The sequence below is a fragment of the Nipponia nippon genome, unplaced genomic scaffold, assembly GCF_047370975.1.
Source record: "Nipponia nippon isolate SJK-2023a ecotype South Korea unplaced genomic scaffold, ASM4737097v1 scaffold_1, whole genome shotgun sequence".
In the NCBI taxonomy this organism is placed as follows: domain Eukaryota; kingdom Metazoa; phylum Chordata; class Aves; order Pelecaniformes; family Threskiornithidae; genus Nipponia; species Nipponia nippon.
In genome coordinates this window covers 43,577,920-43,650,008 of record NW_028262290.1, presented here as the reverse complement: position 1 = coordinate 43,650,008, position 72,089 = coordinate 43,577,920, and the positions used below count along the sequence as shown (strand labels likewise).

Here is a 72,089-nt window from a genome sequence, read left to right as displayed (position 1 = left end):
ATGTTGCCCTTGACTGTGGTTCCTGATATTAGAAGGTAGAAGTGAATCACCTTAATCCCTCCTCTACCCCTCCAAAAATTACCGAAATTCTTGAAGCTCGTTTAGTGAAGAATATTCAGGCCAATTTCTAAATCAAAATTTATAATTTTGTAGCAACATCTGAGAGCATTTTTTTGTCATTTATCTGTTGCTGAGGGCTACCCAACATCATTATTATCTAATGGACCAAGACCTTAAAGAAGCACACACAGTGAAGCTAGTTACCATTAGCATCTGGATACAGTGATGATAAGAACATCAGAAATATTAGGACATATATTAGATAGTTAGAGAATTATAATGGTTTGTATCTAAGTTTTTATCACATAATTTCTGGCAACTTCATCTGGGAAAAAAAGAGATTGAACTGCTCAGTAGTCTTCTAAGGCAAAGAAAAGCATACATGCCTTAAGTGAGGAAACACAGAGAAGTTGCACTGATGTAATTCATGCCATGGCTTATGTTCATCCATTTTCCAGAGGTAAAGTAGCCCTCCTCATGAATATTCCGCGTACAGGTTTGTCCCTCTTCCTCCATGCCTGCCTGATACTGATGCTCAGCTTATTGATTGTCAGGAACACCTACTTTCGAGCACTGTTCTGAAAGCAAATCCACAGAAGGAGCAAACCAGTATCAGAAGACTTGAAGGACAACAAGTGAGAGAGAAAAGTGGAGAGGGTCAAAAGGCTGAAAACATCCTCTCCTGGTCCTGTGGGTGACCAGTGGGAGGTTTGCAAATAGGTGCTGTGACTTGGTCATGCCTCAGATGTGGAGGATATAGCAGATAGTCCTTATACGACAGGTGGAGGAGGCCACAGGTCAGATAAGAAGATGTTAGAGATGCTCCAGCCCAGAAGTTCATAGGTCTGAGAGGATTATGTTGCCAGCACATAAACACTCTTTAGGGTTATGGTCTTTCCTGCAATCTCATAATCTGCTCTGAGGAGCAATACTGAGTGCCAGTTTCTTAGACTGGGAAAGTCTCTTTCCTTTGGTAAGAGAATGCCCTCCTGCATGAGAGCAGGAGAACTAGTTCAAACAGCAGCAAAGTCCAGGGTCCACACATCTCAGAAGTCACAATAAAACCCCACAGCCAGCTTGCCAATGCCCCAGGACTTTTTAGTAGGCATTTGGCAGCAAGCTTCGAAGAAGAGTGGAAACTCCATTGTCCCAGTTCTTTGTACTGACCATTGCAAACCTATGCCGTAGGACCTACCAAGCACTACGATGAATGGAATATAAAAAGATGGGGTGCACATCCTCTCCAGATCTTCAAAGGAGCTTCTGTCTTTTCCTAGAGACAGGGGATGTATTTCTTGGCACCTCTGTTCTTCTCCACGGCACTGGCATACATGCCAAGGTCCATAGGTACATATCCCAAAGAACACAGACACACAGCTGGACAAAGGCACCCCAAGCCTGATGTGCTTTCAGCATCTGGAGCTCACGCTACTTCTGACATTTGCTGCATGAGTTGTCAAGGAAGATCAGAGAGGTACCTTGAGATAGATGCCCTATCATCACATCTCACTACTGGCTGGCTTGTGTACAAAGTCATGCCAAAAGAGCCTGTTGTTCATGTTCCCCACATCCCACCACCTCTGTTCTAAGGTAAAGGAATACGAAAAACATAATATGAAAAGGAGATGTATAATACGAAAAGGAAACAACACTACCAGAGGATCACTACAAAGCCCAAACTCTTGACATCCATGCCACTGCAAAGCCAGTAGGCTAGCCTCACTGCAGAGAAGGGTCAGCCACTTGTCACAAACAGGAGGTTGGAGAATTTTCAATTGATTATTTTCACCTCTCCCTCTCATGAATGATGGTTTTAGAATTGCTAGATATTGCCGTGCACAACCCTTGGATGACTTGCAGATATATATAAATTCATGTTTATACATGAATACATGCATCATTCAAAGACAAGTTTCTCCTCAAACATCCATTTGCACAGCTTTTTTCTGAAGGAGCAAGGAAAAGATATGTATATGGTCAAATTGAGATGGTTTCTAGCAAAATGTTTGTCCCTACAGTTCTTCACACATTTCCAAAGGCAATAAGCCCTCCAGCCTCCAGGAAGGTTGCATTTGTTCTCAAGTTTTTTTTCCAGGAACTCCACACGTGTCTAAACTGCACTGCTGTGGAGGTAGATAGCATCCGAAAAAAACCCTGGTGTTTGCTCAGCATAAGTCCTTGCTCAGCATAAGCTACCTGCGAGAGTCTTTATGCAACTTTTTAGACCACTTGTGGCCTTCACTGATTTCCCTACTGTCCTGGCTCTGCTACATACAGGTTGGCAAATTTCACCACAGCTCATACAAGCTTGAAGTTCTCCAGCTATGAGAAAAGTGAGCAAAGGAGAAAATGTTTACAATGATCAGTGATGCCCAAACTATTCAGCTGGACAGGAAACATAGTCCACCTTTAGTGGTGTAGTTGGCCTCTCCTGAGCTTCATGCCCACAATTGAAGTGCATGCGTGTAGCACAGTCCAGCTTGCAACTGTATATTAGATTTACCCCTTTCTGAAAGTATCAGACTTGCAGTGCCACACCTTCAGTGTGTATGTATGTCCTCTCAGGTTAATTCCCCATCTGTTCACCTCAGGCTGTCTGCTGTGGCAAGCAACAAGGATTTCTGTATATAATGTGTAATGCGTGTGCTATGAACCTGATGTGAGAGTGACTAGGAAATGCCTTTTGCCATCGCAGCAGTTCATCAGTCCTTTAGCAAGATGAGGGACATACAAGAGTGATCTAGGTGCAAGTCTTCCTGGTAGACTACAGAGCCAACCAAACATCCCGATGTGAAGTGTTGGAAAGATTTAATGTTTTAAAGCCCCGCATTTGAAATTTTTCTCTGCTAGCACTTCAAATACAAATTTTCTCTAACCCCAAAGGAAATCTCATTTACTGTGTTGAAACCACTAAATATTATCACAGAACCAATTTGTCAGAGTTTACAGACAGCTGGCATTTCTACTCACTGATCTGATTTCAAGTATGAACTACCAATAGACACTGGGAGGGAAAAAAAAGAAAAAAAAAAAAAAAACAGCAAATTTAACAGGGAAAAACGTTCAATTATGAAGCCTTCTTCACACAGGCAATGTTTGCCAGTAACACGAGACACCAGAAATGATAGCTTATTATGTGTTGAACCCACTGTATTCCTTTGAAAAACCACATGTGACATAAAAAAGAAAACCAAACTATATACTGAAAGTTCAAAATAGATGTACTTAAGTGTTTCTGTGGGTCACCTGTAGGGAAAATTTGGACACAAAAGCCTCACCAATGACTTACAAGTTTTGCTTAGCTAGCCAGCTTTAAAGAAACTTCTCCACAGCCTCAGCAGTTTTTGCAAGTTCATGGCAATGAACAACAGATTTTCTGTGACTAAAATAGCAAAGCTATCCATTACTGTATATTCAGTCTAGGGCATATCATAAAAACTTGACAGGTTTCAACACAGACCACAGTATTCAACAAATGAGTCTTTTGCCTGCAAATTGTGAGCAAATCCTGCATAATTCCATGAGATTTCCCATTTCAGCTGGGGGCTTGCCCAAAGAACTGCAGAATTTGGCCTCTGAAGGAACGTTTGGTATATAAAGGGTTTTGTCTCTGCTCACAGGTTTAATCATTAATGAATGATTTTTTTCTTCTCTAATTTTTGTTCAAAAACATGTATCATTTCTAACCTCTTAAGGAGAATAATAACAAGCTGAGTCCCCAAAATTTCATTTTACCTCAGCATATTTAACATGCTATGGAGCTCTGTGTTTACAATGATTAAGGATAAGCATTTCTCTCTCTTAAAGAGATCTTTTCTCTGCACAGTTAGTGGTCAGACACATCAAAAGCCCAGTGCCTTTGAGATATTTTGTCATGTCATAAGGTGAAGCTCAGTGACTACAATTAAACACCTGCTCTGGAGATTAAATGCCATCAAAATCAGTCTAACTCCTTGTAGAATAAAATTCTCATTAATCTACATAAGGATACCGTAATCTCTCCATTCAAAATTCAGCTATACTTTATCTCCTAGACAGATACATGACAGTCATTAAAGTAAACACTCATAGTTTATAATGAGTAGTCTGAACATGCAGTATTTACTGGGTCAATGTTGATAGATCAATAGATTCCCATCTATATAACAGCCCATCACTTCTTGTCTAATTTTATTTATTTTCTCACTTAACTTTTCAAATCTCACTTCAGTTTCAAAAATGTCTCGGAAACTCATCTTTCTATACAATCTTTCACATATTCTGGCCTGTTGCTAAAGCATCTGTTGAAAGCGTTGGCCAGTGGTAAGACACACGTTTTCCTTTCATATCTGCCATAGCTTTATTTCAACACTGTTTGTATTTTGGCAGAAAAGACACTATTCCCATTTCTTGGGCAAGAATGTCTCTTTTCCCATGCTTAGAAACTCCGGCTACCTGTGAAATCATTGCTTTGAAGCAATAGCTGGCTATGTCATGCGACAGCAGGGACTCAGGGAAGCGGCACTGCTAGCTGAAGGAAGGTGTAAGGACAGTTTTATCCTTCTGCGCTCTCTTCCCTCTGCTGCACGCTGTTTCCCTCAAACCTTCTCAGTACTCCCACACACTTCCCTGCTGAGCTGTTCAAGGTGCTCCTCATCTTTTCCATGCTGTGGGAGCATAGCTTTCAGTTTTAGGCCAGAATACACCACACTGCTGCATTTACATTGAGAACCTGGAATGCACTGAGCTAAATTCACATCTCAGATTAGCTCCCTTGATTTCTTTGTTTAGCTCAATCTATCAGGCACACACACAGAGAGCTGGTTTTAGGGCTTTCCCCCCTCCTTCCCCAGCTGAAAGGATCTCTTTCAAACTAGCTTTGCAGTGTTGCTGAGGATATTCAACCCCTCTGGTAACAAAGAGTTTCAATTTTCTCTTAACATTCCATATAATGGGTCTTTAACTGACATAAAAATGTAGCTGGGAAAAAATAAATTCACTGGTAATGTACATTCACAATGACTAGAAATTACAGCAAATTCAGACTGCCTTAATCAAACCATTTCAGCTGATAAAAAAGACCAAAAATATCTAAAACCCAAACAGCATCACCATTATGAAAAGTTTACTCTATTTCCTTTAAGATAACCTAAATAATTATAAGGCTAAAAAAAAAAAAGGCAGCATCTATCGAACTAGAAAATTTATCACAGTGTTTAGTTTCAGTTAGAACAGTACATTTAACCCACTTATTTTTCTCCTTTTCAACAATGAAACACCACAAAATTGCACATTTTTGTGTAGTTCCAATCAGAAAATACTTGGCAAGAGAAATAAAAAAGTAAAAATCACTGGGATCGTCAGATAAATCAGCTTGTTAACAATTAAAATACATTCCCCTTTTCTGTCCATTTTCTAAATAAAGTATTATTAAGGTTGATTAGAGACTATAACTCAACTGAAATTATTATAGTTAGAATTCACAGTTAATTGCAGACTGAATTCAGTTTTTGACAATATTAATCTTGACTAACACTGCTGGCTTTTTCCTGGTTTAATGAAATAGTCATCTTTTGTGATGTTGCCTTTTCCATTTCATTTTTACTTTGTAGCTGATTCATTTTCCCAAACTGATGGTTTTAGAAGACAAAAGCTTAACAATTGTTTTAACCTATTAATCTGAGAGTAGTTCTCTCCTTTAACAAAATCCCATCTCCCTTCTCAGAAGAAGACGCTGCTTTTACCTGACTGCAAAAGAAACTGCACTTGGGGATAGCAGCAAGGCATGGCCGCTCCTGTTAACTGGCAGAGGAAGCTAAAGGCCCTAATTTTAGCTGTCCCCTTCTCCCCAGGTAAATCCATCCTTGCTTTCTACTTGTCTTTGGAGTCTGGAAACTACTGGAGTCTATTAGTAAAACTGCTGGAGTCATCTCTTGTTATTATTGAATAAGGCGCCACTGCAAAATTGAGCCCTTGGGTCACTTTTCTCTTTTAAACTGCACAACAGAGCCAGGCAGCCCTGTTCTGGGGTGGGACTTTCTGTTCTCTGACTTCTGCATAAATACAGCCTGAACGTGTTGCTGCCCTGTCTTCTCACTGCAGCATTTCCACTTATCTGTTGTTGCTTGCTCCCAGGGAGAGTAAGGGAGAAACAAGGGAAAGGCTTGGGTCTTTTGGAAAGGTTTATGCATTCAGTAAAAAATAACATTTTCTAATTGGAAGTAACTGACTCAGCCATCCCTGCTGATGTTTCAAAGTCCCTCATCGTAAATAGATGCACATAACAATAATATAAAGTGCATTAAAATTCCTTACTCTTTCCACCTTGACAACACAAGCTGCAAACATCCCTTAGAGTGTAGTTCTCTTACCTGGGTAATGTTGCCTGGGGGAAAAGCAAGCCCAGCATGAGGTGCCTTGCTGGCAGGCAGGACGGTAAGGCTCCTGACCCACAGCCAGCAGCGTAACACTATGGGGAGTGCAGACCCCCCACAAGCACAGAAACCCCAGGCAGGTGCTTGGTAATTGACTTCAGCTCAGTTACTGCATCAGCCAAATGTGCTGATCCCAGTAATACACACAGATTGTGTGTATCATTATGTTAGCTATTTATTTTGGAGTATTAGCTTGAGATTGGCTTAACAGATATGTTTGTAAAACCTAGAGACTGGACTTTTCCTTGTCTCAGTGTTCCTTTTTGCTCTCAGAAAAGACTTTTAAGATTGCTGTATTTTGTACAGTGATAGCAATCACTTGAAGTTAATAGAAGCAGTATTTCCACAGCTGGGATAATTTGCCATAGCCCCTAGAAGTCCCTATTTACAATCTCTTTCTAAATGCTTATTTTAATAATAGCTGGTTCTTTTCTTGAGCACCAGGTTGTTTTCACAAGATGACAAAAAAATTCCACCACTTTGTTACCAAGACTGAAAAAATGTGTTTTAAAAAGAGAACATTAATGTTACACATCCACCTCCAACTGAATTTCAATGAGAATTAGGTCCATAATACCTCCCATAGATCCAGGTGTAAGTTACTATAATTCTGTATTACTGATCCTAACCGATACCACCTATATGAACTTCCAACAGACTGCAGCTGCTCTTCTATGACACTTAATCTTGAGTATTCATTGCCACCTTCTCTTCACTGCATTTTTTATTTTCCCTTCATCTTCTGACCAAAAAAATGCCATAATGATTTTTGGTTTTGCTACTTAAACTCTTTTTTTTCCTTTTTCTTTTTAATGGTGTGTCTGTTTTACACAAATAGGACAGACTAAGCCTATTTTGACACTATCATGCCCTCGTCATTCTTTTGTCTTAAAATAAATATCCTGAGCAGAAAAGCTCATTTGTTCTCTCTGTTCTTATCTTGGGAGGAAGACTTCGTTACAGACAGCCTGAAACTGGGTAGGTATCAACACTCACAGCAGACATTAATATATATCTCCTCAAACAGTCACCACCTTGTCTGAAAACAACTACTACCTCCAAAGGTGTCGAAAAAAGAATAGCTGCTTGACAGATGCTGATAAAAATATGCTTTACTAATTGGTTTTAAACATCGCATTTTTATATTCTTCTTCCCGCCCACAAGGTGTTACTGCAGTATTAACCCAAGGGGCCAGAACAGCTTGCCCTTCAGTGAATTGAGTATTAAAAGATGTGCATTAAAAAGATTTAATCTCTTTAGTCTTGACCTGCTTTTATTTAAAAAGGTTATAAAGGAAGAAGCTTTGGTAAAATAGGTGAATTATACTACGGGTAAGGGGAAAGAGCAATGGTTTAAGGAAAATAAAGGTGTTATCAGGCAAGAGCAGGAAAGGGAAAATAAGTAGAAGGAGGGAAGAAACTTTCAGCCAAACTAATTTCAATAGTTGAGCTAATACGGTCAATAAGGTTCCAAAGGTGATTCAGAGTACCTCAATCCAGAGCTCAAATCTACCCCTTCATTATAAACAACATAGACTCCTAAACATCTAATTTAGAAGACTACATAGAAACTAAGCAAAATATTTCTTTAAAAATATTTATTTTAAAACTGTGTACAACTAACCTTTTTATGCAGCTATCTTGAAATATTGAACATTATAGTCAAATGTGTTTCAGGTATGCTTCCATGTGTATAGCAAAATTACACTAAAGATGTATGTAGTCTAACAATGTAGTTTTAAATAATTATTTCTCAACTCCTGGTTAAGTGATACAATCATAAACAATTCCACACCAAAAATTGCCTTCTTTCTGATAAGCAATGGCTTTCCAGACTTCAACAAATTATGGGTTCAACTCGCTTCATTTGAAACGAATGGCACATTGCACTGTGCCATCTCAGCATGCCAAAAGCAAGCTTAATAAACTGTGATCCTGAAATTGCTGAATGGATTTTTATATCAGCAATATTAAGTAAATCTGTCACCTATATCATCTGTATTAGCTTCAGGCTATCTCAGCTGCCCTTGCAATAAAAATGTATCAGAGAACATCTTAAGCTTTTAAAAAATGGAAGTACTATTCCAAATCAGAGGAATACATGCCTAAAAATGACTGTCCATTAAGAGTGGACATGGAGGTTCTCTCTGCATTTGAACAAAATGTAAAAGTATTTGCTTGTTCAACAGATCTGCAATATGCTTATATTACTTCATTCCTTACCCAGCAGTTTTTATTCACTTATGGAAAGTTTTCATTGCAGCAAATGTCTTTCTCGGCTAAGGATCTGGGATTACAACATAGGAAGGGATTAGATAATGGCAATCTTTAATTACCCATAGCAGTAGCAACGCTTCTTCCTTTCCTGAAACATGGAGAGTGGTAGTTAGGAAAGAAAGAATGCCCAAACACCCATAGGATATGGAGGTCCTGAAGGGAAGAGAGAAAGACTAGGTTAAGGAGGAGGTGTTCCTGTTGGAAGAGTAGACCTTCCTATTAATGTTACGTAAGCCATCCACCTGATAAGAGAGAAACCAGTGGAAGTCAAAAAGGCTTGAGAAAAAGATAGGAGAAAGAGAGCAAGGAAGATTGACTCCTGAATGGGAAACAAGTCAGCCAGGATTAAAACACAGTAGGAGTTGAAGCTTTTTCTAAAATAAGTGAGAAGTAGGACAGAGTGAGAATTAATGGAAGTGGATCTAAAGTGCATGGTTCCTCTGCCTCTAGCAGTAATGTCATTTGATCCTTACAAGACCTCTTGAACTTCAGCAAAACATTTTTTTCTACAGTTGTAGAAGATGAACCTTTGACAGACCCCTTCCAGGCACAAGAAACTATTAGATTTTGAGATGGAAAGCCATTTCAGTTTCATGTTATTTAATGCCATCCCAGTATTAGCAAATAAGATGTTCAATTCATAAAAGAGTTGTTCTTAAATAATGAAATATTAAGGATGTTTCTACAGATGAGGTTTTTTTCATTCAAAGCAAATTCGCTGTGTACAACACTCTTTACACTGGAATGCAAGAAAATTAAGAATTTCTACTTATTAACAGAATAGAAAGGAGGAAGAAACCCAAAATATTTTCAACTGATATGAAACATAAACTTTTAGGTTTTTAATAATTTTCCACTAATAATTTTATGACCCATTGAGTGGCCCCTTCACTATCAATAGAATTCCTTTAATCATTTCCCATGCAGAGAATTAAGGATTCTCTTCCAAGTCTTTTCCCTCTGTGATTCACTTTGAAATATGTTTTCATATTTCAGTAAAAAGGTATCTCAACATTATTTTATGTTGTCTCAGTTGTTTGGTTGGGTTTTTTTCGTTTTAGCAGCATTTCATTTTATATTTGTACGACATACCAAGACTTTCCTCTTCTGCTCACCAAAATTACTTTTTTTCCTGACAATGCTACTTAAGACCTTTAGTTTTGGTTTGTTTTTTTTTCCCCACAGCTTTTAGGGCAACCATTTCATCTCTTTGTGCTTCTGTTTTGTTTCTCTTTCCTTCTCTATCGTGTCTTTTCACCTTATGAGCATTTTACCTTTTAGAAAAGTAGCATCTAAGAGTCACTGAATTTATTTCTCTTTCTGGCATCTTCAGGAACCTCTTGTAAAAGCCTGCTTTCTTTTGAAAAGCACATAAATAATAAGGGAAAAATAAAATACTTCACTTTGCCAAAGGCCAAGGCAGATTTATTGTTTTGATTTCAGTACATTTGCAATACCTCAGATTCTAAAAACATCAGGTCCTTCCTATTTTGTGAATGAGATTAGCTCGTGAATGGAGATCTAATTAGAGAAAATAAAATAATGTTACCAGTATAGAAAACAATAAAAGACTCTTCCTACTTTGCTAACATCACCAACTTAAAGGACAGCAAGAAAAATGACAAGCAGGGCATATCCATAGGTATCATTTTCTCCATTACACACATAAGCAATTTGTTCCCATTAAGTCCAGGTCTACTCAGAGTGATTTTTTTTTTAGCCACTTTTCAGTTAGACTGCAACAACTTATTCTGTGTTGTATGATCATCACAAAAAAACCCTAAAGCTGACACAATATTTGTCCTCAAAGAGAATAAGAACTTTTGTGGGTACATTGTGCCTCGCTTTTGCAAGACTGTCCTGTTCTCCTGTTCTGCTTTGCATCGCCGTAACTTTAACTTTGAAATGGGCTGTCATCTACAAATTTAGGTCTGTTAGCGGTTGGATTGCATAAACTTCAGGACAATCATAATCGACAGGAAAAAATGCTTCTGAGAGAGCCTCTTTAAATCATTGGTAACAGAAGGTATACAATGTTAAGATTTCTCACGGCTGAATTTTTTTTTTGCCAGAAGAAAAACATAGAACATCTGTGGGAAATTTTTTTTTTCTCATTTAAAGCATTTGGCAGAATACCATATCAGCCACATTTCTTCAAATTGCTAGGACAACTTGCTGTGTAAATTTTGTTCTTCCAAGTGAATGCTATATAGCTTTTCATTACAGAAATTGATGATACACAACCATTTTAATTAAATACCATTTCTAAAATCCATTCAGTTCATTTCTAACTCTGGATATTTTCAGGATTTTTTTTTATTCTTGTTATTGAAGAAATAATAAATGAAAGGAAGTAGCTTCTTATCCTCCATGTCTTCTTGCTGCAGATCAGTTTGCAGCACCAGGACTTTTTCTTGGCCATATTTTTCTGCTACATGGCAAGATTCTTCTTCTAGTCTCATTCCAGAATCACGGTCCAAGAGCTTGATGCCTTTGAATCAGTTTAAAACAGGCTTGTCTCTGCTTCTGCATCAGATTTGGGTTCATTTCAGACAAAAACACAGTAGATTTTGGGCTTGGGCCTAAACTATTCATTTATCTCACAGCAATAGTTAATTGTTTGGTTCCTTCGGAGTTTAAGAACCTCCTTTAAAGATCTCATTCCAAAAGCAGGGAGGTTATAGAAACAACTTCTCTCTGGACTGCTTTTTTTGTTATATTCAATATGACTTATGAAATGAGGGAGTCTAAATTTGTTTTCTTAACATGATTTCAGCAAGATGGCATTAAAATAAAAGGATGTCATTGATTTTTCTTACCAGGCCTGGTTTCCCAAAGTGACAAAATCCTGCAACTTGAAAGCTCCTCAGCTGCTCAGCAGATGCTCAACTGCATTTGGAGGCAGGCCTAAGCCTGAAAACTTGGACAATCATGATTTTTATAAAACACATCAGAAATTCAGTTTTTAATTCTGATCTGTGACAATCTACATGTCAGGACCCAGTTCATCAGAGGTTGTGAGATTCACTGATGCAAAATTAGCCCCCAACTTTATTGCTCTGCAAGAGACTTTTTATTTATTTACATCAGACTACAGAATTACATGGATTATTGCGCCTCCAGTAATTCAGTCACTTGAAGAGAGTACACAAAATCTGTTCCTCACATAGTGTGATGAATCCTGTCTGTTTGTCATGCCTGGTATATATATTTAATTGTAGCCAACAGTGTGTGGGTAGGCCTGAACAGCTCCAAGTAGGAGGACAGAAATGGCAGTGACAAAACCTGTGGGATCAATACTGAGCTGCAAAGCTGCCTCTGGGCTTCCACCACCCCTCAAACTCTTCTCTTTACAGCAGCCTTGTGGAACTGGTGTGACTCTGATAATCTGCTCCTCACACCTACCCCAAGAGAGACGGAAAACCAGCTGTGGTTGCTTTCGGCCTATCATCAAGATTACTCTAACATGAACACTGTCTTTCATTCATGGTGGAATTAAACTGTGAAGCAGATAAAAATAAAAATACGACCATAAAACAAGTTTTGTTTCTTTGCAAAAATTTAAGAGGCACACTTTAGTACATAGAGCTTTAGCAATCCTATTAATACCTTTACTGCCCAAAGGAGCTGGGACATGCTCCTAGGGACCTGCCACATTCATTCCCATCACCATGTGTAGAACGTGTTACTGTTGGTGCCCAGACAATCCCATGTTCTTAGAGCAGCTACAGCCTCTGCAGCTCTCCCATCAACTCATTTTGAGGAAAGAAAGGACCTTGGAGCCAACCAAACTGCATAATAGCAGCCATATAATGCAAGGGTATATGAAAAATTATGACAAACTGGAATGGATATTGTTCTCTAGTGTGTTGCTTGGACAATTCCTCTACCTCAAAGCATTTCTGTTTGGGGTAGTGTAATCTTTAGGGGAGAATGTGTTAAGTACCAATCACAACAGTGTATAACAACTGAAACGATCATTAAAATTATTTTAAATAAGTTTTGTGCAACAGAGTAATAATCTGTTTCAACATCCAATTATCAAAAGAAAATTTTTCTAATTCCTCTTCATCGTGCACTTCTCCACTGAGTTGTTGAAAAATGGCAGTCTAATTTGTTAACAGCTTTGAAAAAGTTCTTGCTAATCATGTTCTGTCTTTGTTTTACGTAAATTGTTAAGTAGTTACAGACAAACAACCCATTTCATCTGGAATCGTCTATATAAAATTATAGTTACTAAGAATAATCATAGCAGAAATGCAACTGCTTTTTGAGTGAGGCCAAAGCTTGGAAACTTGCAAGATGATGATTTTTTATGAAATACATCATAAATTGAATGTTGTCGTTATTGAACTGTGACACTCTGCATTTCTATACCAAGCATGCCAGGATCCATTTATTTGATCCTACCACTTCTACCATTCTTAGCAGAGATGACCTTTCACAAAAATATAGTAATAAATATATAAAGATTATACTAAAAAACCCCAATGTATAGATCAGAACTTGTGTAAGTCTATTATTCCTTAATATACCACTTTGGAAAATGGCTTTCTCAGAAAAAGTAATTGCTTCAGCTGAAATGTGGCAGAAGATATTCAGAAGTCAAGGGACCTGTCTACTAAGGGGAGAAGTCATGTTTCATAATTTGCTTCATTTCCTTCGCTTCTGCCATCACACTCTACAACTGCTCGGAGGCAGGTGCTGACTCCCAAGTCTGGTTCTTATGAGGCCAGCGGCATCTCCATCTAGTAACTCAGAGGATCTTCATCAACATTCAGAATTTTCAAATTTAAATGAAGCACCACAAGATACATATCTCTCTGAGGGACAGTGCCTCATTCAGGGAATTCAGCCCCACAGTGCTGTCTACCAAGGGCAGAAGTCAGATTTCACATTTTGCTTCCTTTCTTTTGTTTCCAGCATCACATTCTGCAAAACATCAGCTTCCCAAAATTACTTATTTCAGGTCCAATCTGTTAGCGTGAGGGAAACAGTCGTGGCTGGTTTTACAAGCTAATCACAGAAATATACTGAATTTTCCTTACATGTGTTACTGAGTACTTAAAATATGGGATTTTTTTTCTCTCTTTCTCTTCCTATTCACAGCCCATGTTGCCAATACTCAAAATCCAATCGGGAATTCAAGAGATTCATGTTTTTAGTTATTAACTGTAATTTTGTCTGTTCATTAATGTACAAGCAACTATTTTCTTCTTGCCTGGAACCTTTCTCATTACTATCACATCTGTTCTTATATGAAGACATTTTCCAAACAAAAGATAGGAGGCCAAGTTCAGAATGCAGCTAAAATAATTCCTGCCAGATCTGAAGTCACTCTTTTGTGTCTGTATTAGGGGAGGAACATTACTCTTTTCATTAGTGTCATATATTGCTCATTTCAGTCCTCCATTATTCTTAGTCTGTAGACTCTTATCTTACTGTCTTCTCCCCTTCATTAGCTGCCAATCATCCTATTTTATGTGGAGCTCAGATGGTCTTAAATGCCATAATTAGCACAACTAGTCACTGAGTACCTCAGCTAGAAGCAAGACTTCAAGTGCATTTAGCTGAAATATCTTCCTTTATGTTTTTTTGTAACAAAAACTCTGAATCTGAAAAAATCTTCATTTAATGGTCATGTACGTCTTCTACAAAGCACCTTCCATATTTACAAATGCTTCTTATGCTAAGCTTTGCACTTGCCATTGAAAGGCTTTTGGTAACTTTGCAAAACTCAATGGTGTGCAATGATTTATTTGTTACAAGAGAGGCCAATACGTCTCGGGAAAAGGGATGAAATCATTGTGTATGTACCTCTGAATGGCATTTCTTCCTAATGGCTTTTAAACCTACTGATCAAACGTCAATCAAATATGACAGAAGGGTTGGCTTCTCAAAAGTATGAAGTTCCCACAAATTTCATGAGGTAAGACAGCTGGTTAGAGGAGAGAAAAATCACTGAGGGAAAAGCTGTATCTTGAATTTATTAGTGTTTGTATCACTTTAGCAGGCTTTCCTAGTAGATGAGCTCTGTATTCCAACAATGTAGGCATAATTTAGACACTGAAGTATGAACCAGCATGATCATCAGAGCTTCTGTCTTGACTCGTAAGCACCTGTATTTTCATTAGGTAAGTTGCTTGACCATTTAAGCTCTGCTTATGTACATACCCAGAAGGTTTCCAATTTTCGCTGCTCAGCAGCTACTTCATGCCTTCAACTAGGTCTTCTACTGTAAAGGGTCCAATTTACCAGACAAGCTCAGAAGTTCATCTAAAAAAACGGTTGTAACTGTTGTCTTCAAAGAGCACAAAAATACTTGTTTTCACACAGAATAGCACTCTCTTCCCACATTTTTTCTTCAATAGCCTTCTGATCAGAGACCTCAAAGACACAGTTGGACTTTTCTCCACCCCAACAAAACTAAAACTATTGTCTTGTAAAGATTCAGTCAGAAAGGACCAGTAAGAATAAAAGAAAAGCAACATGACTATTATTAGTGATTTAGGCAGCTCTCTTGGGAAAGGGCAAACCCCATTTTCCACCCATACTTTAAAGTCTGTTTCTGCCCTTGTATTACTCAATCATTAACTAACATGCAGTCCTTAGAGTAAAAACACACTTAAAGCACCCCCAGTGTATAGGTTACTGCTTATGGCATGGACTTGAGAATTGAGAGCCGTTTCAGACCCCTCAGGCAATGGCAAAATATAAAATAGGAAATCCTACATTCTGGGTAGAGGGGGGTGAAACACTTCAAGTCTTTCCTAAAAGTGAATTGATGTGAACATTCATCTTAAAGAGAAGGTTTACGAAGGAGAACACAACTCCATGGAGTCCGGGTTTAGATACTTGAGCTCTGTATAGGAAGGACTTTAAACTTATTCCCAACATCAAAGGGTTTTCTTCTGGCTGGCTTTCCCTACTCTACTTTCCATACACCACATAATGTATAAGTACCCTCCACAGGACTTGAGATTCCACTGTGCAAGGTGAGTACCTAAGAATAATGTGTGTAAGGATCAGCCTTGCAATGCCCAAGCCCCTTTTTAGATGCCCAGGAGATGACATATGAAAAAGAAAAAGCAACCTTTAATTAGGTATAAATCAGATGTGGTATCTCAGGGGTCTGTGCTGCCTTCTCCTAAGAATGAACTAAGAGATCATGCAGTGACTCTATTTAAAGGTTCTTCTCCTAAAAATATGTTCTAAGCATTTCCCAAAGTTGGTTTTACAGGTTGGACTATAATTTAGGCTTGGTGAGGAGGACTGTCATGCTATTGCAAAGTTGCTGAATGACTTAAATCTAGAATACAGCTTAATGAAGAAACCCTAATGAGCATTGACCAGATGATAGTTTTTCTTTTAACTTAGAATATCAGACCACTGTAACATTAGAAGATCTCACAGAGAGCAGAGGATGGATATAAATGCACACAGAAATAGGATTCTATACTTCTTTAGTACTAATGTCTTCATCCACCAACAACTGCCCTCATACACTTTTAGGTTTTTAATTCTGTTTTTTTCAACACCTCTCAGTTCAGCCTGGCCATGTATCCATCTGAGAAAAACACGATGGTCAATTATTTAAGACTCTCAGCTTCTGTTCCAGCCTTGAAGAAAGAACAGTATTTGAGAATGACTGCAAGCTTTTACCACTGTTGAGAACAGAGTGTACTAAATACTAGACACAGTGCAGAGGACTTGTTTTTGTAATTTTTTCCCCAGAATTGACTTCATAATGGTTTTGCATAACACTGACAATACACTAATCTACTTACATGTTTTCAGGGAATGTGAGCAAAACCTGGAATGCCCCCAACCCCAGATGACAGGCGACAGCAGCCGCTTCAGCACGGCACTTGGTCTTCCCCAGAGCCAGTTCTGCAGGGCCGTTACTGGCTGGGTTCTCACAACTGAATGTAACTCCAGAAAATCCCCGAGTCTGAATTGCCATGTTCAAAGCCCACAGAAACAAATAATGACTCTCACAGAGCTTTAAGCAGAAATGCACTTTGCTTTTCCAAAAGGCCTTCCAGGAGAGAAATGAAAAATGTTTTTGCACTTGGACTTTCAAGATATGTTTCCCTTAGAAAGAAAGCAGTGAAGAGATTCCTATTTCTTATTGCAGATCCACAGCCTTCAACAAATCCTATATAATCTATAATCTTCTGACGACTTTAACAACTGACCAAGGAGAAATCACACCATACTACAAACAACTAACAGTAATACATACACACAATAGCTGCAGGTCTTTAATGAAATGTTACAGTCTTAACAATACTAAAAAAAATCAGAGCAACGACAATAAGAAGACATGAATCTGTATATTGAGTCACAATAGTTTCCAACTACCCATATCAAGTTTTTTGCCATGTTCCTGCCTATTTATCTTGCTCCTGTCTTTGGCGAGCCCTTTAATAAGGGCTTCATACATTGCTCATACATTTTCATACATTGCTCTTCTATGCCTCTGCTCCATTTTGCATGCATGGCAATCCTATACTCATCCACAAGCCCTTCCACAAGCCCTGCATTCTCTCCACTGGTGAAGTCACTCTGCAAGAGTTTCTCCTGTGATGTAAAGGAAGGAGTTCCTTGTTGTCCCAGTTCAGGATGGTCTTGGCTGTCTTGTGCACTGCTTGTTTTTAGAATGTCAGTAGAATATTTCTTGTGTCACCATCTTGTTCTTCCACCTCACCATTGTACTTCTGTTTTACAGCTATTTTTAACTGGGGGAAGGATCAAGCCTACTTCTGTATTTGATGACAGAGCATTTTAGATCACACTGGAAAAATGTGCATATATGTCTATGAATGCAGGTAATTGGGATTGCCCAACCAGCTGCTATATTTACATTTTTATACCAGAGATGTGCTTGGAAAATCAAGATGTGCTTGGAAAAAGTGATCAACAAGGAGTCTAATCTAAAACCCACTAAACCTATGGGAAGACTCCCACTGATTTTAGAGTTTTGAAATAAATTCTTTCCTGTTGTTCAGTGAGTTGTTAAAGCATTTCCTGAGGAAATTACCATTTTACCACTACAGAAACTTAAAATACCATCATATAAAGTAAGCTACAATGCATAAATCATTTAAAAAACTTCAGAAACTTTACTCAGCAGGAGGAAGGTTAGGAAAGATGAAAAAGAACAAATCTGTGTTTGCAAATTCATGTTTCTTTGAAGGCTGATGATAAAAATTAAACAGAAGCAAGTAAATTATGGCCAAGTAAGGTAGAAATTCAATTAATTTGAATTAAATTGAATTAATGCAAGGATGCTGCTAAAAATCAGTAAAAGTAATTTTTTTCAAAAAGAAGCCCACACCCCCAAACCCTACCATAGTCATAACACAATATGGAGAGACATAAGAAATCAACAAATCAACTGAACATCATCAGGATCTTTCAGAATTTGGTAGCCAAGAGACATGACAGATGGTTGAATAGCAAGCATGCAGACATCCTGGTTCTTATGTGGAGCAAAGCTTTTTCCAAATTTTCTCAAAATGTAGTTGCTTCATTTGCTGAATTAGTTTACCTCCTACATTTGGGAAATTCATAGCAAAGAAGGAAAGAAAGTTTGCCAATTTCAGAGCATTCAGATATTTTAAAACAAGACCCAGAATCTCAAAGAGTTTTTATTTCAGCTCTGCAGATGGAGAAACTGAGGAACAGATGGACTGAGAGGGCCTCTCATGCACTGAGAAACTCCCCTTGAATTCAGTCAGCAGTGAACACAGATTTGGTGAAAACAAGATTGCACAGCAGAACTAACTACTGGAGTTAGAAACAGGATCTAACAGCTCCTTCAACCTCATGCTTCAGACTCCAGGTCAAAATAAATCTCTTTTCTCAAAATAAGAACCTGATAGCTTTTCAGAACCCATTCTCTGCTAATCATTGCATGAGATTTTATATCCCAGAAGAACACCCACCAATCTGTTGTATCTTAAAATTAATAATTTTCTGACTTGCCTTTCTCATAGAAATGTGAGATGGACCCAATTTTTGAAAAAGGAGGTCTAATGAATTGGACTTTACTTTGGGTGACTTCAGAGATTTATATGCAAAAAAAAGGCAGGTTTTGATGTGTTTTTTGGGGGGATACCTGATGGTGCTGGCATCTTCAGAAGGACTTCCACAGGCCTGGCACAGCCCTTCTCTGCTACTTAAAGCTGTCTTTTCACCAACAGTGCCTAGAATAAAGCAATCTATACACCTAGATCCTACAGGTTTAACTGAAGGCACATAACTGTGTTGTCTTAGGCTCCTAATATAACCAACACTGTGGGATGTGCCCAGAGCTAATCAGAGGGTATCCAGACCTCAATAAGGAAAACATTGCCGATATGACTACGCTGCATTTCAGTTCCTGAAAAGAGTGTGCTTTCTAAGCTGGTATCACTGTTGTCACACCTCTGCTTCACCATCACAGAGCTCTCAGGCTTGCGAAGATGCATCTGGCAACCAACCTGCCAGATGGTTCCAGAAACAGATCTTCCCTCTGCTCCAGCTGCTAACTGGCGCAGAAGCCACTGGTGAGCACCCCAGGGCAAAACAAAGGAAAACGCCCCTAGAAGACATATGTTGTGAACACTGGGTTCTCTGCACCAGCTGTTTCACTCTATAAATCCACTTGTACTGAGCCACACTACCTGCTAATGCAGACATAGCTAACTCTAAAACCTGATGTGAAAGAATTTGTCTTGTATTAAAAGAAACCCTATGGTCCTAAAAATCTATCAAAAAACATTAAAATTCATTAAATCATCTATGCTATTTAGATCCTTTAAAATATTTCCACTCAGTTTTTATTTACATTTGAAATTATCTAAATAAAATGTTTCATCTTGGGTTTGGTTGAGGATGTTTCTGTGGGAGGATTTGGGGTTTTTTTCTATATGTTAGAAATAGGGAGTAAGGCTCAGTTCATTTATTTTTAACCATATAAAAGATAGATTGCTTTCAGAAACACATGCTTGAGATGGTGATTTATCCCACTGTTCTCAGACAGTGGTTGTAGGCTAGGATAGATTACTCCCTGAAGATCTACTCCACTGTTTGCTGAAGGAGCCTAGAAGTGCAATTTAGGTTAGAAAAGTAATATTTAAATACATACAGCTAGGAAAGGTGAACCAAGGCCTATATTTCACAACAAAAAGCTATTTGATTGACAACTTTATTACATTTTTAAAAATATTAAATCAAATATGGTAATAATTTCACAGCTTGAAAAGTAAGGAGTGTCAATGAGAAAAATCCTGTTCCATAAACAGTTTTGATCTAAACTAACTGGTGTTTTACAACAAACTCACCATGCTTTAGTATATAAATATCTTGGACTTAATTCTAACTTAATCAAGGGATTTATAGCCATGCCAGATCTAGTGTTAACAAAAATGTAAATTACCTGAGAAATTAATAGGTCTACTATAAAGGACAACTTTTAGCCCTTCTAGGCTCTAGATTAACATAACATTAACAGAGAGGTTATAGCCTTTCTGTTCCCAGTCTACATGAGGGGAAATGTGATAGAGAGCAATCATAAGGTCCATTTCCTCTAGCCTCTTCACCTTGAAGTGGTGAGTGCAAGCCCGTAGATGACCTTTCTGCCCAGGCCAGCTGTCCAGTCAGCCCCGGGTCTCTCTGCCCGGGGTAGGCAGAGAGAGCTGAGTGCCAAGTTGTAGAGAGATGCCAAAATGAACTGAAAATAGTGAAGTCTTCTGAGGACCAAAATAAGACTTCTGGGGATCATGGAAAAATAAAACCGATAATATTTAGGCTAAGCTCACTTGCAAGCAGTGAGGTTTATCAGTAATTTACAAATATAAACAAAGGTGAACTCATGAATGAATAACAATTTTGGCACAGCTGTTCCAGTGAGAACCAGTTCTCTTTACATCAATACAGATTTAAATAGGAATAACTCGGCTGGAAGTTAATGGCACCACACTGACCTTAATCAGGGCCGTGTTTATACAGAGGGCGTTTTGGAGTTATGAGGCCTGTGTAAGGACCTGCAGTTAGCACAGTACAGAGGGCAAAATAAAGGTGGAGTTTTGAAGTGCATGTTACTCTGCTTAGTTCAAGGTAAAACAATAAACAGCAGAAAAAATGTGTCTACAGGAACTAAGAATGAAAGTAACTGAAAAAAAGAAAGTGATAGAAGTCTAGAAGACTAATAGACTCTAGAAACAGACGCATGCTGATTTTCCTACAAGTCATTGCATCCACAAAGGAGGTCGAGGACTATAGAGAATGCTTTTGTAAACTTCATAACAACATAATACATTGGCAATAAAGTTTGTAGTTCACATTCCTGTCAAGGCTGATGTTATTCATACTAGGGAAAAGAATGAAAGCTGACAAACTGCAGTTTGCAAATATCGCAGCAAGTACCAGAGATAACAAAGCATTTCCAAGGTCATCTAAGAGCACATATGAATATGCATTATATTGAGTAAGTTCTGCAGAAACTATTGCTGACTTTCCACAGTTGGCTCTAAAAGAGAGTTGGACTACGTAATGCTACTCAGAAAACTTAATTTGAAACAGATAAATTAGCTACCAATTTAAATACATTAATTAAACAGAATTAAATCTCTGAGTGGACAGCTTCATTCAGAATTAAATTGACATCAATATGGTATGGAATAATTCATTTTCAAAGTGAATTAAGCAAACCCAAATTAAAGCTGTCTTAGTTCTAAGAAAAAAATCCCTGTAGACATTCACTGTAATCTAAGCAGCCAGTTTTAAAAGTTACTTTCTTAGTGTCATCTTCTAGTTTATTCTCTGGGCTTGCCTGAATTAACCCAGAAAGAATTTTAATAATGTACAAAAAGTCTCAAGTCAGATCCAGTATTCTTTATGCAAGGCAAACTCCCAGAAACTTAACAAATCATAACAAAAATCATAAGGGATATTCGACTTAAAATCTTCCTTTTCCACAGGAAAACAAAATTAGCAACAACTGCTCCTCAAATTAACAAATAAAAGACAGATTATTAATTAATAAAGTAATTTAGTGATTCAGAAACAGAAGTTTCAGGTTTATGAAGACAGCAGTCCTGGGAAATATATGTTTATGTATTAGTGGTTAAAATTAGGTGGGACACAACCATTTTTCTCTTATGAGATATTCTACCCTAGTCCTTCATCTGAATTTGCCCTATGGAACTGTGTTTGGAGAACAATGATTCTTTTATTCAGCCTCAGCTACACATCTTTTTATTGCAATTCCTTGGAAAAAACAGATTAACTCTTTCCCTAGAGAACTTTACCTTCCTTTTATTTACTTCTTTCTTTTGATAAGAGTATTTTAATAGGCCCATTTAATACACAAAAGCCTCCAATTGACCCCTTTAAAGAAGATTGATTTTTATTTCTCTTACATTAGTGTACAACTAAAGTGCCTACTTATGGCACTTTATGCGAGATCAGAATCAGACTGACTTGTAGAGTAACAAACACTGCCACTACATGTCAAAAGGTTCTCATGAACAGCAAGCATACTTGCAAATAAGTCACTCAAATGGGAGTTGAGAGGAAATGTCCAAAATTAGTGTGTAAATAAATTTAACATCAGTGAAATTTACTTCATCTATCAAGAACAGGTAGTGACCAGAGCAGAGGGCATCACTGCCAAACATTGCAAATTCACCATTTATTCTAGTCTCACACTGCTTAATCAATTTTCTATCTAAAATAATTGCAATAAATAGTACTTCATATTTTTTAAAGCAGAATTCTCTAGGCCATTTCCTTATGGAATTCAATACAATTCTAGTATGTATCCTTTTCAACAGCTAAGGGTACTCCCAGCTTTTCAGTAAATTCAGTATGAAGCTAACTAGTTTAAAAAATATAATGTTGCATAATGCCTTAAAACCAGTTTTCTGTGTAGAAATCATTGAACAAAAAGCTGGAAGAGACTTCAGTTGACCTTCTCTGTGAGGTGGGAGCAAGTAGGTCACTGCTCATCGAAAGTCTGTTCCTAAAGAAGTCCAATGGTGGGAGCTCCATGTCCTCCCCAGACATCCCACGGCAGCTTATAAACTCCCCTTACAAAGTTCACATACAATTTTTAATTTTCTCTTTGAAGTGGCCTCTCACAAATAATGACTTCTGCATTTCTCAGTGTTTCTTCTCTAATGTGAGTAAACCAAATCCATTGAATAATTTCATTTTGTAGTACTTCTGCCTATGACTAGTCCCTGGACTTGCTCCAGTTGCCTCACATCTTTCTTTGTCCATGACACAGTCCTCAGCGGAAATTTTACCACTATTGGAGAAAGAAGAGTTACTTCTAATAGTATCAGATAATAGTCTCTTTTGCACCTCCCCAGCAAGAACTACGTCTAGTTTTGCAAGATCATCACGTCACCCAGTGAAACAGAGCGAGTGACTTGTTATAACCCTAGAACTTTCTTCAGAGTAGCTGATTAGGCAGTTGTTTTCCAGTCTGGATTTAGTTAATTATGTGTACTTAGATGTAGGAAATATTCACATACCTAATTGTTTCATTGTGGTACACAAGCTTGGAAAAAATCTGTTTGAAGTATGTCTTTTTTTTTCTTATGTAAAGTCTCTTCATATTTAAATATTGTATGAGTAAAATTGCAACTGTTTAGAAAATTTCACTTATTTTTTTCTTCAGGCAAAGCTTGAGCTTATTTACATCCACACTGTCACATGAAAAAATGTTTTCCTATTACAACAGAAAAGATGATAGATTGTTAAATTGAAAATCTACTAATATTTCCTCCCAGCAAAATCTACAGCATTCAGATATATTTGATTTTGTCAGACAAATTTCTAATTTTTGTGAAAGTCAAATTTCCCAGATTGCATTGTACTGTATTATGTGTGAAGAGGTACTTCAGCGATCCAGTCACAATATCAATATCATCACTGTTTGTTAGCCTCAGAGGGATTAGCACTTCTATTAAAGGCCTTTTACTCATGTCCCTCACTTTAGACACATGCAGCCCTAGATGTTAAACCACAGGATTTGAACCACCTGGCAGCTGGAAGTTTTTGGAATTATCTGGTCCTCAGACCTACCTTATCCTTAAGAGAGGAAGACTTCCTTGCTTTGCCATGACCTCCTCTTGAGAGATCTTCATTACAAAAACCACAAAAACATATTGCTAAACCACTTGGCTGGGAAATGTATGCTCAGGGTTTTTTCCCCCTCATGTTCACTTTTTTTCTAAGAACTTATTTTTACTTACACCTTGATAAATACATGTTTTCTCACCCATGGTTTCTTGGTATTAGTAAAAGGAACCACATAATTTAAAATGAAATGTTTTATTTCATCGAAGTGCCAGCTGTTCTTACATACATAATAATTGAAAATTGCCTTGGCAACCTGCATAACTACTCAAGACATAAGAAGTTCTCCAGTGATACTGGCTCTAACAGCCTGCACTTAAGCACTTTCTTCTTCAGGCATGAGCAGCAAATAGCCTTGCATCTGTATGATGCATCGCCCTCTTTAGAGACGGCAGCTCTGACCCTCACCTTCAGCCTGTGTACACAAGCTGGCCAAGGCTAACGCTAGCCTTATGAGCTCAGTCTCCTTATATTGCCCTTGCAGGCAAAGAAGGGAGACACATTTGTCCCACAAATGGGTAAGAGTGGCTCTGCCTCTGTTGCCTCTTGAGGAAACCTGAGCCACTGAGCCCAAATAGACTGAAGTTAGCCTTTGTGAACACATCCCAGTCTCCACTCAAGCGAATTATGATGAACCCATCATCCATGTCTCTTACTCCAATGACTTGTTAAATATGGAAGAATGATTTTAATGCTTTCCTTCCCAGATTAAGCCCTTCCCAAAAGTCCATTCTCAGGCAACCACTGATAAGAAAACCAACCGGGAATTTTGTTTGTATAACCTTAAATTACATTTTTTTTCTGAAAACTGATAGCACAGTCAGTTCTGTGCCACTCCATGTTCACCAATGCAATATTTTCCATATCAATGTGTTTAGTTTACAAGTAATGTTCCTCTGATTTTTAGCCCTATATACAACCAGCAACAAGAAAGCCAACTTGATTTCTTTCTATTTCACCTTTAATAAAAGGTTAAATTCTACTCTAAAAATATATCCAGACAATAATAATGAGAGTGAGAAAAGCAAATGGCTACCCAAGCAAGCTGAGACAAGTCAAGTTAAGGATCACAACCGTCTAATCAGGTGGATGCAGATTTAAGCACTGGTTAATTTATCACACCTTGATGTATACTGATTTAATCCATGAAGCATCTTCGTCTTCAGTGTGGCATTTATCTACATAGTCTCTTGCCTTTGTGTTTGCACAGGTATAACCATGTTCAGCAGGAATGTAGTACATTTATGTATTTAGGATTTTTTCCAGAAGTAAAAGTAGTACCCAAATCATTTACTTTTAGAGTACTACAGTGTTCAATAGCAAAAGTAAGAGTGAAAACTTACGTTTTTAACAAAAGCAAGAAGATAAGCCTGGAATGCATGGCAAGTAGAAAAACAACCCCCAAAAAAGTACCATGGCTGTAGTCTACTCTTAAAATAAACCCCAGCTATAAGTGGTTATGTTTGCATTTTTAATTTACATTATCAAATTAGCATTCAGTACCCACAGTCAAGATAAATCCCACATAAATTAAAATTAACAAGTTATAGTACTGAATTACAGCAATCCAAGATGAACTACCCTATAGTACAGAGATTAAAATTCAATTATTCTTAGGAGATAATAAATTCAATTAGATTCCATATTTTATTGAAAAAAAATCAGCAAAGTTCTCAAATCCAGGACAAAGAGTTTAAAGCCTCAATTAGGTTCATAGTGTTCTCACAGTCTGTGGGCTGTTTTTTTAGCCCAGGACTTCTAAATAACAGACTAATAATTCACAGAAATTAAAGTGACATTTTCATCCTGCAAAAAACGACAAACAATATCACAAGCACCGTCAGTGATAAGCTCTACTGCCCCAAAATAAAAAGTCCCTGGAGATACGACTGTGACTTTGTCTTCTGGAACATTCTTCTATGTTAATCATATTGTTCTCTTATATTCCACTCCCCTTGCCTATTTGGAGGCCTCATTTTGGCTTTGGTGAGGTTTTACATTTATTCTTGTGAAGAACAGGAACTTTATGATTAAAAAGCATGAAAAGGTTAAGAGAAACATTTCCTTCCCTGTTCCTTCCATCAGACCAGCATCCCAAGAGCATTGATGGTGCAGATCCTCGAAGAAACAGTGCCTGAGAGAGGAATAGGAGAATAGTCAGGGAAGGCTGTAGACATCAGTACCAAGCTTTAGAAAAAAAAATTCCTGTGCCAAAATATAACTAAATATTTGAGTAAGGAATGTTTGTCAGGAGATACAAATTATCATAAAGGATAAAAAAGAAAAAACTGCCTGGCATAGAAGCTGAATAAAGAAATGAGTTAATGATGTCATTACATTCACATTATATATAATTCAGCATAAAATATCATTTGAAAGACAGAAGAATGAAAAAAATTATCCAGATAACTTTTTTTCAATGGTCTGGATAAGTTATTGATAAATGTAAAATCTGGGTGGCAGGACTGAAAAAATAAGTATTTAATTTATAATTAAATGTCAGCTTCTGGAGGTCACTTTTGACATGCCTCTCACTTTGATAAGTCTCAGAAATCCATAAAAAGCAACACAAAAATAAGCAAGTGAATTTAAAGTGAGTTTGAATTAGTTTTATTAACATGTCACATATTACTTTAACTTCAGTTTCATGACTGGAGATTCATGACGGAATACTTTGGTAGAGAAAAAAAATCAAACATCCTAGTTTTCAGTCTCTCTGATCTGCTATTGAACTACAAGTTTGTGTTGAAGGTGTTTCTTAGTAGCTGTTGTCTTTTTGCTGTGCTTAGTTGACAAGCTGTCCTGAGACTTTGCCAATCATTGTTTGATGATCCTTTGGTTCCCCAGTCAGATATATTATTTAAAAGTAAATAAACAATAAAAAAGAAGGCAGGGTAGAGTAGCTTCTGTATGAGATATGTGGAAACAGTTCATTATAAGTGTGAGAACTGTATTCTGGTTTAAAAGTGCATTTTCCATTTTTAAAAAGCATTAATCGTTATATTCTTATGTCAAAGATCAGTAGAGACTACAGAGCCTACCAAGATATATTTTTAATTGTAAATAAGGTGTTCAGCTGCAGATATAGGTGTTTTTATCATGTTCAATTCTCTACAATATGTCTAAACCATATGATTTTCATCAGGTGACCCATATCTATCTCCACACTTGCATCTTCCCATCTTGATGGTGAGGTAAGGAGTACAAGACATGTTTTAAAGCCTTCAGTCTTAAGGAAGGTTTCTCTAACAAACTGTGCGCAATATCTAATGGCCAGCTTCTGACTCTTACCTCAAAATTCTCATATACCATATGAAGGGTAAGCCAAGTGTGACAGACGATATAAAACTAAAGAGTGAAGGTTCATAGCATGCCTGCACAAGACTTCAGGGTTACCCAAAATATATCTACAGCCACCTCAGTGCTTGGAAAGGTCAAAGGGTACACATATGGCCCATCTGAACTGTTGCATGCACCTACAACATATAGCAGAAACTCTCCCAAATGAGCCGAAAAATTGTGTAAAATTATGCAGTTTTGAAGCTCTGTAAAAAAAAGAATTATGGCAAACTAAATAACTCATCAGCATTTGGGAGAATAAACACCAGAAGGGACCCTCAAGGAGATGTGTGTCTTACTGCATTTTAAACAAACATCAAGGTAGTTAACTTGCATGATAAACACACTGTCATTTGATTTTAGTGATTTCTTAAAAGGAATAAAATTTTATTTGTTTATCTCAAGCAATTACCAAAATTGCATAAATTTCTGTTATTTTCAAGCACCATTTCAGTCCCAAGCATGAATTACAGAACAGAATTTCTGTTGTATTTCAAATGCTTTTGAACCACAACTTGTCCTACACAGGGTATTCATGCTCCGTAGATCTTCTTGGCAAAATTAAGGTTATGCAAACACACCCTTCACTATTTTTTATCCCATCATATGCTAGCTATATCCTCACACTCACTTCTAGTGCTAATTGGGTTACTTAAAAAATCAGGCTTTTAAATCATCAGATCTATTTTCTAGGAACCCGCTTACCCCCACCCCATTACTGCAGTACCTAAATCATACAAGATTGTGACGTGTAGAAACAGGCTTTTTCACAGTTCAGTCTCTACCTGTCTCTCATGTTATGTCTTGGTTTGCACTCCCAACCAGTTCTGTCTGCAGCCACATATCCCTGGCAGAGGGCTCCTGGTCCAGACCTCACCATAGTCAGACCTATAGCAAGACAGTTTCTTCATCCAACAGGAGGTGGTACCATTACAGCTGTGACATTACTTAAATCCTATAGACCATCTTTGTAAAGGTATCTGAAAATGCAGGTACGCCTTCAATGTTATTTTTAAAACTTACTGGCACCCAGCTCCTTCTGGGAGTCAGCTGCCTTAGCGTTTCCAAATTAATCTTTCTTGAAACTACCTTGCAAAATTTGCCCACCTGACTTTCTTGAGCATTTAACAAATATCTGTGACAGTGTCTGGGAGTGAGCTTCAGTTTCCCAAGTCTCAGTTCAGGATATCTGCAGGATCACCCTTCCACTCCTGGAGCTGCTAATTGAAGAGCTAGACTGTGAGTTTTGTAAGGGACAAAAGATTGCCAGCTTTTTATTTTTTATAAGCAACACAAATATTTCAGTAGCTTTGTTAAAAAGAAATTTGGAATTCACAGTCAGTTTCCACCAATGCAAGTTTCCCGTGGATACTCTTTAGCTCCACTTGTTGAAAGCAAATTAACAATATGGTGTGGAACAGAACTGGCACATTCACTTATGCTCGACACCCTGTGCTTTGTCATATGATACGCTGAAACATAGATTCTTACATGATCAAATCTCAGCTCAGTCAAAGCATTGCCTACATGAACTCTTGCTAACAAAGCAGAGACTAAGGAAATAAAAAACTGGAAAAAGAGGAGAACCCTCTTTTCAACTGAAAGCAGCTGCTCAGGCTGTCTGAAAAATGAGAATTCAATTTGTAGCAACAAAACAAAAACCACTTGAAAATGTTCAGGGAGAGAGAAAAATCCTCAAATACAGACCTGACAAGCCTCCCACACTTGGGGAGACAGTCATGCAGTTGGCTCCCATCTCATGCTGCTCCTCGAGCAGAGCTGTATCCTACTTCTTTGCAGTGCAGTGTCACAGCCTCTCTCCTGCTTTGTGCCAGACGTGGCCTCGGGTATCTGGGTCTAACACAGCAGGTCTGACACTGCCTGGGCAGGGCCCAGTTTCCAAGGAGGCCAGCTAAAAGGCTGAGTGTCTTGCCTTCACAACCCCTTGCAATAATATAGGTTGTCTGAAGCACCCCATGCAGGTCATTTCTCCCACGGCATGAGCCATTCCTGGGTCTCACATCTTTCCAGAGGAGAGGTCTGCACAAGTGGAAAGTGACTGCCAAAAGATCTAATTTAGTCCAGGGATGAAGGCCCTATCTAGGACATGGGAGATCCACGTTTCAGGCCCTGAACACCCCTTTTCAGCCACACTAAACTCTGTCTCCTGCATCCCCAGTAAGCACACAGCACCTCAACTGCAGCCGTTCTGGAGGCTGTTGTGTTTGTTTTCACTAAAAATTACACCCTTCCCTAAGAAACCTCCCCTAGAAAAGTTTTATCAGAGCAAATACATTTACAAAGAATTTCAGTTTTGACAAAACAATACTGCCTAGTGATAAGTACAGCCCTCATGGTTGCATGCCAGTGCATCAATGTATGCTAATTACTGGGATGTGGTGAGCTTTGTTCACTGTTTACAAAAATGAAAGCATAGGCATGAACTCTTTCTGTCAACTGTCATAATTAGCAATAAGCTGATGTGCACTGAAGAAAGTTTCTGGCAAGTTGTCAACCAGAAAACTGAAAATCAGAAAGAGAACCTTTATTAGACTTGAAAAACAAGTGTAGCATTTAAGCATGCTTAATGCAAGGCTTGGTTTCACTGCATACAGCTGATCCATGTGGAGTGGAAACAAACAGAAACAGGTATCTGTTGAGAGAGAAGGAAGGGAAGAGATTAGCTGACAAGGGAAAAAGTGTTATGGGAACTTGCAGGAAGGTTCAAAGCGTCCAGTTTATCTTATTTACTAGTTGGAAATTTCTGGATATAGCTCATAGTAGAAGCCCTTCCTTATCTGCCCATTTTTGCATATCTACTGAGGGAATTCACCTTAGACTTGCTACACAAGTGTTTCTGTCTCCACTGAGGACAATGAAGAATACTGAACTGGAAAAATACTTAATCAAAAAGCGACAAAAGTTTGTAGAATTCACCATGTCGAATTGGGCTGTTGCTCTAACAAGATCAGTGTACTTCTGCCACAGAGGCAGTGGCGAATGACTTGGCAGAGGGAAAAATGCAATACATCTGAACCCAGATTTAATGGAACAATTACGTATCAAACTCACATTTAACCTCCTAATTTCTCACTGACTTTTAACATCACTGATAAATAGGAAAAAAAGGAAACTGCCTAGAAGCTATACTAGTACTTATTACCAGTCAGAGGTTATAAACCCAGCATTGCTTAGATGGGCTCTTTCAAATGGCCATCTTGCCTGTAACACCTTCAGGTTGTCTCACGCTCTCTAGTAAGCTCTTTCTAGGCAGAAGCTTACTATGAATACTTTCTTCTGGACTGTCTCATTAAGCTTTTCCTGGAGTTATACTGTTCAAATAATTTTCTGTTCATATGTAGCCCACAAATACTGAAACTTCATTTGAAGTACCCTTAGCACGGGAGCAATGTAATGAGTCTAGGAAATTAATAGTGTTTTTCAAGATGAATACAAGTATCTTAAAAAATGTTAGCAGTTTGGTAAGTAATAGTATCAGAATAAGCAACAGGCACATAAACAACGTTTTCCATAGGTGTTTCACCTGGGCTTTGCAAAATGCATTTTCAGATCTTAGTCAAATGTGATGGTAATTTTTAAAAAGTTTTCAAAAGAATTTTCAAGTAGGTGAAAGGTAGTTGCAAAGGGTATATATTCTTTTTCATGTTCACCATGAGGAAGAACACAGGACATACAAGGAGGAGCTCGGAGAGCAGGGTTTGTTCAGCCTTGCAGTGTGGAGGTTCAGGACAGAATGTATTACTTCCTTCAACTGCCTAATAAAAGGGTGTAGAAACAGTGCAGCCAGGCTTATACTGGAGGCACATGGTGAAGAGGTAATGGGCACAAGCTAGAACATGGGAAATTTCAGTAAGGTACAAGGAAAAAAATAATTCAGCAGGAGGTTGGTCAAAAACTGGAAAAGATTTCCCAGAGAAGCTGTGGGATTTTCATATTCAAAACTATGTTGGACATCGCCCCCACATAGTTGTCTCTGCTTTAAGCAGTGGTGAGATTAGATGGCCTCCAGATTTCCCTTCCAACCTGAATTTTTCTGAGATTCTATGACAAGCAGTTAATGAGATTAAATTACAGCAAGGCAGTTGGTTAAATATGTAGATAAAACTTTCCAACATCAGGAAGACTCCTCTTGGCAATATCATGATTTCCTTCTCGTCCTTCAAACCCACCACTTTCTCCATTCAAATCATTGCCCTAGCTTTATAAGTTAGTGCTGTGAATGCAATGAAGAAACCAACACAGAATACAAATAAAGCTTAGTATTTTATCATTCGCCTTACCTTGCCCTTTCCAAGAGCCACAAATTTTAAAAGTAAAGCTACTTACCTAAGTTTTTCCAGTGAGACAACGAGCATGCCTGTGCCCATAGGCCACAGCCATGTGTCACAAGCAGAAAGTTGTTCAGAATGCCAGGTTAGCTCCTTGAGCAACTATTAGCTCCCGAGCCATTTCCTCCCTGCTCCAAGAACATCTGCCCACTACCACCCTCTTCAGGGGCTGGCAATCAGAGTGCCAGGCCACCAGCAATATGCTGGTTTTCCTCAGAAAAGAAGAAACAAATACTCTGTTTTCCTACCTCTTTTTTCCCCTTCATCCTTCATAATGTTTTTCTGAAAGGAATTCCATATCCAGATCAGCTGTATTAATAAATAAAGGCAGCTTTCCCCGTCTACAAACTCCTTCCCTGCTAAGCAGAAAATTTCCATTTCTTTCCTCCATTTATTAAAGCAATGATTCATTTTATACCTCAGAGGGTTCCTGTAAGGCTGAAGCACCCAGGATGTGTGAAATGTTCATATCAAACCAAGCCACAAGACACTTTACAAATTCATAAAAAGCTGTTAATATTATAGTAATCCACAAATATTTTTCTCACTGACAGATTTTGACCCCTGTTTGTGCTTGCAGGGGGAAGAAACCTCATTCCACAATGCTCGTCTCATGAAGACCTCTTTTTCCAAGCAATCACTTTAAAAATATGACTCTCTAGGCCTTGCCTGAGTTTATTCCAGGCTTTAAGAGTAATAAAAGTAGGTGGTGGAGCTAAAATAGAACACACCTTGTGTTTTATTCTGAAAATAAATGTTTAGCAAATAGTGGATAAGCAGCAACAGAACAGATATGTGAATGCTGTGGCCTGCCTTAATCTTTCCTATAGCATCTTCTAGCATGGCATGTGCTCCCAACCATGCAGTGCCATAGATGACAAACAGCCAAGTGTCCCCATCAATATCAGTGCTTTGTCTGGCTCTGCAAGGAGCTAAAATCTCTTAAAAGGCAGCACTTTTTAATCTCTCATTGCAGAAATGAGAGAAATTAGAGAACAAATTTGTGAAAAAAATATTTACTTTCAAGATATTTTTGCAAAAGTATTGACACATATCACTTGTTTTGGGAGGACACCAGATAAAAGTTGAAAAGAGTAAGGCAATATCCAAGAAGTGTCTTCTAAGTGTTTGCTAAAAGACCAGAATTTTTTGAAATAAAGAGTGGCGTAGCTATTGTGGCGTATGCCACAAAGTTCGTTAGCCTGCCATAAAATAGAATGGAATGAAATAAAATAAATAAAATAAAGTATAAGTTCCCAGGGTGTGTAATGTTCAACAGTCTTATGACTAGACCCAATACTGACAGACTGGATTGGGTGAAAAAGTGATCTCTATTACTTCACTACAATTCTCTAGCAAACAAAAAAAAATCTTAATTCTAGTAATTATATAAGCTTAACAGCAGTTTTATAACATCTATGAACAATATGGTGGCAAAGGACAAGGTAAGGTGGATTAACGTATCCCAATTAAAGCAAAAGCCTGCACTGAAAACTTAATGATTGTTAGGATACAAATAGTATTACTCCATCTTCTTACCTGAGAATGGCAGTATCCATGTACCCCAGGTACTCCTACCTATATCAGCTTCTTAATCAGTGATACCCAACACTGAAACTCATCCTCACTGGGATGGAGCATCAGAATCAAAGGTTTTTGAGTAGGAAGAAGTAGAAACCAAGGCTTTCAGCTGCATTTCCTGTGATGGCTACAAGGCTAGAAGATGCCACTCCAGCAATACCTCTGTAGGTGCCTCAGCCTTTGAATTGACTTAACAAGATGCAGTTATTCCGTAAAATGGGAGGTCCTCAAAGTACCATCTGAAAGACTAAGCATCTTCCAACCAAGATATCCTCCAGTCCTGTCTCCTGTGTGGTTCCTCGTACTTGGTCAGACCAATCCCTTTTCTTTGTTATGAGCCACTGTTTGCACTTTGGGAACATCTCTGCTGTAGAGAACATCAGACTGGCTGGAAACCCTATCTGCTAGTTTTCTGCAAAACCATAACATTTCCTTCAAAGGGGCTAGCCAGTTATAAGCCTGGCAATTCACCTACCTGAAAAACTCTTATTTTACATTTAAACAAAAAGATCTTTTCACTTCTCTCAATAACCAAATAGCTTGCTGCATTTCTTCGGCAGGAAAGAAATTTCTGTTCCTTGTATGTATTTTGTGAAGTACCTTGGGATTCCTCCAAAAGAAAAGGGCTATAAAAAGATCAGTTTTATTATTTTAATTTATTTGTAAGCTCTGTTCTGTTTGATGAGACCAAAATGCTTCCTACAAAACACCATGATGTTTGCCCTTACTATCATCCAATTTTTTTAAGCCATATTTGTGAGAAATATCCCTTTATAAAACCTTTCTACTTTTTCCTATACTGGTTAAGAAATGAACAAAAATGTTATACATGTGTGGTACAGTGGTCGTATGAGGGAATCTAATCTGGCATGCTGCATATGTGACACCAGTTAATATTACTTGAATAGGTAGGATTCAAAATTTGTGTGCTCCTGGCCAGAATTGGTATGAAGAATTAAGATTGTAAGTTCATAAAAAAAGCTCTATATTAGTCATCTGATGTTAATGGAGTTTGAGTTGCAGCTGTGATGTTCATGGGGTTATCATTAGGTCCATGTGACTTAACTGTATTTTATCTTCTGTTTAAAATTCATTTATCAGAATGAAATCAGAAGTATGGTTTCTGTCACCCACAGAACAATTACTTTTAGTACAAAGCCTGTGAAGAGAAAGGTCTGCTTCTCTTTAAAGAATAGGTAGAATTTAACAGAATTTTGTATGCCAGCAGCATACTTTCTCTATCTTGCCCAGCTGCCATTTAACACTACAGAAACCTATAGCCATAGATGTGTTCCTGAAGTTTTCCACATGTCCAAATTTTTGCTTTGTGTATGCCAAGCCTGTGCCCAACCCAAGCAACTCCTTGCCTAGTTCTTGCTTTTGCCTGGCAGGTCTGGCTTGGAAACCTCTGCCACATGCCTCTTGTGGTTCAACATAAAGAGCACTTGAAGCTGCTACCATTTGGTGTTCAAGCAGGCGAAAATAACACTATAGTAACAGCATTAACATGGGGACAGAGCAGTCTACACCATGCTCAAATCCAGCTCTTAGACCTACTATGTGAGGTTCAAACTTGTATCGCTCACTCAGCTGAAAGCGCCCCAACAACGCTCACAGAAACTCCTCGGTATTGCAGAAGGTTTGTTGAAAGTGGAAGTTGCACGGAGTTTTATACAGCAGAAAATGAAAGCTTTTCCACTGTATAAAAATAAATAGAGCCCGTTGGCCATAACTGAAGTGTTCTCCAGGGATGAGAAGGGCTTCTGTTCTCCCCCTGATCCCAGAGACAGTACATGCATTTTTTCATTAAATGAATGAAATGTCTCAAATGTCTCATTTTGTCAAGAAAACTATTTCAATGACTTTCATAACATCTTATATGATCCATTTGTTATTACTACTATTATTATTACTCACTTTTATGGCCACCACACTGAGGAATAAATTTGTATTTACCTCTGGGTTATGGCGCAATCAACAACAAAACATTTTTAAAACGTACAAATACAAATGCAATTAAGAACCATCTATATCAGCATACCTTGCTGATATCTACAGGGTGCAATAGAGTGGCTAAATTTCACTTTGCCCTGTCAGGTAGGAAAAGAGAAACTCCATACCAAGAAACAGCTGCCAGGGAGCACTGTATGCGTGTACTTACGTATGGGGCAGAGCTGTAACACCTGCCATAATTCACGTAGGGCCAAAGCACTGTATTTTTAATGTGACTCATATAGTTAGAGGTAATAACTGAGCTTTGGGCAACAATAGGAGCTGCTAAGGTGCAAAAATACATAAATGAATAAATAGATTATAAATAGGAAGACACTGATGTACAGATAACAGCTTTATGCATAGGTATAAAATTTCTAAATCTCTTTTTTTCAGGCAAAAAGAAGAAGACAGGAGGTGGAGCAGGAGTGGCAAGAAGAGAGAGGCATCATACGCTAGGTAAGCTTAATCCCTGTGCAGGAGTTGTGCTGCCTGTGGCAGCATCACCAGACCGAGGAAGAAAAATGTGCTCTAAGAGCACAAAATACCAGCTTACCTACTCCAGATTACATTTGAGCTGAATAAAGGTATTTTTAAATAAGAGCATTTTTGGCCATACAAAATTATTCTAGAAGAAAGGGAAGACAGAGGGGAGGTATGTGTCCCTGAAATGCGTCTTGCTGTTTCCTTGGCTCATTAACAGTGGTTTTGCCAAGTACATTACAATTTCACAGTACAAGAGTATTTTCACAGGTCAGTCAAACAATTGTCCAATAGATGTAGAACTTCAATGCTGTGATTCAGATTTTTAGAAACGGAAAATAAATACATTTAATAGGTTTCTTGCCCATAGTAAGCAATAACTAAAGAGCAACCTTTAGTCCCATGTCTGTCATCAGACTGCCTTCCTGATTGCTTTCTGGTGTTGCTTTTTGAAAACCTTCTTGTACAGCAAAATATTTTAAGAACGGTCATGACTCTTTTGGAGATAGACATCTAGGTGTTTGCTTTGACAGGAGACAGTCTGGAACAAAATGCATCAGCAGTAGTAAAAGTAGTCTTCTTCCAAGACGTTATGGCCTCTACCAAGAAATTCTGCAGTATTTCAGAGAAGTTTCCAAACTCTCTTTTTACCTTGCAGCTTTTTCCCACCATACGGAATCTCATGCCTTACTTTTGTACTTCAATACCCATCTTTTCTACCTTCTCTTCTGCTAGTGGCTGCTATCACACATGTGGCAGCCAGGTCCTTTTCCAGAGGGGCAGAGGTAATGCAAAGCCTATATTTAATGAGCAAATTCCCTGTTCTGTGAGAAATTCTGGAACTTGCCATCTGGTTCTGAATCAAGACAAGAAGTCAAACTTCCAGGATTTTTCAAGAAATAAAACCAGCCAAAATACTTTGATTCAAAGAGTTGAAACATCTCCTTTCAGTCTATCACAGGCAATTAATAGATGTACTCATTATATTGTACGATACATCTGCAAGATACAGTTAAAAATGAAGCACTTTTTGATATTATCCAGGCAAAATTAATTTCTTTATTTGACAGATTAGGTAAGTTATCACAAACTCAATCAGTTTTGCTGAATTCACATTTTTCTGAAGAAAATACCCCAGCTTAAAAAAAAACCCCAGATTTACAAGGGTTATATTTGATTACGAATTGATACGCAATTAAAAAAAAATCCCAGCACAATCCCCCTGACTGTCTTCTTTATAAGGACTACATTCATCTACCAGCACCAAGAGAAATGCTGGCTCAAATCAGTGAGAGTTTTCCCTTTGTCTTTCACAAGACAAAATTTTCCCTTTAAATTTTCCCCTGAAATTCTTGGCATGTTGAGATATTGCTCATTCACTAAGTTTGGAGTTTCTCAGCATCTGAGCATCATTTCTCTGTCGTCTGCTGGTCTCACCACTTCATACATTTCAAATAGATTTTTACACATGCTGTACCATCCCATTACCACACAGCCTTCATCTTAGAGCTCTGTCTTTCAGGCAGCATCACAAGTATTTAAAGCCGGAAGAAAATTCTGGCAATTCAAAAATATCACATTTCTCTGAGAAGGTGGAACAGAGGAAACAAGGATATTCTCATTGGTAGCCATTTCTGCATCCATTGAGCTTTTTATTAGTGTGCATAATGAGTAACCAAACCTTATCAGAGAGCAACGCTAATCAGCCCTTAAACCAGCACTTTGAAATTAATAGTCCAGAATAATTTGCTCTTTCTTGACAATGTCCCACATGTATCCTTTGGGGGAGAGTGGGACAAAAAAAGAAAAGAAAAGAAAAATTCTGTGATCTTTCACAAAAGGAGTATAGAAAGGAAAGATTAACTGTAACTGTATCTTACTTTTTCTTTTTTCTTTTTTTTTTTTTTCTGAGCAGTCTTCACCATTCTGTGAGGTAAATCATCTTTGCTCCAGTTCCTTCTTTTCCTTCTGTTGTTTCACCAGTTCATAATCCCTCAAAAATATGTTGCTGTTATTTCTGTCATACAGTCAAGGCTGCTTAAGCAGCAGCCAATTTCTACCAACACATCGAGCTGAAAGCTAATATATGTAGAAGTTTTGTAGCTGACTGCAACAGCTGCAAGCAGAAAAAATGGCATTTCAACATTTTAATATGAAGTCTGACTATCAAATATGTTTTAACAAGCAAGTGTATCGTTTCAGTAATGGTCTGTTTGCATTGACTGTACCTTGACAGAACTAAGGACATCTGAATTTTTAATGAAGGTTCTGTTTACTGCGAGATGGGTGCTTTTAATGGACATGCTCTTTGAACCTGAAAAGCAGTTTTGGACATTGGGCAGCACCTCAGGGGCTGCTTCTTCATCTGCAGTAAAATAGCACCACTTCATTGACATCTGCATTTTTTAAGTCTAAGATTCTTTTAAAAAAATTAACAATCCTTGTCTCTCTTTGAATTCATTACTAGAGTCTATCTTTAAAATAAAGTGCTATATGGCTGTGTGGAGGAGATGTTTAAAGGCATAAGTGAGATAAGACATCCAAGGCTTTCTAAATACTGTATACACTGTTGCATGCATATTTTTGAAAGTAGTTTCTTTGCCCCTTGGGACATAAATTCCTCTTGAATGTCACAGTTGAAAAGTTGAGAGTGATACTCTGGCCTGAAAAATATTAGCTGAGCCTCATATTGATTTAGCTAGGCAAAATGTAGAATTTAAATAAAAACATCCGTTTGAAAAAATTCCTTATCCATCTTTAGACTTTCTATTAAAAATTATTATTACTGAGTATAAGGAGCATAACTAATCGTGATATTTTTGTGACTTCATTTTTCCCCCAGGACATTTAAGAGTCATATATTTTCCCTGAAATACCTTAACTATCACATACTTGTCTTAGTTCTGTGACAGTGTAACACAGATCACAAATTTTTCTCTTAGTTAGCTGGAAAAAATACAAAATCTGACTGTTCTCACTATATCTGAAACTTGCTTTTTTGGTCCCGTCCGGTATCAGCACAGAAAAACATGGAAAGGAACTTATTTTATGCCACTCTAAAGATTCCTTCTGTGTCTAATGTAAAACACAGTACGAGTGGCAGCCTAAGTTAGCTACTTTGCCAGATGCTAAATCAAAAATGTTTAAGTCCAGTCCAAAATAAGATAACATCTCTCAGCATTAATCACCTCAAACTAAGTGAAACTACCTGAAAACTTAGTTCTTCCTATTCACAAACAGTAGCAGAGCATATCTTATTTTTTGCATTTGAGTAATGATGCATAATCTTCCTTTAATGTTTTATTTATCTATGTAGCTAGAAAACATAATGCTGAATATTTGTTTCCTCTTCATTTTAATGTATTCTGAATGTACTAGCAGTGAGGCACTGAACAGTTTTCCATATGCGCATGTATGTGCACATGCACAGGAAGAAAAGTTATTTCTCATGCACACAAACAACCTCACATTCTCAGCACCATAGGTGAGATGTTCTGCTTTTGCATTACACTAATTGTATTTTTCTTTCTGTTTCTAGGCCCTCTGTGTCATGGAAATTAGTTATGTAAATTGTCTCTCTTTCAGTGCTTATTTGCTTTCATTAGGTTAGGAGGAAACCGTGACTGTCATTAAATAGAAAAAAAAATCTAGTATAATGTTGTCTTGGACAATAAGAAACAATGAACTAGAGAACTGTAGCTGAAGGCAAAAGGAACACCTTGTGGCCACCTTGATTTTTAGAGGGTAATCATTTTCTTACTTGAACAATGACACTTTCAATGTGTGGAAGATATTTAGCATTAAGGAAAGTGAAAGACATTTGACACACACAGATTTCACTGGGATTTTTGCCCAACTTTAAAAAAAAAAACCAAACCCACTGTTATTCCTTGCGGTGCAATTCTAATACACAAACATGTGCAAACTGAGCTAAATCCCCAGGAACAGAGAGATTTTATTCTAGTTATTTTTTACACCTAATTGTTCTTTTGCAATCTGCATTAAAAAGTGCAAAAAATTAACTATAGGGGTTGTCTAGCGGCAGCTGTAGAGTATTGAAATGTTAAGGATAGTTAAACTTACAGTGGAGAGAGAGGTGAGACTGAAACAGCCCTCCACTCTCAAGTTAATCTGGTACCTCTACACTGCAAAAGTCTGAGATACTTGACCTGCAAACTTCAGTAACTCCACGGTAATGCTCTTTTGCTCTGCTCTCCAGAGCAGAGACAAAAGCACTGAACCAGAACACCTGATATGTTTTCCATACAAAAGATTTCTAAATTAAAAGAAGCAGGGAACGCAGAAAGTGACACCCTAATATCCACACTAGTTGATTGGAAATTAACCCCACAAGCAAGTCAAATGACCGCGTACCATACTTTTGCAATGCTGAATTTTTGGAACCTCCTGAAAGGAAGAGAGGTGAGATTGGCTGCAGCAAGTACGGCTGATTCCCAGGCTGCCTGCATGTGTCTACCCCATGTTGCCTTCCTCCAGGACCCATGGGACAGCACAGCCTGTCCCTGTTGCCCCATCCCCTACCCAGCACTGCAACGGCTGGGCCAGGCAGCTCTCACCCCTTCCTCCGCCTCTCGCTGCCTCCCAGAGATAGGTGGCTACATAAGGGCGAAGGTAAGTCAGTCATTTGTCCGGAGTTACATAGAAACTGAGGTGCTTTACAAGGCTTAAATACAGGTTTCCAAAGTTACCATGCATGTTCCTGTGACAATAATTGGGTTTGCCTGTTAGTCATTCCAGTCTGGGAACTGCTGAACAAACAATGGGAATTTAATCATCTGGAAGCAGATTCAGTGAGCAAAAACATAATATTATTTTTTTAATATACTTTCTCAGCTATAAAAAAAATCTTGGCCAACTTTCCTTTGCTGTTCTATGAAGTGTGGTAAGCTGCGTAATTTGCCAAGAAAACCTCCAAGACTGCTTTCTGCTGCATCCAGACTAATTTGGCTGTTAATGTTCCATGAAAGGAATAAATCTTTAGAACACATCCTTACATCACTTTTCAAACCTAATATTTCCATACCACATAAAAAATGCTAGGATCTCATATTTTCCTCCCATTGTGATAGGGAAGACAGTCTCCTTAATAAAAACATAATCACAAAAAAAAAAAAAAGATGATTATAAAGCTCCTTTTTACAAATTAAGAACATTGATTTTTCATTGCAATGCGAAGCACTGCACATAATGTATAGAGTAATAACTCTGTTGAAACACAGATATACATATGCAATTGTAAATCATGAACAAGAACACAGGTTATTTGGAATGAAAATAATTCATTAGGGACTAGTTCTGTCATAGTTCATTTGCTCCTAACTTGATAAATACCTTGGATCGTCAATTTGTACCTTAAACATTCTCTTTCTGTGACCATTTAAAGGTCATAACTTTATTCAGAAAGGTGTATGGATGTATAAAAAAAGAAAGAAGGACAGAGTAGGAAGTTAGATTTACTCAATCAGTTGAGTGAGCATCATTCATTTCACCAGGTAAATCAAGTATTCTGAGATCAGCTATTCACTCATCAAGTGGAAACAATCAGAAAGTGCTAGATTTGTTCAAAAAGGATGATTTTGAATATTTTCATTAACAAAGATAACTGCATTAGAGCAGCTAGTTCTCAAGTACCAGACTCCATGGCCTGAATCGCATAACTCTGCTCCACATGCAGCGTCACTGAAAGGCTGTGAACACCTCTGACTGTTTAGGATTGGTTTGGCACTGCGAAATGAATGTAGGAGCACTGCATTTATCAACCTGATATCAAAAATATTTGACATACATGACTGTATTAACAATAAAGGATCTGGAAGTTATGCAGAGGGCTGAATCTCTAGAGTATTTCCACAGGAACTGTACTGCCAGCTACAAGAGCAAATCTCATGATTTATACTGGTGTGCACAAAGGATTTTTGGTCCAGTAGGACTAAACCAGACTGCGTTTCTGAGAAAATTTGCCATGCAGTGAAGGCACCCACCTTATTCATGATATTGTATAATGAACAAAGTTACCAGGAAGATGTCTGGTGACCAGATCTGTTAGCAGTGCAGATAATGAGAGCATTCCTCCAAACTTCAGCAACAGCAGAAGTGGGGGTAGTAATATATGACAATTAGGAAGACAAAAGACTACACACTGAAAGTTAGGCTCAGTTTTGCCATAAACTTACCTTCAGCAAGCCAGTAACTTTTGTATCTGTGCCTTGGCATCTCCATCTTCACAGGAAAACAGAAAAATTTACTGAATTCATAGGACTGTATCAAAGAGAATGTATCATCAGCAATAAAATGGGAACTTTTCCAATCAAGTGCCATTAAAGCATCCAGTATATTTAACCTTTATTTCCTTTGTGTCAATCCGGTTAATCCATGTGCTAATTCACTAGCTTCTAATTCGTCAAATATTTATTTTAGGCTGCTTACAAATTGTCCAGGAAAACAAGTACAGCACTATTTTTAAGTATGTCCATTTGCCCCCTTTACTGAAAATGGAATGCAATTATTTCCCCCCATGTAATGAATGTGGGACAGTTTTTCATCACTTTCGTAACAGGTGAAGTATTTCAAGTTTTCTAGCCTCTTGTTCAAAATACACTCTGAAAATGTATATTATATTATTCACAATCAATAAATATACAATCATCTTGGAAAATCACACATAGAAAACATTACACACAGGTGATTAAACATGTGCTAAAAATATACTAACAAGTCTCCTTCAGTCCCAATATTCTTAAATGCCGAAATGCTTTACCATACACAGACACAATACAATCACTTTGGTATGTAGGCAGATCATGCTTAAATTGGATGTCCACAGCACAGACAAATGTTACAGATATATTAGTTGAGGACAAAACTGATTATAGTTCTGGCATTGTTCTGCAGAAACCTAAACAACACTCTTCACTGTCAAAGAGTATGACAAATCAGGTTGTCAAACTACGTAGTTCAGAAGCAATCACTGTTGGGAAAAAATTTCTGGCATAACTCAGTGTTATGACCAAATGTTGCTTAATATAACCTTGCGTACTGTAAAGAGAAAAGGCAGAACTTTCCTTATCCAGAATCAGCTGGTACAACACTATCTCCTGTCGCCCCAAAAGTGTGTATTAGTGCCTGCTCAAGTACAGCAAACATGGTGCCAAAACCTGACCATCAGCCAAGTCCTTTTCATTTGAGCTTATTTTCAGGAGATTCTTTTTTGTCAATAATTAACTTGCTTTAGTTCAAACTACTAGGATTTCTGAAATACTCCTGACATGTCCGTCTGGGTGAGTCTAGTTCAAACTGCAGTGGTAATCTGCGTCAGTCCTAGATCGTTGGACTCTTCCCTCTCTTGAGGACAGTAAGATGACATTTCCACGACTAGTCATACAGGTTTGTTTGTCCCATCTGCTTCCCTCATATAAGCCGGGTCTTGCACAGTGTTTCTGACTCGGCTGGTGCTCTGCCTGTCCATCCTCATCTTAAAGGGGAAGCAGAAGTCCTTGAAACATCTCTTGAAGTTTTCATCCAAAAAAGCATAAAGGATTGGATTGAGGCTGCTGTTGGTGTAACCCAAAGCAATACAGAAGTAATAGCTGGATATAGCAGCAGTACTGTGGGACACATCCCCTAGTGCTTCAACCAGCACAAAAATGTGAATAGGAGTCCAACAGATAATAAAAACTGCCACAACCACAAGAACCAACCTGGTGATGCGGCGCAGGTTTCGATCTTTTTCTCGAGATCCTGAGAGAAGCCGTACACTTTTAAGGCGCAGGATCATCAGAGTATAGCAAACAATTATAATGAGAACTGGAATAACAAACGCAAAGACAAAGACACAGATTTTCATGAAGATGTCCCACCACACATAATCTCTGTCTGGAAATTGCAAGGAGCATTCAGTGCTAGCAGTATCTAGGAATGAAAGAAGCAACAAGAAGAAAATTGCTTTATTATTAGATATTCTAAACAATGCAATTATCATAGCATAAGCTAGAAAAAGTTATTATCATGTAATGTGATACTAATAAATGAAGTTAACATTAAATCACTCCAAGGAAAGCTTTCAGTTACCATTGAAACTGGTTTTATGCAGCTGTCTCTAGAAAATACTTAGAGAGATAGGGGCTTTTTAAATTGTATAAAATTTGTTTCCCATGGGAGGATCTAAAAATGCAGAGCACAAAAATAAAAATTTGTAAAGGTATTTCCATTTGAATCTCACTGAGATTTAAAGCCAGAATGAGTACCATGTTCAATGGAGTAGAAATTTCGTAATTATTTTTTTGTCTGTGGGCAGAGACAGATTTTTGGTATCATGAATGGTGGGAGCCTAATGAGGTTTTGACCATAGGAAGATTTTGCCAGTATATGATAATTCTGTAATAATTTTTTCCCATGTGCCTTCTTCAGTGCAAATGGAATACATGTAAGTGCTTGCATTCAGAAAAACTTATTTCCTGGCAACAGCTTCTTTTCTGTTAAACAGACACAAATAAAATACGTGTGTATGCAGAGTCAAATGGAAGCTGCTCATTTTGCATATCATGTCATTGAAAATTCAGCCTGCAGAGAGACTGCAGGATCTGGGCCACCGACACCAGCCCACTCCCTTTCTAATTGCCCATGCCAGGATTCAGAGTCACAGACTGTCACTTGATTTTATGTCCTAGAAATATTCCATTTGACAGGAGGCTGCTAAGGAATGAAATGTTTGAGGTTTCTTTTGCTGACCTCATTGGAGCCTTCCAGCATATAAACCATATCCAAAACCAAGAAACAAGATAAATGGCAAGGCAAGAGAAGGGGTAAATTTATAACTACTATCAGCAGTTAAACTCTACTGAAGACAAGTCAAGGTAACACAGGAATTTTTTACTCTGAATTGTAGCTTAGATTTTATCCTCTTGAGCACTGTGTTATTCTTTGATTTTTTTCATTTTTCCTACTGAATTTGTCATTCCTCTACAAATTATTATTTACTGGCTTTTATTGAATCAGATCTAAGGGTGGAATGATTCAATATACTCTTGCACATCACTTATTCATATTCTCCAGCAGATCTAGTCAGAAAAATTCCATCAAGCCGTATTTCCCTGCTATCAAAATGCTTCACAAATCAAGGTGATATTGCAGAGAATTTGTTTTGAAAAACAACTAGGAGGGGAAGTTATCATTATGGTATCATATAGACAATTCCATGGTTAGATATCAGAAAGTTGTTACTTGGTGATATTGAACACTAAACCATCCAAATAAAAAAATTGAAATCAAAGCTAAATATTTTGAGGTTTTATTTTAAATAATATAACAACTAATGGATGATTCCAAAAGCTGGAAAGTGAAAAGATATATGTTTCAAGCCTGATGGAGGATGCTAAGCTGACAGCACAAGTATGACTTAACAGGGTCTTGATACTCAGTCAGCTTTTCTAAACCCTTTGTGATCTAGATTTTCCTAAGTGTGGTTGCTTTTACTTAATTTTATTCTAGAAATGTCAACAATCATCTTCAAAGGAGTTTTCATGTTCATTATTACTGTTATTTGTCGAAGATTGTGGCCTAGCAGCAGCAATAAAATCAATATGCAGCTATAATATCCAGACCAGTAAAGCTGCATCCAGATGTGCAGTTCTGGATAAAAGTGAGGTGTGATCAGGGGTAACTGCTCTGGACCACATCCAGCTACTCACTGAAACCCCATCCCAGAGGAGACTGCCTCTTCAGATCTACTGACATGATTTCATATATTTATCAAAATAATTAGGTCATGCTTGCTATATTTTAATATAAGTCGTAGTTTGCAATGGTATTTTAGAATTCCAAATTATCAAATACGAATTTAATGATTGTCTTACATCTCCTCACAGTTTACTTTCTGTGGAAAATCTTATTCTAAATGCACTAATATTCATGTGTTTCACTTGATATATATATAATGCTATGAATTGTAGGGAACCCATTTACATTTTCCCAGTTTACAGCTGGCAAACAATCAACAAAGATCCTTGTCATAATGCACAGTATCATAATAATTTTCAGGAACTTTGGAAGAGAATAAAATCCAATTTATATTTTATTCTTGTAGCCTGAAAAGATGCAGAACTAACTACAGTGTCACAAAGTGAATACTTAAGATTTCATACTGACCTTTTCCACTCTGAAAACCAAGTATTCCAAGTAGAATCATAGAATCAAAGAATCATAGAATCATTAAGGTTGGAAAAGACTTCTGAGATCATCAAGCCCAACCATTAACCCAACTGCCAGGTCCACCTCTAAACCATGTCCCTAAGCACCGCATCTACACATTTTTTGAACACTTCCAGGGACTGTGATTGCACCACTTCCCTGAGCATTCTGTTCCAATGCCTAAGCACTCTCTCTGTGAAGAAATTTTTCCTAATATCTAATCTAAATCTCCCCTGGCACAACTTGAGCCCATTTCCTCTCGTCCTGTTGCTCCAGACCCTTCACCAGCTTTGTTGCCCTTCTTTGGACACGCTCCAGCACGTCAATGTCTTTCTTGTAGTGGGGGGCCCAAAACTGAACACAGTACTAGAGGTGTGGCCTCACCAGTGACGAGTACAGGGGCACTATCACCACCCTGGTCCTGCTGGCCACACTATTCCTGATACAAGCCAGGATGCTATTGGCCTTCTTGGCCACCTTAGCACACTGCTGGGTCATGTTCAGGTGGCTGTCAACCAACACTCCCAGGCCCTTTTCCGCCAGGCAGCTCTCCAGCTGCTTCTCCCCAAGCCTGTAGCATTGCCTGGGGTTGTTGTGACCCAAGGGCAGGACCTAGCACTTAGCCTTGTTAAACCTCATACAGTTGGCCCTGGCCCATCGATCCAGCCTGTCCAGGTCCCTCTGTAGGGCCTTCCTACCCTCCAGCAGATCGACACTTCCACCCAACCTGGTGTCATCTGCAAACCTACTGAGGGTGTACTCAATCCCCTCATCCAAATCATTGATAAAGATATTGAACAGGACCGGCCCCAATACTGAGCCCTGGGGAACACCACTCGTGACTGATCGCCAACTGGATTTGACTCCATTCACCACCATTCTCTGGGCTCAGCCATTCAGCCAGGAATAGATTGATATATTTAAGGAAAAATACTTTATTCTAGATGGTATTTTAGTGCAAATATATTTTAAAATGTGTTTGATAAGCTACCACTTAAGATTAATCTTAATCTTGACATAGAAAATATATTTTTGTTAGATACATTATTAATTATGTCACCTTCAGGCATCCATACTCCTCTGTACTCAGATGGAGCCTTCTATTACTGGAAATACTAAGAATACCTCTAATTTTTTTTTAGGTGAACACTTCTTCAGCAAGAAAGGCTGCATTAAGGCCAGAGAGGGAATATTTACACAGATGTAAAATTTATTCTGCAGGGAAAATGTATGCAGAAGGACACCACTGGGAGCAATCCTGTACTGTGAGAACAAAAGGGACTGACTGAGCATGAGGTGGGAACTTTAAATACAATTACTTTCCATTTAGTGTTCAGTTGTTGTTTAAATACGAATCCAACAGAGGCCCTGTAGCATACAAACAGCAACTATTTTGACCAACATAACATAAAGTTTCTGTCCTGAGCTCCAGCTCTCAGGCATAGGGTGGATCCTTGCTTTACCCCTTCACCATTTATCAGCACAATTCATGAACACACCAGACAAGATAATTGGCAGTAAATCCTCAAGGGACACCTTAGATCAGTCCAGCAGGGCTGAACAGTAGGGGCTGACAAGCATTTGCCAATAATTTCCAACCTTGTTCGACCCAGCTGAGCTGTGTATTACTCATCTCTCTTTCAGAAGGAAAAAAAAGACTGCCTGCCACGTGGTGTGGAAAAGGCATTTAATCATTGCTGGCCTCAGAGCAGCCCCTTGATGTAAATGTGATGCTTACAGTGAATGACAGGAATATTCTGCTAGTTAAGCATGCTCCAACAAAACACCTGACCATGCCAATGTCCCATGGCCTTCAAGATCTCATACGCAGTGAGACAATTATTCTTCCCAAATGACAATGCCTGGAAGTGAATGTTTCCTGAGCTAGACATTGTTTTATAGAGCCTGTCAAAACTTTACTGGGGAGAAGAGTTACAGCACTGCAGACCAGGATACTTGATCTCCCAAAGGGCTGAAAGAAGTGTTTCCAGAGGACTCTTCTGTCACCTACACACCAGAAGACCAACAGCAAGAACAAAATATATATATATCTTCAGCCAAGTAAATCAGCCCTTGAGCAGCTGTTACTAAAATGTTTTGTTTGCATTGATCTATGCCAAACACTTTAACGCACAGCATTTGTTTTCTCTGCCAGATAAAACAGTGTCTTTATGTAAAGTTTACTATTTCTCTTGGGAGGAGTGAAGTCTTTCTAAAAGAAAAGGTTGTTAATTCAGGAACTTGTTAGTCATTCTTCAAAAGATTATTTACATCTCAAACAAGACTACCACTAAATAAATATGCATGTCTTATATTTTATCGAGCCATCCTTAACAGATGGCCCCAACACAAGGACATCATTAGAGGCCTCAAGCCTTTTGAAGACACTGAGGTGCTCCTGCACTACTGTCATGCTTGTGGGCATGAAGTATATGCATGTGAGAATGATTCTCCCCTTTCCTTCTCAAGGAGGATTTCAAAATAAGATAAACTCCATAGCAGGGCAGTTTTGGTAATGTGTTACCAGTTACAGGGGCTAAATCTGCAGTCCTTCATGGATTATAAATTTCAAGCAGAACCTACGGGTGGTCTGCATACAATCCCATTGACTTCATGTTCTTGTAGTTGTTTCCCTGCCATTGTCTGTATTCCCAGTTCCTCTGCTGATCCTTACTCTCAGCCTTTCCAAGTCTCCATGTATATCCCCATCCCTTTTAAACAAGAATTTGAGATATTGTCATTTTCATAGAATTAACTTCATTTTCTCTCTCCAGCTATTGACTTTTTTCCTTTCTTCACGATGCCTTGAAGTTCTGTGAATTGGCTGCTGATAATAAGCTCCCAAGTCTTAATACTAATGATAGTTTTAATATTATTACTAATGACAATCAATCTAGTGTCTGCTCTTGGAACTTCAGCAGAACTACTCTCACAACACCTAGAAAAAGGCACCTTAAGCCCACATTTCAAGTTTCGTCCTAAACTGATCTTTGATCTGTCCACTGTGATCAAATTCCTGATTATTTTCCCCTGGTGTCTCCTATTAGTTTTTGATAGTCTCATTCTAGCACGGACAATGCTTCAAAATGCATTTTTTTCTTTTAATTGGCAAAGGCATCTGCGCTTAAATGCTTTATATGTCATACTGTAACATTCAACAATATATTTCAAAATGTCAGAAATTTAGACATCCTTTTTGAGCCAAGGAATATGGATGAACATACTGACCATGCACAAATTATTGAAAACGGAATCAATCAGGTTTAGTCAATATTCCAAGCTATATTTCACATCATTTGGGAAACAAAGAGACTCGATTTTGAGTGATGACACTCACCTTCTCTGACTTTGGTACCTCCAAGAACTATCGCAGATATACCAACAGATGAGGACAATAGCCAGATACAGATGTTGATTATCTTCGCCTTGAGAGGTGTACGGAAGTCCAGAGCCTTCACAGGGTGACACACGGCAATGTATCGATCAACGCTCATCATGGTCAGTGTGAATATGCTGGTAAACATGTTATAATAGTCAATTGAAATAACTATTTTACAGAGCACATCACCAAAGGGCCAAGAGTTCATCAGGTACTCTGTGCTTTGGAAAGGCATAGTCGTGGTAACCAGCGCATCTGCCATAGCTAGATTGAAAATGTAGATGTTGGTTGCTGTCTTCATCTTTGTGTACCTGAAGAACAAAAGAAGTAAGGTTTTATTATTTCAAAATATGATTATGCACATTCAGATATGTAACAGTTTATCAGTCAGGCTTTGTCATAGTTGGTTTTTTTTCTGTCATTTCTAATTTATGACAGAAATGCACACACATGCAAGACTCTTGCAATAATAGTAAACACATTTGACTCTGTCTCTCAGCACCTGCAGTAGCAGCTAGAAGTATTCACCACAGGAAAAAACAGGTATATGAATACATTTAATCTAATTAGCCAAATGCTGGTTTCGATTCTATCTTCTCAAATCCTTCTACAAGAAAATATCATTGTTACATTTGCAAGTGATCAAAATGTTTTGGGTTTCCTTTTCTTATAGGTAACTGTCAGTCATTGTGAGCTTTCTGGGTTTGCTTTGTGTAAGGAATAGTTATCCCATTCTCCGGTAAGAACCCATGTTAACTGTTACATCTGCCAGGCCATATTGCCTCTTATATGAGAGTTTCTCATCCTTGAATTCACTGCAACGATGCCAGTTTATACAAGTCTTAGTCATTTCCCTTCTTTGCTCCTTCATTTCCAATTTCTCCTCCTTTCTTATCCTCAGCTTTTCCCAGTCCTTGTTTATGTGACTGTTAATGTAAAAGATGACTATTGCTTAAGTAGGATACCACAGTGGGGAAAAAAATGATCATAGCATTTTTTCTGCATCCTTTAATTTCACCAACATGAAGCACTTGTTTTGTCCAGCTGGTAAGAACCTCAGCCTGCACAGAAAAATAGGATCCATTTTTTTTGAGACAACACCCTGCTTTTTTCTGTCCTGATGACAGTCTGACTCTGGGGCACAGCCCATGTCCCAGGGTGTGGAGGACTGCTTCCAGCTCTGCTACGGACACAACAGATGAAGGAGAGCCTGTTAACACAGGGATATACATAACTCTCCTTTCTGAAACACTTCCTCCCCCTAGTTACTTTTACTCATTGCTGTTAATTTATTTTGAGAGTCAATGACAGATTTTCCTACTCAAAACTGTTTCACTCACATATTTTGAATGTGTATCCAACTAAAAGGTGCACATGTGACACACACACACAAACATGTCTAGCTACATTTTGATATGTATTATTAATAATTTATAGTGGAAATATAAGATTTGCTCAGTGCAGCTAATGAACATGTAGGGCAGTGTGTCTATTTGCCTTTAAAACTTTGATTTGTAACATAAAAAATAATTTGAAAAAAAAGTGTTGACAAAATGTGCCCACTAAGTAAACTAGCTATTAATTAAAGTATGGGCAGAAATGTCATTTTATGACCAACACAAAATGTTAAAAATAACATCAGCTTTTCTAAAACACTCTAATTATGACTTATTGAGAAAATGAAACCAAATGCTGGTTCAAAGCACAGAAAAGAGAACTGCAAGAGAAAAGAAAGTAAACCTTTCCCACCCAGATACCATACCCAGGCTCACATCTTGAACAAAGCCATAGCCAGTGGAGCATTCAAAATATCTGAGCAAAGCCAGCCGAAAGGAAGCAGTGACAAAAGCTCTACACTGATGGCATGATCCCCATGGTCTAGACTCCTTCTGCCCCTGTTTGAGCTTCTCTTAAGATCCAAGGTAGAGCAAGGAGGCATCCACCAGTCAGAGCTGGGCTTCTGTCCCCTCCCAGATAAATCTCCTCAACAGGCCCTCCAGCAGAGGAGGCAGTCTGTCCTGTAGGTCACCTTATAGCCTGTAAAGCACTGTTCAAACACAAATATGAGAGTATAGAGCTAGGACAACCAAACATAAGACACATTAACAGACTAGGAACTTTCCCCCTGGTAAAAAAAAAGAAGCAGCTCCAGGTGCATCTCAGCTGTAAGACTGAACAAAAACTCACTAAACACTCAGACTGCAAATCTGTGCTAAAATGGACTAATTTCCATTAAATGTCTGAAAAGGAGCAGCAGAAAGGTGATTTTACTTCTGTGGACATCACGGATGATATTTGGAATTGTTGTCTTGTTCATATTGCAAAAAAAGACTACGAAAAGTTGGAAAGGATGCATAAAAAGTGCCACAAAAATGAGTGAAAGGACTGGAGAAAATTCTTACTGTGAGTAACCTAAAGAGCTCAGCACATTTAGTTTATCAAAAAGAACACTGAGAGGTGACTTGATTACAGTGTCTGAAGACCTCCACAGGGAGAAAATAGCAGGTACTGAAGAGCTCTTTCAGACTGCAAAGAAAAGCGTAACAAGGACAAATACGTAAAAGTCAAAGCCAGACAAACTCAGCTTAGAAACAACGATGGATTGTTCCTAACAGCTAAGGTGATTATTATTGGGAACAAATTACACAAGAAAGGAGTAATTTTTCCATCTTTTGATGTCTCGAAATCAATGTCTGCTGCTTTGCAAAGGGTGTGCTTCAGTCAAATACAAGTTCCTAGACTCAATACAGGAACATTTAAATGAAATGCCATGGCCGATGATAGGCAGAGGTGAAGTAACTAATAGTTCTTCTGAATCATTACTTCTGTAGATCTTTAAAAACTTCCCCAAGGGTTTGGATAGAGAAAGTTTGCTTTCACATATAGAAGAATTAATTTTACCTTTTTACCTTAATCAGAAGAGTAGTGAAAAATAACTAAGAGGATTTTATTAGCCTTAAAAAATCAAATATCTGAAAGATTTTATCTCTGTCATTTCCTGTTCCTTGCAACCTTAATTCAATTCTTTTTTGTGTGTGACACTGTGACCATATATACCATATTTTCCCAGTACCTCTTTCCCTTCTCCTCCCAGCCTTCCAGTGGCAGAATAGGAAAGACCCTCTGTAAAATATAACTAGTTTTTTAGGTAACGTCAAAATTCACATTTTTGAAGCTGCAACATAAAGCATGTTCTCTGTATATGTATTGCTTATGTTATACATGTAAAGTGAGCAATTTTTATTTTTTGGACTATGCAACACATGCACATATAAGAAAATTAATTTACCTTGCTACTATTGATCCAACAGGAAGGATGTCTTGTCATTCACAGGTAGTAAGAAATACAGAGTCATCCCAGCATCAGTATTTAGACAACTTCCAATGTAACCAAATCAAAGCTGTATACGGGAGTGAAAATATAATGGGGAAAAGAAAAACCCACAGTGTGCCATTCCTCCCATAAAGCTCTGTGAAAGCTTTAGATCATTTCAGGGGCACATATGCACATAACAATCCCAGCTTTGATAACCTTACCTGGTGTGCATCTAGTGCTTCCCCATAGCTCACCAGCCTGGCAGTCCCATGACTAGCTGGCCTTGCCCAAATCCACCCCAATTCACAGACTACAGATGCCTCCTTGCACCACTCATTCTGAGCCATAATAGGCACCTGACCCCTTTTCTGTCAGATTTTGGACAAGAAGGCAGGAGGCCAATAAATACTGCTCCAATATATACTCATTAAATTTAGGCAATCAGTTCTCCCAGGCACTGCAGAGTGATCATGTGTACCTAACTCAGGGAAGAAGGGTCCACTGGTTAACCTCAGCAATGCAAAGTCCAAGCATATTTTACTGATGCAACCTTAAAACTCACTGATCTCACACTAGTAATGTAAAGAGCTTGATTACATTCACCTGAAAGCACTGGCCTGCATGTAAATGAAATGTTGGCCTTTAAAGATGTTAGGCAATATAGATTAAATCCTGCATTCATTTAGAAGTTCATAAAATTCAGAAATGCCTTTGAGAATCTGGACTCAATCATCCAAACTCCTTTCAATGTTTTTGATTAAACATCTAAAAATTATTAAATGCCTACATGCCTCTGAAGATATGTGCCTGCCACCTTAATCAAAAGTCCAGTTAAAGTACTGGAGTGACTGCTGTTGCTGTCAGACACTTTGAAGTGGACCCTGATAGAGTCTTGACGAGAACACAAGATGAGGGATTTAACTGCTTTTCTACAACTCATTCTATTGCACCGAAATATAGGAGACAATATTTTATGTGGTTTAGGGTTTTCCCACCATGCCCTCTATTCACCCAAATTTGCACTTGAACAAGGTCAAAACAGTGATGGAGTAAGGGAATCTTGTCTTCCTTTGCAAAATTAAAATTATTGATCAAATACCTGAATTCCATATAAGGAAAAAACACTGCTATCCGCTATAATTAGTCTAGCAGAACAGATAGGGGAAACCCAGTCATAACTACAGCATAGATGGCACAGTGGCAATTAATGACAAACATTTGCTTAGTGTCTTTGAGATATAACTTTCAAAGACCATTAAAATATTTATAAACCATTGCTGTGTAAACTGCTCATGGGAAATCCTGTGTCTAGACAATGGTTTGTTATATACTGGGATTTCATAACAAGATGACAGCTTTTTCTAATACTACATAGGAATGGAAGGTCCCTCTCTTAAATTAGGTGCTAGAATCTAATTTCAAGAGGCAGAAAAACCTCTGATGACTTAAGCTATTTAGTGGATATCGAGACTGCTTGTCAAGCTATAAGCAGGCCTCAAGCCTCTGTAGACTTTAAATAACTGGAAGATATATGGAAACACTGCAGAAAAATAATCAAGATGAAAAATAAAATTCTGGTTTGGATGTATTTTTTGATGGATGTATGATGAGAGTTTTTAAGGAGCAAGATTTAAATGATGTCTACTTACATGTCAAAAGTAAAATTTGCAAAACTATCACAACTTAGGCTAAGTCCACTTTTCAAAAGTTCTTTGAGACTGACTTTAGACTGACCCTTAGAAAATTTCTCATATTTCTCAGTTCACTCATCATTACTGTACTTTTCCTTCTGGAGTAGAATTTACTTTGCACATTTTTTAAGACAGTAAATAGGAAGAAATCACACCTCCAGACTAAGCTTATCAATTAAATTGTGGTAACAGAAGAAGGAAGCATGCTATTAAGAAGTTGGTATCCTTTCAGAAAAAAAACCAAAATGAGTTGCTAAATCTGCTAGAAGAGCCCCTTAAAGTTATTATCTCAAGCAGAAGAGAGGAGTGTAATTCTAAAGTACACTGTAACATTAGTAAAGCTAATAAAAGCTGAGAAGGAGGCTCTGGTCAAATTTTTTTTCATGTAACTGTAAAAGGTTGAAATAAGGGATGTATGAAATAAGGGATGGGGAGGGGACCAAGGCTAACAAATATACTACAACAACATTTTCCAGTAGCAGAGTGAAAGTACAGAAGCATGAAATACAATGAAGTATAACAAACACATATTTTTGGCAGATACCTGAGTCAGTGAATGAAAATGAAAGCTAAAGCATATCTTAAAGCAAATTGCAAAAACACCTATCAGCAGGATGCAGGCTCTGTTCCACTAGATTCCTCTGAATGAAGTATATGGGGATCAAGCAGCTGAAAAGCTTAGTCAGGAAAGCTCTAAATCTCAAGGCGATATTCAGGGCACACTCAGTATCACACTGCGTCAGAACAGGGAAAAAAAAGACTCAAAAAAAAACAACCCAGGAGGATCTATTCCAAACACATACCATGTCAAAAGGATGGTTCAGCTATCTTTTGGATCTTCATAAGTCAATATAAAAGGTTTATGCCAATATGAAACTAAGACTGTGGTCGTTTAAAGAATGCAAAAAATCAATGTGCTGCAGTTTCCATGTTCATATTGGGTTATATGTTATTACCACATTTTGAATGACAGCCAGAATTTAGCAGGAGATAGGACCTTGGAAAACACTTTAAATAAAGGCAAACATTGTTACTGCACACATTTAAAGGTTTCCTGTCTTTAACATCAAAATTTTTAGGAGCCTACAAAAAATTGTACATATTGCCTACAAAATAGTATCCCAAAGTGGAATTCTCTTTATTAATAAGTACTTGTAGGTACCTATTTTTAAGTGGCTTAAAGAAGAAAAGCATGATCTTGTCTTTTATTCTCCCCACTGGGAGCATAATCTACCTAAATGTCAGAAGGAATCATTAAAATCCTTACAATTTACCGCTACCATCACTCCTCTGAACCAGCCATAAACTGAGCCTGAAGATCTTGCAGATTTAAATTAGATGTGGAAGCTTTCCTTCTTGAGCTAAAGAACCAGCTTCTGAATTATAGAAGAGAAGTTCAAGTCTACATACATCCTGGTCAAAATGCAGAAAAGTTTACACTACTTAACAAAAATGAACTTTTTTTCCTCCTTCTCTGATAAGGACTTTTAATATTTTTATGTGAGCTTAAGAGCCTCTTTTTGAAGAAATATGCTTAATGTTAGAAACACCAATACTGTGAAATTTGTGCTTCCATGATTTTGCTAGTGGAGCTCAGAGAAATGTCAAGATGCTGTGATTTATTGTGGCTTAAACTGAAATAGTGAGAATGCAGAATTTTACAAAATTGGTACTTTATCCAAAACTAGCAAGTCTAATATCATTATTATTAGAGAACCTAGACAGTTAGCTTAGACTATATACCTGATTTTTTGACCTCCATTGGTAAGCAAGATGAATCTAGACCTTGTCAAGCAGCTGACTCTGTCTCTTGAGAACCTTTATGCTGCTGCAAATGTTTTCCAGTGACCGGTCATGCTATGGGGAGTTCCCAGGGTGTTACACAGCCCATCCTAATACTTCTTACTTGCCACAGGTATGTTGCCCTGGTAAGTGCTCAGTCTCGCTCTCTGATAACACCCACCTTTCCTATTGTTCTTCTCTCTTGGAGGGATTTTTTTTTTTCCATGAAGGACATGAGCTCCCTTAGCAGACCAAAGTGCTTGCTCTGTGTTTGTGGGAGAGGGAAGTGAGTAGACAGAGATTGCCTGGAAAAGAGAAAAAATCTCATTGCTCAAGGGGACAGGGATAGCAGCTCCAGCAGAAGATTTTTCAGGGTCTTATTTTCCTTCTTAGTCTTTGGAGACACTCTGATCTCCGTAGGTAGCTATGTATGCAGAAGTTGGTTGGAAGCAGCCAAATGTTATTGAACATTTGCTTCCCCTAGATGTTTCTGCAGGAGAGAAATAAAGAAATAATTCAGAAATCTCTCACACAGGGGTCTTGGGGTGTGGGTATCATTCTTGTGCTCAAAACAAGGCACCTGGTCTCCATTTTGCCACAGGGCTGAATAATAACTGCCACTGCTGGAAGTGTTTTATAGGACAACTACACACTTGGATGTGTGGAGACCTGAATCTCTGGTCAACACTCCTGTAATAAAGTTGAATGGGAGACAAGGGACCTCACTCTATAACAAGTATAGGATCATGTGACAAAGCAACAAATGCATATATCAGTAGTGAGCCAGCTCAGGGAAAAGTCATCTGTCCCTCATAGGAGGCAGTTGGGAGGCTTTCTCTGGACTCTACCCATTCATCTGTTTTCCTCACCTGCCTCAGAGAAGCCCACAGCACAGACCAACTGAAGACACGCTTTCCCGAAGGAGATGATACAAGTGAAATGCAGGAAACTTTAAGACAGAGTCAACAGCTGATAGCTTCCATGGTGAAAATCTTCTTCTCCTGCACACTTTAACAAGCCAGTCATTCTGAAAGGCATGTGTAAGAGTAAGTCCTGATGCTGTCCATCAGCCAGCAGAGTGGTAACAAAATTTTTCTGGGTGTGAACACTAAATGAACAGTGAATATCTTGTCCAAACTAATCCTACCATGCAGATTCCCATCTGTCACTACTCAAGGAGGCCTTTCCCAGTTGCTCTACAGTAGCCACAGTGGCTAGGCTACCTACAATGCAGTGGGAAGTAGATTTAGCTGTGGAGCCAGTCAGCAAATATAAAATCCTCTGTCTTCCAGGTGCAGGGTAGCTAAGTTTAGAAACCCTAGTTAGTCACTCATAATGCACTGCTGAATGGTACTGACTTTTGGAGCAGACACGAGCAGCCAGGCAGGGCACCGTGTGTGGCATAGGTGGACTGGTGCGAGGAGTGGAGAAAACAGAAGGGTTCTGCACATGTTCTTGCCATGTATTAGTGGAAACTCATGCACTGAAGTAAATTATGTTAGGCTCTCATACTCATGCAGAGAAGACAGGTTTCATTGTAAATAATGTCTCCAAACTGAAAATAGCAAACTACCTAGAATTAATTTGCACTTCCCTAGGGATTAGAAGGTGAATCTAATGAGAGCTGAACCCTCTGGCTTCAGGAGAAATAAATATTTCAAAGACGATACACAGGCTAGCACGCAAACTTCCCAATAGGTCCATAGAAATGCTGTGTACCTTTACATATTCTTTATTTATATTCTTTTTACATTTTGCAGAATGCCAGCATGGTCAGATGCTCATCTTTCAATGTCCTCATTCCATCTGTACACAGACCTTCTCCACAGCTAATTCACTCACATCTGTCAGCAGACAAGGTGACATTCATGCTGCCATTTCCTCATGCCTCTCAAACTCCACAAAAGAGACGAACAATAAACAAGGCACAAAGTCTTTCTTGAGGTGAAGAGCACAGGGTTCACACTTTGCAAGCGTTACCTGATTCTTACAGATGGGAGGACCAAAACAGAGACATGAAGTAAACTTCCTAGAAGTAGAGTTTATCAAAGTTTTTCTGGATGCTTTTCCTTTAGAAAGAAATACGTAACTGAAATCAAAACTCTCCTTGGGAACTCATCTGTTTCAGAGAATTTCACTTAAGGGACAAACTACTCACAGTTTGACTAGACAGTAAGAGTAAGCAAGGCAGGAAGATTATCCTCCCTTGCACTTAACACATCCCAGGCCATCCAAAGTCACCAAGTTAAGAATTTCCTGCCACAACACCCTTTCAGCAAATTCAAAATCCTCTGTTGGGAAAAAACAAATGAATGGTCCCCATTCTTCCCTTGCTCTGTCCCCTTCACCAGAAGGGCTTAGCCAGCCTGTGTCTCCCAACATCATCTCCATGCTGTGCTCCCTCCCCACGCTTCGGCCAGGAGCATGAGCTTCCCCACCACTCTCCTGGCTGAGGACAAGCAAGCTATCTCAAGCTTTCTGCCTTGCCAGCAGCCAAACTGAAAAGTTCTTTTAAGTTTTCACTTTCCGCCAGTTCAAAAGGGCCCCTCGTAATTTGTCTTGCTTCCAGACATTAATTCCAGTTACTCCTTTCTCTGAAATAAATGACCACCTGGCTGCTAGCCCAGTGGAAGTGTCTGGATGGATACCAAATTACTTTTCAGAAGCCAAACAGATTACTCACTATAAGCTACAGCCTCTCTCTGATACTGTCTCTAGTAAATATTCCTTCTAACCCTTTCCTCTGCTCTCTCTGCTTTTTCAGTATCTGCTTTTCTTATCATAGCATCATATCGGGAACTCATGTTGAGTTTCCTGTCAGCTTATAAACTCCAGGTCTCATTTAGTCATTGTCTAGCACGGTATTACAAGTATTAGAAATATTCAAATTTTGTTTAAATAAGCTGTGCTTGTCAAACTACCAATACTGTTTTTTAAACCTGTCCTCTTCCATGTTTCCGGTTACCCTGGTCTTTGTGCCCTCTGTAAAAGCTGTTGGTAATGATCAGTCTTCAAAGTTGTGATGAAAATTATGCCAAGTTTGGCCAAACCCTGCAGAACCTACCAAATTTATCTCCGTTCAGTGAGGTAAGGTCAGATGCTCTTTGAGGTCCTGTGATGAATTACTATCCATTTGATACCTCTGTATTGGTAATAGTAAGGTGTAAAATGTTTGATTGATTGGGTTAAAAAAGGTAAAAAGCCACAAACTTCACGAAGTATAGTACAGCTCAGCCTTTACTTTTAGCAGTTAAACCCTTGATTTCATAAAATAATGAAATCAGACCAACTGCAAGTAATAGGGAACAGGTAATTCAGTTAGCTTGACTCTTCTGGAGCTTAATTTTTCATTTCAGAACAATATTCTTTCCAAATATAATTTAATAAAATTAAAACAATAATTTAAAGCAAATGAAGAAGTAACCTTTTTGATATTATCAAAATCTATTATTGATTTAAACCAATATATTGAATCAATTTCATTTTTGTATACTTTTTTTTTCATATTTTCATTCTCATTTGGAATGAATAATAAAGATTTAAAAACAATCTGGAAAGGAGTCGATTTTATGTGACATTTCTTAATAGACTCTTCCTGTTACATAAGATGCCACTCGCTTCAATGAATATAAGAACCAAAATGTATTACTAGTTATATTTTTTCTTCAACATTAGACTAAGCAGAGGAATACAAGCTTTCTCTTTTCCCTTGGGAATGAATCTACGTATCTGTGACACAGCCTCTTGTTAAAACTGTTTTTGAATGTAGAAAATTATTCAGTTCACTAGAAGCTTGAAAGATAATTTTAAAAGAAATACAGGACTGGCTATTTAGGATCCTGATGATAGCGGCTGCTCTCAGTAAATGACTTCAGGAACAATGGGGGTAAGGCACATCATACGTAGAAAAAGTGAATCTGGAGCTAAGAGACAGCACCTCTCAGAGTTGTTACCAGAGTATGTTTATGGTTTTGATAAGGGCAAAGCCATAGTTAAAGTTGTAACTTTAATCAGGAGACTTTTCTTCCCCTCCAGCTGTCACAAGAAAACACCATTTTCTTTAAAGCCACCACTAAATTTTAGAGAAATAAAGTCAGGAGGGAGGAGGAAGAGAGGAAAAAGGCTTTTTGTTTCCATGGACAAGTAATTTTATTTATCAACCTCAGCCAACTATTTCACCTCCAGAAATATTTTCTAAGACCTCAGAGGTAAAGCTAATCTTAAAAGAAAAGGTTTGGGGTTGAGATAGATTCTGATCATGGCAAGACACACATAGCTGTATAACTTTACTCCGGTCAGGTCGGATAATTTCACCTGGTTTCTACAAACCTATTTCATGCCTCCTTTCCTCCTCCACAGGAGGAGGACTGTGCTTCCCACATAGTATCTGCATTTCCCACCAGCGCAAAAGGCAACATGATGCCCTCTTTCTCTCTTACCCTTTCCCCAGGAAAAGCAGCAGCCACAGGAGAGCGTTACATCCCACGTGCCATGGCTCGGCGTGAGCGAGGCACTGACAGCCCACCCGGCTGGCTGCTGGTCTGACAGCAGATCCCTTGGGGCTGGTACACGTGCCTCACAGCTGATCCGAACATGGGGAGGGTTCCGGCAAAACATCCACCCCATGAGAGCTGACTGCAACGGGCATGCAAAGAGTGCAGGTTGCACTGCATACTCAACACAGAGCTCTTTCTGCACATTAAAAATAAGCATTCTCTATGTGCCCAAGGAGTCTGGGGTGCTTAAAATCATCCTGGTCTTGGTCTGCTAGGATTTTTAGTGATTGGGCTTTGGCTTTTAAATCTAACAGTTGCTGTGTGTTTAAAGAGAGTAAATACCAGTATCTCCATTTCACACATGAGGAAAACAAGTCAAAGGGCCATGAAGTGACCTTCTCAGGACAGGACAAAGTGTTGAAACCTGGTAGTAAAACCAAAAGAAGAATCCAGGTCTCCTGAGGCATGGTTTAACAAGCCATGCTGCCACCACCATACTAAAGTACCATTCCCGCTTTGCCTTCAACACAAATCTCTATTTACAGGAGCTGTACCAAACTCAGCTACTTTTCTTTCAGGAGCTTGTACATGTCGTCAAAGTGCCATTCTCCTGTTATTTTTTCCTCTGAGGGAACTCTGAGAGGGTTTTCCCTCTCAGCAGAAACACACCCCACCACACCTGAAGGAGATTTCAGACACTCAGCACTCCGCATGCAGGCTGCTGAGATGCTGACCTGCTGGGCTTCGTGAGCTTCCTCAGCAGCCCTTGTGCAGAAGTAGCAAAACAGCACCTGAGGGGGTATTAAAGCAAAGAACAGGCCAAGGCCTGCCTACGCCACAGCTTGTGGCTGAATTTGAGAGTGTTTCTGAGGCATCTGAAGGCTATTTGGAGTCTCCTGAATCTACCGCAGTACTGACACTTCAACAGTTTCACTGAAAGTCTCAGACCATAAGAGATCTTGTTTGTCTCACACAAAAGGTGACTCAGGGTCAGCCCTGAAGTGGTCAGGCAGTTGGACTAGATGATCTTTGTAGGTCCCTTTCAGCTGAACTAGTCTAACAAGATCAGGTGTTTTTTCAAAGAGCAAAGGGAAGAGGAGCCGTGCCTGCCTTGCTTGCCAGTCCAGAGACGGTTAGGAGGAGGAGAGAAGATTTGTAATTCAGAGAGATGAGAAACAGCAACAATGGGTCTCACAAAAACCCTGTGCTGAGCTGGAGGGTAAAGAAGAGCCACAGCCTGTCCCCATCCTCCTTTAGAGTTGTGGCAGCCAGAGGAGAAGCAAAGTGGATGGCTGGGGGAGAGGATCTCTCTCTCCCTTGCCAGCTTCTTTCACGAACTTCCCACAGACCTTGGCTTTCCATACAAAAGGACATCACTGCAGGCTACATTTTTCAACGGGTCATGAAAATCCATCTTGAAATGCAATCATGCAGAGAGTGGATGTGAGGGCAAGAGAGAGGGAGATGAGAGGTTAGGACAAAAAATGAAGAAAACACACCTCTTGCACGAACAATTGGGTTATTTCAAAATCACAAGAAATGTTTGAAACTGTAGGTTTGTGTATACATGCACTTCAGCTAATGATTCTAGCAGTGTTTAAAACATTTGCCACAGAGAAAACCTAGGAGAGGGGGATACTGAAAAAGAAAAGAAGAAAACAACAGGTGTTTTGTCATACTTACTTATTTTTTTGATCACATAATCAAGAGATGGACCAAGAGGAAACTGAAGCAAAAGGCTGATGCAGGAACTGGTAGGAGAGCAAGCCATAGCTAGCTAGACCCTCACAAAAATAATCTTAGGAGGGTAACAGAAAGAGAGAAAAAAGGAAATATATATGTACCAGTATAATTCATACATGCTAACTTTTAGGGCTCTGGCTAAGTTTGAATTTATTTCTACTGCCCAGGCCAGTTAATCAACTATCACTGTTAGTGACTGATGGCTTAGAAAATCTCTACCTTTGCAGCTGTGTGTGTGTCAAGTATGGAGTCTCTCTTCTTGCAAGATAAATACAAAAAGAAATAAAATCTCTACTCTGAATGAAGGGCAAAAGGGCATGCAGGGGTATGAAAATTACAGCATCTCAAAGCTGTGGCAAACGTTTCTCCACATTGACCACAGGCATCTTAATTTATTGCACTGATTATTAAAGGGGATTTTATTTCCATTATTCAAGAGTATTCACCTGATTATAATTCATCTTCCGTAAAGTACCTCATCAACAACTTCACTGCTTCTAGTTAACTTCTCCCTATATCAAGTCTGACAGTTATTTCACCATCCTGCATTTGCTTGACCCTTATCATGCATGCTTTACTAACAAGATCCCTTCCAATACCTCGATATTTCTTTCTGTGTACAAGATGATTTCATTTGAGCAATGAATACTCCACAATTTTTTTTCAGAATTTTTACATGATTCAAACTGATTGAGAAGCACAAGTCCAAAGTTTCATGATTTCAGCCCTTTTGCTTGCTCATTATGGCCCTGCCTATCTGCACTGTCCAAACATTTTTATAAATAGCAAATGAAAAGGACAAAAAGAGAGAGAAATCATAGTGTAAAATATACACCAATACACAAGTGTAAGTGCAGGTATTGGTGCATTTCACTAAGTGGTTTAATATGAAAAACTAACTAACACAGATACACAGCTTTCTTCTCTTTCCTGAAAAACAATAGGAAAGGTATTTCAGTATCTGCTTTGCTTTCTTCAATCCAACACCAACAACTGGAGTTAAACACCACTAGACAGAGGAGAAACATCTCTGCATTAAGCATTTCCACATATCTTTATCGTTTCCTTTTTTTCCCACCTTGTTAAACGAGCCACTGGGTGACAAGGCAGCAATATATAAGTGTCCACACGACTAGACGCATAAGCCATCCCTCAGGGACTCCTCACAGGGGAAAAAAAGCTGCCTTGCAGAAGTTTCTTCCACTTGAGCCTTCGCTCAGATGCGAGCAGCCTCTCATCCCTAGAGGGCACCCGATGAATGCAGCTCCGGGGCACAAAGCACCTTTCCCGCAGGCTGCAGGATTTATCACTTTTAAATAGCTTCTCCCTTCTGTCTCTAACTGCATGTCCAGGCAAACCACTGGGACTGAAAAGGTTTGGGTTATTCCAGTCACTTTATTCCAGCTCATCATGTAAGCACTCCCAGAGAGCTTCCATAAACTACCCCCCCTCCCCGTCAAATTTAGGGACGGCCATTTGCACCTCTTCCCACAGGTACTTCCAAGCCCCTTACCTTATGATGACAAACATGACCAGAGAGTTTCCCACCAAGCCGACAACAAAGACCACCGAGTAGACAGCAGTGATGATGATGGGGATGGCGGGGGAGATGCTGGTGTGGTTGTGCTGGGCATCCCCGAAGGCCCCGGTGGCGTTGCTGTCGTAGTCGGCCCAGCCCAGGAGCCAGCTGCTGCTGGTGCTGGGCGGACGACAGGGTCCCGGGGAGCAGGTGGAGTCCGGCTCCTCCCGGAAAATCTGTACGGGGGCATCCATAGTGGCACAGGCCCCACGGGCAGGAGGGAGACCAGGAAGAGAGTGCAGGCAGAAGGAGGTGAGTACGCTGGGAAGAGGGAAGAGAGGGAAAGAAACAGAAGTGCTAGTACAGCCACTGGACTTTAAGACCTCCAAAATTTGTACATGTTAAGGGGAGCTCTGCTGTGATGGGAACTGTAATTTGCCAAGCAGAGATTTAAGCAAACCACATTCATACTAAATAATTGCAAGTTTTACATCTTGCTATGTAATGGGTAAGTGCTGCTCCTCCAGGTGCACATGGAAAGTTTTCCTCCACTTTCAGAGACTGCACAGAGAAACAAATCAGATGAGAAGCAGCTCAGATCCACCCCCACAATTTAACCCTGTCTCTCCCATCCTTCATATTTTAAGCCAAACTGTATCCTAATGACAGGGGTTCCTTACTGCCTAAGCTCTACTATAAAGGGGGGGAGAGAGAGAAATCCACCACCTCTCTGCACATCTGCTTTGACATCCTGCTCTGAGTTATTTTTTTCCAAATCCCATACCTGCTTTCAAAGAAAAGACACATTAATGACACAAAATACCTCTTTCAGTCCGGGAAAAGGAGCAGAGTCCTCAAACAGATGTTCTTCACAGGAAAAGAAAAAAGTGAAGCAGCTCCGCTTGGCTCCTGAAAATATCACCGACCTTCTAGGACTTTCGAACCTGAGGCACCTGCACCTTCGGAGAGGTGTGCTGGCAGCAGAGCCGATTCCTGGGCATGAGCTGCGACGTGGTTGCAGCAGTTGCTGCTGTTCCAGCTCCCACCACTTCCCCTTTTCCCTTTCAGGCTCCCTCTGCCTCCCTCTCGCTCTGCCAGGGCTCCAGCAGCACTCTGCACTGATGCACACGTTCTCCTCTGTCTCTGTCCCTGCAGCTCAGAAGCTCACATGACTTCTGTCTAAGCACTGAGAGGCAGATAAATTAAAAGAAAAGCAAAAAAGAAGTTCTGCAATGAATGAATGCTTATTTTTAATACACTTTTCCGAGTTGCCTTTCCTCATTCCCCCCACACTCCCAGGCCTCAACCAATGATCCTCTCTGCCTTATTGAATCCCACATGCTTTTACAGAATGGTAGATGCTGAATAAACCAGGAATTTTCAGTTTAGATGCCTTGCCTGGTCCATCAGCTCTTTCATGCCTTGGCTTCACAATTGTGCATCCAAAACACTTCTCGATGGGTGGCTGTGCCCCTGTTTCTTTACACCTGCAACCTGGAGGAAGATCAGAAGCTGGCCACCAAAGCAGAGAGAGGCACCCCAATTACTGTCCTTAGTTTATTCAAGCTGTCCCACACCATGTGAGAAGCCCACATTTCCCTGTAGCACTGCCAGAGCTCAGCTCACCCCAGGCTCCAGCCGCAGCCAGGAGAGATGGTGTGTGCAGAAATCACATCCCTCAGAGCTTATCTGATATACTCCATTAAGCAGGGGCTGGGAACACACCAATCTGTGTTCAGGATATCCCTTAATTTGCACACAGACCTTGAAATGCCCACCAGGAGTCCCTCTAAATGGCAAATTTGGGAGAGGTGAGGCAAGACCCTGGGTTGTTCCCACTCCCTTGGAAGAGGTGGGGACCAGCCAGGCTGGCTGCACCTCAAAGCGTGCAGCAGGAAAGCAGGTCTCTGCAGGGAATAGCAGACTGCCACGCCTCTCTGGGCATTTGGTGAAGCTTAGACGGCTAGGAAAGGGGCTGTGGCTTTCGTTCATCCTTTTCTAATGTTGAAAAGTTACTTCTTGCTCCTCTTGCTGAGTGTCTGTGATCAGGGTGCAGTTTCTATTTCTAAACCATTTTTTTTTTTCTAAAAAGAGAAATTATGTCAGCTGGAGAGTTGAAAGTCATGTAGGAGGTTTAAGAGGTATAGAATCCCACCTCTTTAGAGGCAGAGGCTTGTGCAAATGTGGTGATGGCTTTGACTGCGGTCACTGCTTTCTCCATAACATCAGCATCTGCTCACTGTTATCTGTATAGAGCTGTCTAAAAGTTTCGCCCTTAATGAAGATGGATAAAAATGCAAAATTGCAAACACATGACAAAAACACCCCAGAGCCAAATACATTTTAAGGATGGAACACAGACCTGGGACAACAATAATTTTTTGGAAGATAAAATGAGATCCTAACATAAAATGTACCCCAATCCTGTTTTTATCCTCTGCAATCCATGGGCTCTTGCAGATGTACTGAAGGGAATTACTACTGTTATATCTTCTCATACATGGTTTTACTTGGCAATTTTCAACTTCTTGTTAACATCTTCCCCGCACTTTTCCACATTCTGCAATTTTAAATCTAAAGCACAGATGATGTAAAAAAGTAAGATTAATAGCAGACTCAAAGCTTTTTCAAGCACCTGTGGCTGGGCAGTAAGCTACTCTTTCTCTAGCTAGATTCTATGCTGAAACTCTCCAGTGATCTCAGAGTCAGCACAAAAAAGATGTGCTCATAGCTATGGTCACTGACCCTTAATGGGGTGTGCATTGCAACTACATGGGACTGGAATGAGGTGGACTTTGTCCACAACACTGTAAATTATAGGGTGAGCCAGAAGCAACATTTAAGTTGCCTGGTGCTTTCTGTCTGTGTGCGCTTCATGTTGGAGGCTCAACTCAGGCTGTAGGCCTTTGCACTTCAGTAGAAAGAAAGCACGCAGGCTAGAGAAATGCCTTCTCTCCTGAAAGTCAAGTCAAATTCATATAAACTGTTACAGATAATATTTTCCTTTCTTATGTTTGCTTCCTTGATGAAAACTTTAATATCTGGATTATCAGCAGTAACTGGTCTCACTGCAGGTACTGAAAACACCTGCAATGGTATCAACAGAAAAACCAAGGGCAGAGGAAGAACTATGCTTCGTCACCATCTTCCTCTCCTTCAACACATAACTGCTCAGTGCCTCTGTGCCCTTCCCGATAGTCCTACGGAAAAGGCCAGGAGACTTCTGAAGTCATGAGGGAAGAGAAAGAAGGGGTTTGACCGTGACCTAACCTGATCTGTCCACACACTGATGCCAGAAGTCCCTATTCCCTCTGAGGGATCACATTAGAAAAAAGGCCCTGTTCTTTCAATGGAAAGCAAGGAAAGATTTAGAGAAGATAGGCAACACAAAAGCACAGTCTCACCACTCAGCTACAACTTTCCCCCAGCACTGCGGTTACAAACCTGTGGCTCACATGCCCCCAGATTTTTTCACTACAGCACTACAGAATCAGTGTTCACCTCACTGAACTTCGGGAGACACAACAGAAATCAACTGGGCTTTTTTTCATTAAATACAAAACTATATAGCAAATTCTGTATTTAGGGAACATTGTTTAAGCTGTGCTTTCCAGCCCTCAAAGGTAAAGAAATACCACACTCAGCTGTCCAGTACCTAGGCACTACGATATATGTGTATTTAGACAACCATTTCCCGTCCCCCCAGGCTCTCTGCCTCATTCCCAGATCAGCTACACAATACTGCTACATTTAAGTGGAAGGACAACCATAAATTGGGAATTTTGCATCTGTAAATTGTTTTCTTTTACAATCCTAGTGAAATTCTTTGAATGAATAAGGAACATGGGGGGAGGGAGATATGTGATATTTAACAATAGCAGGTGGGAAGGGCTTCAGCATTGTCTTTTTTATTACCAAAAGCTAAAGTAAAGAGCAGCCCCCATCAGCACACTGCTTCAAAACCTTAAAAATGTGCCGGGACATTAATTCAGCCCTGACTCAGAGGTGAGAATGAACCGCATTGAATCACCGGCACGACTCTGTTCAGCACCGGCTCACCGTGCCGCAGCAGAGACCAAGCTCCATCACTCCAGCACATGCAGGTTTTGAGTGAAAGCTGCTTAGTTGCCGATATTGTTTCCCAGAAGACCATGACACTTTCTAGGTTTAAGTTAAACGTGCAGGATAGGGCAGACCTTGAAGTTTGACCATGAATTGTAACACTGGATACTTTGACACGGGTTCATTTGCAGAGGTCACTTTTTATTCTAGAGGTTGGGAGGGAGGCCAGATGTGTTAAGTGGAGCAGGCTATCGAGATGCTTTTTTTTAGTTCATAATTGGTTTTACTACCTGATTGACCAAAGGCTACAGTAATAGTGAACCTGAGTAAAGGGAGGAGATGTTGGAAACGCTTTCTGGTGGTTCCAGTTGCCAAGGAAACGAAGTTCTCTCGTCTCTCTGCATCCAGAAATGTTAGCGCTCTGTGTGAACGCAGCTCTCAGGAAATGGTGTATTGTATCCTCTTCAAAGACCAGCAAGGGAGAGGAATGGAAAAAAAGAGAGGCAGGAAAGTATATGTAATACTGCTTCCTCAACAGTTTTTGTACACATATTTTGGTCATAGCAGACTGTAAATATTCAATGTAAGACTTGTGCTTTGTTGTTTACTTGTAGACAGCAGAAGTTCGTGTTACATTTTAAAATAAATTACTAGTACAGATCTCCATTGTTACCTTCAGAAACCATCCCAATGAGAGCCTGAGTGTTGGGACAGCCTCTGTGGCCTGTCCCAACACATGTCCATCTTCCACAGGAAAGTTCTTGGGAGGGTAGGGCAAGACCAGCCGCGCTCAAACTGCCAACTTCAGGGAGGCACTGGGCTGGTGCTGAAAGGTTTCTGATTGTAGGACTTATAAAAGGAGGGGTGTCGTACAGCCAGGAGCTAACTGGCAATGAGGAGATTGGTGGCTGGGATTAAGGAGTTCAGCAGGTCATAACAGGAGGCCATCTGCTCTGCTCTGCTGTTGCCCTGCCTCCCCCCAGCGGCACTACCGCCGCAGCTGGCTGTAGCACACAGGCCAGTGCCTTGGAGCAGGGGCAGAGTTGTCAACGCAGGTCATCACTTTGCCATCCTCCCTGCAGTTCATTTCATCAGGGTCCCCAGATGAAAGTTTTATATGCTCTCACTTTTCTGGAGCGGGCTGCAGCTGTGGCTCCTGGAGGAGATGCAAGGATGCTGAGAACAGCTGAACATGGGCTGAAGAACAACTTTTAGTGCCTCTCTTTAAAAGATAAAATTGTAGTATTCCTCAGATATCTGTAGAACAGATAGAGATATCTAGTCTACAGACCAGATCATCTGATACAGATGGGGTTTTTTCAACTAAAAAAAAAACCAAAACAAAACCAAACAAAAAAAAGTGTCTCTAATTATTATTTACAATAACTTCTGTGGGGCACCATCAGTTAATCATCTTTCACAGCAAGTTGGCTTCCCAGTACGTGGAAGCGCAGTTCTGCTGGTAGCTGATACTCTGCTCCAGGGAGGGAATGGGGATCAGCTAACACAACCCGAACTTCCACCCAGCTTCGTCTCTGAGACACAAGATGCTGTTGATGCCATTGCTAAGTTTTATGGGAGTAAATAAAAGTCACTTTAAGATTAGTCTGGTCATTTCTTTTTGGGATGATCCCAGTGGATTGTGTGAGATAAGTACTGACTTCTCCCCAAAGAGCTCAAGCTCCTGGGGAGCCTTCTCTTTACCTTTTTGACAAGAAAAGAAAGATGATTCATTTTTGGGAGGTAAGAACTGTGTTGATTATATGCCAATGATACCCAAATCTTAATGTTCTTTGCTTCAGACTTAGAATTGTTTGTTTGTTTTTTCTGATGCCTGGCAGAAGTAGGAGTCAGACTAAAAACAAACCGTGTAGCTGGAGCTAGAGAAAAGCAAATTTTACACACACAACCCCTAAACCTCGCCCTTCCCACCTCCCCGGCCTCCTGATTTTGGCACCTTCATTCATACATATTTAATTGCTTGAGCACAACTGTGTTGTGATAAAACAGAGGTGAATTTAGCTCTCTGAGTAAGGGGTTGTGCCTGCACCAGCTGTCTAAGCCAGCCTCTGCTGACTCCAGGATAGAGTGGGGAAGGCTGAAGCTCCCTTAGCCGTTCCCCCTTCCCTTTTCCCCACTAATAGAGGCCTATTAGCTGCTCAGTCGATACCACTGAGGACCTGCTTGAGCTGCAGGAGTGAACAGTATATTAATAGTGATGCTGAGAGTGAAGCGTATCAGGAGAAATCAAAAGCAAAGCTTTCCTCAGTGCGGGAGCAGGAGTGAAGTGAAAGAGGGATTTCTTAAACACACACGTACCGCTGCCACTCACAAAAAAAAAACCCTGAATCACTTGAGGTTATTTGGGTTTATTATTATTACGAGATGGGGCCGCAGCACCCACGGGAGGAGGCAGCGGGCACCCGCCCTCAGCGCTGTTTTCAGAAGAGACAGCAGAGGGTGCAGGTGCCCCGACGCGGTGCCACCAAGCGAAGCCGCCTCCCGCTGGGGACCTGCGTGTCCCCCGTCCCCGTCCCCCCCGCGCCGGCAGCGGGGTCGCTGCCTCGGCCGGGCTCCCCGCGCTGCCGCCGCCCCGGGCCGGGCGGGAGGGGCCGCGGGCAGCGGGGGGCGAGGCCCGGGGCGGCCCTCTCCCTTCTCCCCTCTCCTCGGCACTACCAGGTACCCGGATTCATTTTTTTTTTTCCCCCTAATTATATTTATATAATATATAAATGATTGACTCAGCGGCGTCAAGCGACAGAAAGGGGCATACTTTAAGCCTTTTGCAGCCGTTTGCTTCAGCGTATGAAATAGCAACATCTGTTAGAAGACGGACAAAAAGACATCTAAGCTCACGCATAAAATGTCACAAAGAGGACAAACGGGCATTTTACACTGTATTGTTTGATGCTGTTACTAAATTGTAGATTACTAAATGTGAAAAATGAATCTGACAACTCATGCCAATGTTTTGCAGCATATGGAAGTGAACCTTTTGAGACATTTGTTTAAATAAGCGATGCAAGAAGAAAGTGAGTCTGGGATCAATTTGTCAATTGCTTACAGCCAAGTTGGGTATCAAACTGGAAAACTCATGCTTCACTCAGAAGGGTACTAAGTGGGTCACATAAAATACCAAAGTCCAGTTTTATTGTCATTACTTACTCTGTGTACTGCCACGAAATTCACTAATACTGCTCCTGGAGTAAAAATACCAGGCTTAAAATTTAGTTTCTAAAAGGAAAGGAGGAGGGGAAGGAAAAGAAAATCACTAGAAGTATAACAGAAAATTACAAGAGCAACCCAAGCTGAACAAAACAGGCAGAAGGAGAAAGTGTTGACTAGGTATCATTAGTGCAAGCAAGTGACACCAAAAAGAAACATCGAGTGTAAATTAAGACTTTGGCAGGGGAACAAAGAAAATCATCAAAGGCTTAGACATTACACCGAAGTATACTCCGTGACTGGGTTGTCTTCACCTTTTTTCTGATTTCACCTCTTTTGCTGTTAGTATAACTGCCTATTATTACAAATTATCAGCATATTCATAAAGTACATGGCACCAAGGCAGTTCCTTTTTATTTGAATAAATTAGAATCCCATACCAGCTAATTTTCCAAAGTACTTTTCAATTGTGGTAAAAGAAGATTACTAATTGCTTTAGGTTGCTAATTGCTCTATGTACTGAAGGATTTTTTTAGTAAATGCAAAGGTCCTTTGAATCCTCAAGAATAGAAAGTATTTTAGTGCCCAATGGCTTTATTTTCCTTGTTTCAATAGCATGCTTTAAGTGAAGACACCAATGTGTCTTTACTGCCTGTGACTTTTTACATGCTCTGTCATGCAAAGTGGCAGAAACTGCTGCTTTCTACCAGCAGGGATAGTTGGCCAGTCAGGCATTTTACACAGCTAGTGGTTAAAGATGGAACAATCTGGGGTTTATCCACAGAGGCTATTAAAGTACAAAGCATTAAACATGCATAGAAGTGCTTATTTCAGATGACACAAACAAATCACTGACTAGCTTTGGAAAATGCAAGACATGCATACAGCCTGTAATGTTCCTGTCAACATGTAACCCTTTGGCTCATTTGCATCCTACAGACAGAATCTCCTAAAAAATATTCACCTTAGAGGGACTGAGCCCAGCAACCAGTTTCTTATGCAGATATGCAATTTCTAAGAAAGTCTGCATCATAACTAAAACAGGTAACCAGAATGTAAATGCTTTTTATAGGTGTGCCATCCAATGGCTCTAGCTAATTG

General features: G+C 39.3%; 1 protein-coding gene across 2 annotated transcripts; it reads right to left on the bottom strand.

The window, feature by feature from the left end:
- Positions 1-42,009: 42,009 nt before the first annotated feature.
- Positions 42,010-64,851, bottom strand: OPRK1 (opioid receptor kappa 1). Of its 2 annotated transcripts, none has more exons than XM_009473076.2 (4): positions 64,585-64,851; positions 63,756-64,082; positions 49,173-49,525; positions 42,010-43,558 (listed from the first exon to the last, which is right to left on the bottom strand). In XM_009473076.2, the coding sequence occupies exons 2-4, from the start codon at positions 64,013-64,015 to the stop codon at positions 43,026-43,028; spliced, it is 1,146 nt and encodes a 381-aa protein (XP_009471351.1). In that variant the 5' UTR covers positions 64,016-64,082; positions 64,585-64,851; the 3' UTR covers positions 42,010-43,025. The 2 variants fall into 2 exon arrangements, with proteins under 2 accessions (XP_009471351.1, XP_087591858.1); XM_087735732.1 differs by lacking the exon at positions 64,585-64,851 and adding an exon at positions 52,504-52,615 and having other exon boundaries at positions 63,756-63,825.
- Between the last annotated feature and the right edge of the window lie 7,238 nt (positions 64,852-72,089).

Excerpts from the sequence above, each read along its gene's own strand:
- OPRK1 (XM_009473076.2), bottom strand. The coding sequence starts at position 64,015 with ATGGATGCCCCCGTACAGATTTTCCGGGAGGAGCCGGACTCCACCTGC. Across the intron at positions 49,526-63,755 it reads GTCATGTTTGTCATCATAAG|GTACACAAAGATGAAGACAG; the intron begins GTAAGGGGCTTG and ends TTTGTTCTTCAG. Across the intron at positions 43,559-49,172 it reads AGGTACCAAAGTCAGAGAAG|ATACTGCTAGCACTGAATGC; the intron begins GTGAGTGTCATC and ends TTTCATTCCTAG.